General features: G+C 40.6%; 3 protein-coding genes and 1 long non-coding RNA gene across 8 annotated transcripts in view; 3 read left to right on the top strand and 1 right to left on the bottom strand.

Annotated features, from left to right (window-relative positions):
* Positions 1–9,145, top strand: part of syt4 (synaptotagmin IV) — a 21,953-nt gene extending 12,808 nt beyond the window's left edge. Inside the window, exons 1-5 of one of the 2 annotated variants that reach the window (XM_039823578.1) lie at positions 983–1,290; positions 3,294–3,913; positions 4,034–4,357; positions 7,644–7,764; positions 8,252–9,145. In XM_039823578.1, the coding sequence (XP_039679512.1) occupies positions 1,257–1,290; positions 3,294–3,913; positions 4,034–4,357; positions 7,644–7,764; positions 8,252–8,571 (1,419 nt within the window). In that variant the 5' untranslated portion in view covers positions 983–1,256 and the 3' untranslated portion in view covers positions 8,572–9,145. Of the gene's footprint in view, positions 1–982; positions 1,291–3,293; positions 3,914–4,033; positions 4,358–7,643; positions 7,765–8,251 lie in introns of those variants that run through there. The other variant, XM_039823577.1, reaches the window with a different exon arrangement.
* A 17,466-nt stretch (positions 9,146–26,611) lies between these two features.
* Positions 26,612–53,107, top strand: si:dkey-183c6.7 (urea transporter 1). 2 transcript variants are annotated; one of them, XM_039823576.1, is made up of 9 exons: positions 26,612–26,723; positions 30,619–30,769; positions 31,236–31,425; positions 32,064–32,192; positions 33,895–34,084; positions 40,120–40,267; positions 49,564–49,698; positions 51,474–51,523; positions 52,177–53,107. In XM_039823576.1, the coding sequence occupies exons 2-9, from the start codon at positions 30,643–30,645 to the stop codon at positions 52,357–52,359; spliced, it is 1,152 nt and encodes a 383-aa protein (XP_039679510.1). In that variant the 5' UTR covers positions 26,612–26,723; positions 30,619–30,642; the 3' UTR covers positions 52,360–53,107. The 2 variants fall into 2 exon arrangements, with proteins under 2 accessions (XP_039679510.1, XP_039679508.1); XM_039823574.1 differs by lacking the exon at positions 26,612–26,723 and having other exon boundaries at positions 30,189–30,769.
* si:dkey-183c6.8 (protein O-GlcNAcase) lies at positions 52,757–71,666 on the bottom strand. 3 transcript variants are annotated; one of them, XM_039823571.1, is made up of 17 exons: positions 69,293–69,350; positions 68,758–68,809; positions 65,873–65,970; positions 65,348–65,478; positions 64,790–64,961; positions 64,594–64,692; positions 62,833–63,102; positions 61,402–61,488; positions 60,729–61,183; positions 60,451–60,625; positions 59,960–60,016; positions 58,882–58,967; positions 58,596–58,700; positions 57,456–57,547; positions 57,090–57,279; positions 55,626–55,785; positions 52,757–55,202 (listed from the first exon to the last, which is right to left on the bottom strand). In XM_039823571.1, exons 1-17 carry the CDS (start codon positions 69,333–69,335, stop codon positions 55,066–55,068), a joined length of 2,409 nt encoding a protein of 802 aa, XP_039679505.1. In that variant the 5' UTR covers positions 69,336–69,350; the 3' UTR covers positions 52,757–55,065. The 3 variants fall into 3 exon arrangements, with proteins under 3 accessions (XP_039679505.1, XP_039679506.1, XP_039679507.1); XM_039823572.1 differs by lacking the exon at positions 69,293–69,350 and adding an exon at positions 71,460–71,666 and having other exon boundaries at positions 55,066–55,202; XM_039823573.1 differs by lacking the exon at positions 69,293–69,350 and adding an exon at positions 71,076–71,161 and having other exon boundaries at positions 55,066–55,202.
* Positions 55,125–57,243, top strand: LOC120573684. Its single transcript, XR_005641747.1, has 5 exons — positions 55,125–55,221; positions 55,419–55,493; positions 56,320–56,577; positions 56,923–56,957; positions 57,122–57,243. It is a non-coding gene; the product is annotated as an uncharacterized LOC120573684 (long non-coding RNA).
* Positions 71,667–72,089: the final 423 nt, after the last annotated feature.

Raw genomic sequence — 72,089 nt, 5'->3', positions numbered from 1 at the left:
TTTTTTATTGCCAGAGACCGTGCAAGTGAGTATGGCCAGAATGTTACCTGCACAGTAACAAAGTTGTACTCATTGATTACAGTTAGACACATTTGAATTTATGTTACACATAAGTGGCATAGTAATCAGCCCGACCACTCAGTCTAGCTTCATTGGGCAAGATATAAAGGAAAACAGCTATGAACCACAATTAGTTCCACCAAACTGTCTGACTCTTTCTTTTCCTTTCTTTTTTTTCTATTCTTTTCAACTCCTTGTCTTTTAGTTGGACTGTGCAGTGAATTACACACACTTTGCACACACACACTATTATACATTATACTGTAATAATGTGTATGACAAACTGTGAAAACTGAATTTTCTGTAACCTAAAATTAAACAGTAGGCCTCCCTTTACATCCTTGGTGTATGTGCACACATGTTGTACTCCATTGACCAGTGATTCTAATGACTGTTTTTTGGAAGCTTTATAATAAAGTGCACTATAAACAGCGTATAGTATATAATATAAACTGTAGACTATTAAAGTAATTGGTAGTAAATCTATAATCACTATGAATCCATATCAAAGGAAAGCATCACTGCACACAGACCTATCAGCCAAATTAGCACTTACTTTAACGAATGATAGGACCACAGTAAAACACATCCATTCACCAGTCCTATCGGAAAGGGAACACACACACACACACACACACACACACACACACACACACACACACACACACACACACAGTAAGAGAGAGATACAGGTTAAGACCGTTCATTCCAGAACAATCAATCAGGGAAATTGGCAGCCCTGTTAAACTGCTACTCCGGGGGTCCTGCTTTCACAGCCAGCCTCCGTCACTACTGCGTCAGCACCGATGAGCTCAGCGTTCCCGGTAGGGAGGGGTGAGGGAGAGGTGGCAACAGAGGGTGAGAGAGAGAGACAGCGAAAACAAAAGGGGGAGAGAGAGAGAGAGAGAGAGAGAGAGAGAGAAGAAACGGGGTGTTGCCGCCTCTGAGACACGCTCACGCATCACAGAGTAACGGCAGCAGTGTGAGGACAGAGCATCCCCTCCATCCTTCTCTCTGGGAAAACAAGACTGCTTATTCAATTATTGAAGCCGTACAAAAGCCGTTGCATTATTAAACGTAATCAAAGCGGAGATATTGTGGAGCTGTACTGCACGTCGTCATCAGGAGAGGAGAGCGAAGAGAGCTCGGTGTGAAAGCAGGCGGACCGTTTCAGCGCAGCACCTTGGACAGCGACCATGGCTCCAATGGTGGAGGAAGGAGCTCAGCTCGGTGAGTCTCGCCGCTTTCACTGATTTAAGAGATCCAGGTGTGAATGGGTGAGGTTGTTCGGGGTAACCTCAGGGTTGTTAAAGTACCAAGTTATTTATTACACGTGACTCGACTCAAACGTAATAGCTAGCGTTATTAGTCGCCACTATTGAGAGAAGATGGAACTTAGCTAGTGTGTTTCATTTTAATTCATGCTCTATTCTGGCCACTTGTTTAAAAAAATATATATAGCGACAGGAAATGTATGTTGGAGTAGCCTACACCACTCTAAAGTGAATGGCTTTGTCCAGTGTGCTGCCAAACCCATTTACTCTATAAAACAACGTGTTTAGGGAGACCTCCAGCCTCCATTTTGCAGCTATAGCTTATAAGGGCGACAGTTAATTGTCAGGGAAGCTCAGAGGTGACGTTTTTACGATAGCAATATTAGCTAAGTTTATTTGATTTATTATTTGTATGTATTTATTATTGATGGACTTGAGTAGAATGTAGCCCAGGTAAAGCCTGGTAAGCCCCTGTTTATTTTTCATATAGAGCTCCTCTCGGTTCAGCACCGCCCTCCCGTTGCCACATCCATCTGTCTGTTGTTGTTGCCTTGAAAAGCACTCCACCCAGGACATCAGGCTGAAATATTAATGAAAAGGAAAGGGAGAGAACAGTATGGCTACAAGTGCTGAGATTAGAGCAGAAGATTAGTAATGCACTTAAGATGGATTCTATGTCTACAGCTATAATAGAAAAAAACTATCTTACAGTAAATAGGCTACACTGGAAATGACTATAGTCGTACTATAATTTACATACAGGCCTTTAAGAGCAGAGATGGCAGCAAATAAGTAAAATTGTTATGAAACCTCACTGTTTACCCGTAAAGTCCTACGTGTTATAGGAAAGTTATAGGAAAAGAAGTAAGAAAATACAAATTGGTTATGTATGTTAAGTGTAAACGTGACACTTTCAGCTTCCTAATCAATCACCCAAGTAGAAAGGCTGATATATAAGAAAAGTGTAAATGATAAAAAAAATTCTGATGATCTAATTTAAGTGAACAACAGTACAGATTTTACTATATGAAAAAGATTCACAAGACATGAGTACATGAGTGATAACCCCCCAACCCCACCCCTCTCCCTCCCTCTTTGTATGGGTGTTAACCTGAGTGCTTTTCCACTGGGCCGCCGTCTAACTGCTGGAAACGGTGCACGTTTCCTCCAGTGAGATGGACCAGCGTGATTGCTGTTGAGTCACAGTTCAACACCACAAAACAAAGAACTGAAGCATTGAGTGGCAAATACCCCAGTAATATTTCTCCATAATAACGTTTTAGTGATCCCACAATAGGAGACAAAAGTACCGTTGAAAGGAATTAGGTCCCTGAAGTATCACTACTGTTGAAGAAAATGTTATTAAAAAGTGCTGGCCATTTTGTCTCAGTATTGACCGGAATTATCCTGATGTTTCCTTTTTAAAGGCTGGTCGTCGGTTAAAAAAACCTTCCTAACCTGTTTACATTATAGGTCTGCATATCATTGCATTGATCCGTCACAAAAAACTAACAGAAAAACTGACATTGCCAAGGTCTTTTTACTTTTCTGTCTTTTGCTTCTGAGTTCAGCCATTTTTATAAACCTGCCATCAACAAATCAACCAGTCACATAATGATGTTATGTGATTTTCCCAGCAGTTCATTACTTACACCAGCTGTTTCCTGTTGATTTACTGCAGCCATGTTTGGAATATGAACACAGCTCTGATGGTAGTTCATCAGAGTTGAACAGATTGCGTTGATTTTATCTCCATCTGAGTAAAGACTGCAGCCTGTCAGTCAAACACACAAAATTGATTCAATTGATTCAACAAAATCAGTTGAGAACAATTGTTTTATGTGTGATTGTTTTACTGTTGCTTGTTCTGCAGTGTTTGTTGGGGTGTGTGGTCAGACATTTTTAATTAAGGTTATTTTCTCCCTCTCTCCCTCCGTTCTCTCTGTTCTAACTCCATAGTGGCAGTGCCAGTCGGTGTTGCTGTGGTGAGCGTCTTTGGCCTTGTCTTCACCGTGTCAGCCTTTGCGTGGATCTGTTGCCAGCGTAAAAACACCAAATCCCAGAAGACACCTCCTTACAAGTTTGTGCACATGCTCAAAGGGGTCGACATCTACCCAGAGAGCCTCAGCGGCAAGAAGAAGTTCGCTGCACCAGCCACCATGACAACTAACGACACCAGTAAAACTGATGTAAACGGAAACTGCCACACTGCATCGCCAATGAGTCCGACCGGCACCGGTAAACTGGCGTCAAGTCCAAACGGTTCTAGACCGGCTCTGCATCTGGATCTGGAGAAACGGGATCTGAATGGCAACTTCACCACTAAACCATTTCATCACCACCACCAGAAGGTGCGCAGCTCCCCAGACCTGGAGCTGCCCTCTCCCCATGCAGGGTTCACCCAACCTGGGGTGATGGACCGCAATGACCTCCCTTCACCATCCAGCACCCTCTCCAGCCAGGCACCCACCCCGGCCGTGGACAAACCCCAGGGGGAGGAGAGGGAGGGCGGACTAGGGACCCTCCACTTCTCCCTGGAATACCAGCCAGAGAAGAAGGCATTCATTGTCCATATTAAGGTACAGTGTGTGTGTGTGTGTGTGTGTGTGTGTCTTTATAATACTTTTTTGATAGAACTTTGAATTAAAATGGTTTTGTGCAGTCTTGATTCAGTCTTTGATTTTTTTTTTTTTATCCAGGAAGCCCATGGCCTGACCCCAACTGATGAGCAGTCGCTGACCTCTGACCCTTACATCAAGCTGACCCTGCTGCCAGAGAAAAAGCACCGGGTGAAGACCAGAGTCCTGAGGAAGACTCTGGACCCCGCCTTTGACGAGACCTTCAGCTTCTACGGGATCCCGCTGGCCCGAGTGTCGGAGTTGGCCCTTCACTTCATGGTGCTGAGCTTTGATAGGTTCTCCCGTGATGAGGTCATCGGAGAGACCCTTGTACCCTTGTCTGGGATTGACTTATCAGACGGGCGTATTCTGATGAGCCGAGAGATCATCAAGAAGAATGTCAAGGTAAGATCTGGAACAATTTGGATGTTTGAACCCTTTGAATTCATGATTTATATCTGGGGTTTGTTTAATCTTTTTTGTTATCAGTTTTCTTTGAGTGCAATTATTGGGATTAGATTTATGACACGTACAGCATCTTAAAGTTACTTTACAGCAACATTTTTATTTTATATAACTAACCACAAAATCATCATATTGCAAAACTGCCCCAATAATGACTCATCATTTCTCTCATCATAACAAAAGTGCTTAAGTGTCACAATATTAATCAGGAAATAAATACAGTACAGTACGTAATCATCCTGAAATCCATTTACTTAATCAAAATATAATGATATTTGAATCATGGAGCTTTCTCTAACTCACCTAAATGCAAATGCATTATAATGTTATTAGTTTCTTGAAATCACAGTGAGATCTATTATTTAACTCTAATCACATAATCTGAACCTTGAATACAAGTTTTAAATTTGGATCTCAATAATACATTTTGCAATACATTTTTCATTCTATCTAGAAGGTTAGAAAAGCATTACTTTAAAATAAAGCCAGTGGAGAAAGTAGCTAGGAAGTGTATCCCTCTGTGGAAAGAAGGAGACTAGATCAGTTGCCATTATGGATTTGATATCTGATACTGAGGTCTGGTGGGGTTAAAAAATGGACTGCTGTGAGTTTAGATACATGAAAACCTTTGGTGTTTCTGTTTTAGCAGATTATTCTGAAATCCTTAAAATATGTAATTTATGTGATCAATGCATTTATCAGCTGGAATAGATATGACATACCTTCCACTTTGCAAACAAGACTTGGACCATCGGATAATCTGAATTGTGGTTAATTTGTGTTTAGTGAAGATCTTTTTATCCATCAGAGATTTGAAACAGTAATGCAGGGATGCCCAATTTGAACGGGAGTCACATGGACATTTTTACATTCCCAGTAGTGTATTGAAAAGATGATGATATCACACCACACCATTATGGATCTATGGGCTGGTGGTCAATATACAGTACTTCTGCTCTGTTCCTGGCAACTCTAAGGACCACAAATGTACTTTAGCTCATTTCCAGTCACACATTTTCATGTACTGTGGTTGCTGAGATGTAGGCTGATATACTGTGTAATACTCTGACAACTGTGCCAGAAAATACCCATGAGTAGATAGCCTACATTAGCCTGAAATACGGCAGCAGGGTTGGCTGCATTACATTCAGTGTTCTGGTGAATTTAAACGATGGATTATAAGATGCTATCTCTATCCTTATCATAGGTCTTTGGTTTAGTATACAGCAGCGCTCTATAGATTTGTACTCAATGGTTTGGCAGTACATGAGCATTTGTCCATTTGTAGGTGGAATGTGAGATGATATCAATGTAATTATAGCTGTGTGGGCTAATAGTGTACTCTGCAGAGCTCTGCTTTAATGGAAGCACTGTGCCTACCAGGTGGGAGAGGATATGTTTACGCACATTTGTACCTTCCCAGGAGGAATGTGAGCTATCTGTGATATCTTTGAAGATTTCTGATACGATATAGTACTCAAGAGAAGTGCAGGGAAATGTCACTCAGATTCTGAGAAATATAAAAGGTTTATTCCCCTCAGCAGAGCTCCCACTGTATTTTTATGATCAATAGGATAATATTTCTTAAACTATAAAGCTCTCTCCACACTGAGACTAACCATATTTTTTCAATTCAATTTCTCATTTGGGTCCCAGGAGAGACAAATCTCATCAGCCTCTGCTGTAGGGAGGAGTCTGCTTCGTCTGAGCGATTTTTAGTGCGATCAACTGAAAATTAGTTTCAGAATTCACAATATTGCTTTGCAGTGGGATTGTTCTTCTGAATTCTTTTGTGCAATTTTTAAGTTGGCAGGTGAGAAGAGAAAAAGGCTTGGCCTCTTTAGCTATAGTTATATACTGTGTATCTTTATATAAAGATAACATAATGACTAGTTCTTCTGCATTAAAAAGAAAACCATTTTATTTGCAAAAAAAACAACCCTTTTTTGACAGATTAAAAAAAATGAGGCTTACAGAATGCAAAAGAACAAATAATTCAACAGAATGGTTCACTTATTACATCCAGTATTCAATATATCCATGTGGATGTGATGTGGATGTGATCATTTTGGGCTGAATTATCTTAATATGAGCATATATATTATATTACTCTAATTAGAAGCAGCCATTTGCTAACTGGGTGGTGGCTCTCTTTGTCTGCATGACATATCTGTGTCTCACTGCTGTGTGTGTGTGAGAGTGTGTGTGTGTGTGTGTGTGTGTGTGTGTGTGTGTGTGTGTGTGTGTGTGTGTGTGTGTGTGTGTGTGTGTGTGTGTGTGTGTGTGTGTGTGTGTGTGTGTGTGTGTGTGTGTGGGCAGCAGTTCAGGGAATCGAGACAGCAAGCAGCAGAGCCATCGTTTTCACCCTGGAGGACGGCAAAAACGTAGAATAGAATAGAGTAGGATTTTCTTTGTTGCGTAGTCACATACACTCACATCTGGATTTTCAATTTCTGCGTGATACTTCTCATTGCCATGGCAACCATGAGTCGTGGCGTGACAAAACGTTAGGTGTGATTGCAGCAGCTGAGGCGTCAACTCGATTGGCTGTGGACACAGACATGGATGTGTATGTGTATCACAAATGTAGCGCAGAATAGGGAGTTTCTCAACTACACGTGTGCTAGTCAAGGTATGAGAACACACCCCATACGCAGCTGGTGATTATTTATTTGACAGCCATTTAATCATCAGCACTGACACCATTTCCAGTACAAGCAGCTGCAGGTTTTACCACAACATTGTTGACGGTAGCTGATTATCTGCTAAGTTATTTATTAATACATAGATGTGCCAACAGTCACACCCTACTATTATTACTGAATACATGTGTATGGATTCTCTTGTTATTTTTACCTTGTAAAGCTCATTTAATTGTGAAAGAAAGATGTAAATACAGTATGAGGCAATTGTTGTAGCCTTACTTAATAATATATTACCAATGTATTAATGGCAATATGTCTCTGCATATAGCCTCTGTGGCAATAAACAGGGCAGGGTAAGTGGAAGGTTTACTTTGAAATTGAGAAAAGAACATATTTTGACTTGTTTGGTCTGCTGCCTAAAATATGTTTGGGTGCCAGTTCATGTCTGATAACATGTCTGAAAGTCCTTCTTCTCTGTCTTCTTTTACACCTGCCATCTCTTTTTGAATCATCCTTTTTGTTGTATTTGTTCTGTCTCCCACCACCTGTCACCCATTCATCCCTCCCCTGTCTCTCCACAGAAGTCCTCAGGCCGAGGCGAGCTCCTGCTCTCCCTGTGTTACCAGTCCACCACCAACACTCTGACCGTGGTCGTCCTCAAAGCTCGCCACCTGCCCAAGACTGAAAACAGTGGACCTACAGGTGCATACACTTTTTGCGAAACCTTTCAGTATGCAATCCATGGGATCACTGCTTACACAGACAAACACATGTGCAATAACTTCCTTCACATAACCACACACTGATGAGACCAAAATCATTTTCCTCTTCCTGCCGAGCAGCCCAGACTACTTTGAATGCTGTGAGAGTTGCCATAATGACACCGCCACCGCACTGAAGTAATCTGATCAGGATGTGATAGAGAGCACTTTAGTGACAAGCACACACACACACACACACACACACACACACACACACACACACACACACACACACACGCAGTGTTTACACAGCCAGCCTCTTTTGTCCCCATCACTAATATCCATCATTTCCGCTCTATCGATTGCCGTATTGATCTGGCTTGGGAATAATATGCCACTCTGCAACCGCTGCAGGGATATTCACCATGCCTTTTTTTTTGCTTTTGTCCTTACTTTGTTCCTCTGCTCTTGTCATTCTTCTGCTCTAGATCCATACGTCAAGGTGAACATGTACCAAGGGAAGAAGCGTGTGTGCAAGAAGAAGACCCACGTGAAGAAGTGCTCCCCCAACCCGGTCTTCAATGAGCTCTTTGTCTTTGATCTGCCCTCCAACGAGGGCCTGAGGGACACCAGCGTGGAGCTGCTGCTGATGGACTCAGACATAGGCAACTCACGCTGCCCCAACACCATCCTGGGGCGCCTGGTGTTGGGCACGTCGGTGACGGGCACGCCCGGCGAGCACTGGAGGGAGATCTGCGACCACCCGCGTCGCCAGATTGCCAAGTGGCATGGTTTGTCAGAGGATTAGAAAGCCGGGGTATTGCTGGATTCCATCTTCCATGTCTGATCTGGTCCAACCACGAGAGGGATGGAATGAGGATGGGTGGGATTTAACGTCCTGCTAGCCATTACCCATTGGACTTTCAGTGAGGGCGGGTAGGAAACAAGGGGGAGGGGACTTTGATGTTGTGTGGAGGGTCATTTGAAGTGATGTCATCATTCAATCAATCATTCATTCATTCACTTATCTTTGAAGTTATTGGGGTTCAGCTAGGAGGCCGGGGCATGACAAAGGGAACCCCATAGCTTTAATGATCCCAAAGACTGTCACCGAAAATCACCCGGTAACATGCAACATCATCTCCATGGCAACAACCAATAGTCACTGTAACCGTGTGCAGTGCAGAATGTCTTAAATGTCGCTATTACTCTTCTTCTTTTCTTCCTCTGCTTCTTCTTCTTCTTCTTCTTCTTCTTCTTCTTCTCTTTTTTCAGCTCTTCCTTCTATAAATAGTAACCTAGTCCATCGTATGAAAACTGAATGAACCACATCTGACAATGCTGTAAAAATGTGCATTATTAAAGTTTATTTTATAACGCAGTGTTTTCTTCATAAAGAAGTAGATTTTTTTTATTTATGTTCTTGTTTTGTACTCTTATGGTTGATTTGTTGAACATGTTTTGTAAGTATAAGTGGTATTTCATATATGATTACTTATTAAGTACAAGAAAGCCTAAATTAGGTGGTTTGAGAAAAGACTGGAACAGACAGAGTGCACTGGGGACAGTTTTGGTGTTTGTGTGTTTTTTTTTTTTTGTGTGTGTGTGTGTGTGTGTGTGTGTGTGTGTGTGTGTGTGTGTGTGTGTGTGTGTGTGTGTGTGTGTGTGTGTGTGTGTGTGTGTGTGTGTGTGTGTGCTCTCTGAAGAGATGTTGAGCCACTGTTTACTGTAGGTGTTTTGTCCCCCTTACTGTGAGCACAAAGACAGCTGAAATGTAAATGTATGTACCTTACTATAAAATATGGCAAGTTCTGAGAAGAAAATGAGTTTGAAGTATTTATTTCACCAGAATGTGAAGTTAATTATGTGTGTGTATTCAGAAGTGCATTATTACAACTAGAAGCATTTACTCTTTTAGAGTTAATGATAAGTTAAGGTTAAGCGTAACATCCAGCGGCTCCATTTCACAGAATATCACTCATAAAAACAATCCAGAGTTCAGTCCAAGGTAAAGCCTCTTTTCATTTTATAACACTACAGTACGTAGTCTGTGTGTCCTCACCTCCAGCACTCTGGGGATGACATCATCGGGCCTCTTTCCAAATCTGATGATGCAATAACTGCTGAGTGGCTAAGTGCTCCAGGATGAAGTCATCATGTCTGAATTTAATATCAGCTAAGTGGTTTGGTGAGGGGACAGCTAGCTCAGCATGCTTACTCTTTCTTTCTTTCTTTCTTTCTTTCATTAAAAATATGAATAAAACTAAGAAATGTATCTTTCTGCCCTCTCTCTGTATTCTGCCTCTGCTCCCCCTCTTTCCTCCAGTCTCTAGTCTTACACTGAGTTACATTGTGTGTTAGCTGGTGAAGCCTCTGGAGAAGTGGGATGTTCTGTCCCGTTGCCTTTGTCAGGTCGCTCTCTGAGACTGCTTTCTATTTTAAACCTCTGCTGTCATCTTTGAAGCAATAAAATAGACCCGTGCAATGTGCAGCATCGCTACCATCCCCCTATTCCTCCCCTGCTCCAGCTAACCAATAACGATTGAGCCTTTTACCTAATTCTCTAATGTGAAGACACTTTAATTTGTGATTGCAATCTGCAGAAAATGACATATTTACAACTTAAACCAGTTTTTTCTCTTTCTTTTAAAATTATTCAGACGTATTGATTGACTTGTGAACAATTTCTCCCAACCATTAGTCCAAACAGACGCAAAATTATACTTTCATGCCCCGTCTCTGTTTGTCCATCTTCTGATTCACTAAGCCTATAATCATTGGTGTGGGCCCTTTTTATGTTGAGAAAATTAGGCAACAAAACATGCTGAGTGAAGGATGAAGTGTTGGTATGAAAAGAAGAAAAAAAGACTGAATCAATAAAAAACACAACATCTCCCCCAAACGAAAGATGAAAATAATAATAATGGGGCAAAGAGATCTTTTAAAAGATCTTGAGGTTTTCTTTTGATAGCAAATGTCAAGGTGTCATTTTTCTTTGCTTTTTGTTTTCGCATTGATTTAAGAGTCAGACAGACTATGAAAGGGCAACGACCTTGTCAGCGTGTGTGTGTGTGCATGCGTGTGTGTGTGTGTGTGTGTTTGTTTGTTTGTGTGTCAGTTGGCCCAGTACAGCAGTTATTAGTTAGTCCATCAGAATGTCATTCTGATGCAGAACCAGACCCTTGATCTAATGTAGACATGCACGCACGCACGCGCGCGCACACACACACACACACATCCTAACATCTGTCCCAGAGAGGTCAAGTCAATCTGATACAGAGACAGGAACGGAAATCCAATCACACCAGCAGAGAGTGTGTGTCTGCCTAGAATATAGAAGGCAGTGGGTGTGTGTGTGTGTGTGTGTGTGTGTGTCTGATTGTGTCGAAGAGGAAGATTTGTCCTAATTAGGGATCTTCTAGGAGAGCACATAAACCAAACCAAATGAGATATCTCTGTTCTTATTAATGCTTCTTATCACCAACAATCCTCTAACTCTAAATCATCATGCTCTTCTTATTTTGCTACGGTCTCGTGTTTTTAGTGATTAAAAGAAAGGGCTGGGGAATTCAAAGAGAAAGTAAATGTTACATCTGAACTGGGTTGCACCAGCTATTTGTAGATTCTTTACTTTGTATATAAAGTTCCTGCTAAATTCCTTCTCAACTACTAGTTTCAACCTAGATTTAATTTAATATGATTTATTAAATTGGATTGCACCAATAAAACATATTGATGTTTTAGCTAGTAAAGACTTCAAAATGTGCAAATTGGTTGCCATGAAACATTTGTAGTGCAGTTTAATCAAAGGCAATCAACAGTGTAAACTGGAAGTCACTGTAGCATCACAGTCTCGCATTGCCAGACCTTCCTCCACAGTCCTGCGGAGCAGGGTCTGGCTAGTCCACACAGCATTCTGGGATAGGAGAAAAACATGCTCTGGTTTATTGGCATTTATTTAAACCAATCACAATCGTCTTGGGAGCCAGACAGAGCCATGGTGCCGCTGCATAATAGCCTCTGAAAGGAACTTGTTTTGGTGGAACGTGTACATTCAAAAGTTGTTTTAGTTGTGCAACAGAAAACTCAGATTGGACAGATAGTCTAGCTAGCTGTCTGGATTTACCCTGCAGAGATCTGAGGAGCAGTTAACCCTCAGAAATCCACCGGAGTTTAGAATTACAACACAAAGAAAGTGGAAGGACATCCGGGGGAACCTCCAGCGGCATTGGAACCATCCCGGAAATGAAACGTTGTCGATATAGACTAGTAGCATCATGAACTGTAACAAAACTGTCATACATAACAATTTAGGGGACCCAGCGATATATTTAACAAACTTTCAATCCTTCCTAAAACTATGGAGAAATATGTGTTTGTAGTATTCTACTTTGAGGTTTGTGTGTTAATTTTGTGCATTGCAATTAAAAATCAGTTTGCATCATTATTCATTCGCTTTTTAAATAAGTTTCAGGTCACATATGTTGACCATAAGTCATAGCACCTCATTTTTGGCTCCTGGTCTCTGAACTGTGCCATAAAATAGATTGTGAGCCACACCTGAAGCTTGAAGTGCTAAGTATGCACAATAGTCCTCTGAAGCACACCTACAAAAAAATCAATCTGCCGAGGGAATGGATGGATGAGGAGAGGAAAGTTTTCAAAGTGAGACTGCTGGAGTGGAGGATGGGGAAGATAGATGGCCGGAGGGAGAAGGAGGGGAGACAAGAGTCAGACAGGCCTGACAGGAATGGGGGGTGGCGTGCAGAGGGATGACATAGCGCCATGTTGGGATATGAAGTCTGGGACTGAAATGAGAAAGATGAGCAGGGGGAAAGTTAGTTGTTGACACGGTGAGATGAGTTGGGGATTGGTTGATGTGTGGGGGTTTGCGGATGGATATCATTTGCAGATAATGAAACGACAGCAAGGAAATGGGATGAAGAGGCTTAATGACTGAATCTGATGACAGTAAGGACAGAAAGAGGGCCGTTCAGCAGATTGTACTTGTGTAAGCGAGTGATGAAAAGAAGAACCTTAAATAACTGACAAGAACACACACGCTCCTCAGAAACCATAAATTAGTCAAACTTTCAGCAAATTTTTTTATTAATATATTTAATTTCCGCCTTAACAAAAACATAAAAACCAATGATCTCTTTATTATAATGTATCCTTATTATCAATTCTTTGATTTTGATTGTAATAATTATTACTAAATCTTTATTTGTGCCATAAGGTTAATCTTCTAGCGATAATTACCATAATGTGCAACACATTTCCTTATGCTACATGATTTCTCAAATTCAACATCTGTTTCTCTTTTTGCTTCTCAAATATTGCGCTGCCAATCTGTATATTGTCTTTCCTTTTTCTCACTAAAGCTTCTTAGTTATGCATATATGCATATATTATGATATAATGAAGCCCATGTTTTCTTTGTGTATGTACAGTATTTTTCAGATGTGAAATATTTCATTTCATGTAACATTTCCCCTTGAGGCTGCCCTACTGGGATGACAGCAGAGGAGAAACACTGTAGAGACGGGACATATTTATATAACCTGTTATCAGTGTTTATATAACCTGTTATCGGTGTTGTATGAGTGAGAGAGAGGACAAAGCACAAAGAAAGAGCAGGAGCGAGAGAGAGAGATAAAGTGGGAGAAGGAGAAAACCTTATGTGTGGTCACAAAACGTCAAAGACACCAGTGAATTATTAATGATGTCAACATCCCTACATACGATTCCATATTAGAAAGTGTTTGTTGGTTGCAAATGAGCAGACAGAAAAATCACAAGGCCGATGAAAAGGAAGTGTAATTTCTTAACCATGGCAACCAGGATATGTGTACTGTAGGTGTCTCAGTGTGATTTCCGTCCATCCATTCATTGTGTATACCTACTTATCCTGTTGAATCACTTGACCTGCACTTTTTGGACTGTGGGAGGAAACCAGAGCACTGGGAGAACTGAGAGAAATCAAACTCAAAACCAGGACATCCTTTCTGTGAGGCAAACATGCTAACCACTGACCTACCTGTCTATAATGTCTATTACTTCATTGATTTAGTTTTTTGTCTGAATGAGATGTGTATGTGGATATGTCCCACGTGCACGCTGTAATATAAAACATTTTGAGAGTTGGGATTCACAAGTTTTAAAACAGTAGCAGCAGAAAGAATGTAACTCTGACGTCATGTTTTCACAGACATGAAATCATATTGGGCTTTGTGACACTAATCAATAAAGATAATATTATACAGATATCATTTTCAGCCTCCAAATTGCACCCTGTTGTAAGCATGCTTATTTTTTATAATATTTAATGAACCGTTGGCGAAAGTTCATTAAGGAGAATGTATTCTCTCACATTTTGCCTTTATTCCTCTTCCCTGAGAGCTGGATTGCTTGACATCTATAATGTTTAATTGCTAAAGTCTTTCTCTGTTGTTAAACGCAATGATCTCCATTTTGATAACTTATTGAAATCACTACAGGCACATTATGAAGATGTGGTAATAGTGTATAAAAGCTCCTTAATGTTCCGTTAGAAATGATTTTGGCCTGTGCTCAGACAGCAACCTCCACTGTAAGATTCAACCCTCTCTAAGTCACAATCATTATTGCTTTGTCCTCGAGAGTCATTTTGATCTAAGAGGGCTCCTCTTTAAAAACCATCTGTCTGTCTGTCTGTCTGTCTGTCTGCCTGTCTGCCTGTCTGTCTGTCTGTCTGTCTGTCTGTCTGTCTGTGTGTCTGTCTGTCTGTCTGTCTGCCTGCCTGACTGCCTGCCTGCCTGCCTGTCTGTCTGCCTGGAGAAATCTGTGCTCAATGCACTATGGAATAGAAGGTATGAGTCATCATGAAAATGACCTTCCTGCAGACAGGTTTTACTGAGACCTTTACGTTTGGCACACACACACACACACACACACACACACACACACACACACACACACACACACACACACACACACACACACACACACACACACACACAGGGAAGCATTCAAGCACACACACACACACACACACACACACACACACACACACACACACAGACTAATGACCTCATTTGAATGGGAACTGAAGCCTATTAGTCAGGTTGTGAGAGCACAGAATAATAGATAAGTTGGGGGTTGAAGGCATTAGAGGGGAAAAGGCCTACATTGGTTAATGAGTGCAAACTCTCTCTTCTGGGAGTAGCTGCTCAAGAAACGAGGGCGTGACAGACAGAACATTACTGCACTTTAAAATATTAGTTTTAGACTGTTTCTTGAACTATCTCTCTTTTTTTCAACATAGTATTAGTCATTTGATTAGTCATATACTGTTATAGTTATCTAGGGTATAGGCAGCCACGTATTGGAGGTCTGAGCCTGCAGGCTTTAATGACAGAAGGCAGTCTTACTGTAACAGCTCTGTAAGGAGAAATAATCAGCTGCTTTTGTGATTGGTTGAAGTGAAAATCAGGTTTCTGGGCAGTGCATGGTTGGCTATACCTTCCATGTCACAGAGTTAGTGAGTTAGCTGTGGGCTACAACTTGAGCCTTGTTTAAAGTACCTTAATTGCCTCCTTGAGCTGTATGTCCCAGTTGAGTGGACCAAATCAGCAGGCCAAACTACAGTGACTACACTGTTTTCAGATCACCGGCATGCATCTATTCCCTTCACCTTACCCAGTGTCTTTGTCTCATGTCTCTCTTTTGTGCTCACAGTTTCAAAGCCTCTGGTTTAGGGCTCATGGGAAAATATGTTCATTAAAGGCAGCTAAAAATAGAAGAATTGAATAAACAACATTTTTGTTTTTTTGTTATTTCTTTTTCAAATTCACCATCCTTATCTAGACAAATGGAGTGAACCACACAGCATCAAGTCAGGTGATGTATGCACTATGGATTAGCAGACATTTTATAGACACAATCTGGGGATAAAAAACAATCTGGGAAAAATCCAACCAAAAGGTAATTGTAGAGGTGGTTAAGGAATTGCAACCACCACAACTTCAACCAATCAAGACACGACCGGGGGCATTTCAGCCAATGTAGGATCAAGTTAAGGATCCATACGGGTTACCATAGCAACGGCATGAAGGCCACAGGTGCCTTTCCTTGAGAAAGGCAGCAAACGAGATGGACCACAAGATTCTGTTAGGTTTACGACGCAGAGCCTATAAAAACTACAGCCACCTTGGGACTGGAGTGTGTGTGTGTGTGTGTGTGTGTGTGTGTGTGTGTGTGTGTGTGTGTGTGTGTGTGTGTGTGTGTGTGTTCGATTTAGGTGCGTGTATACAAATAAGTTAAACACAGGCTCTCTGATGTCTTGCCTTGATATTACCTTTGCTGTCATGGCAACAGTAGTGGTTCTGAGGTAGGAGGGTGGTAGAGAGCAGGAGAGACAGAGAGAGGGGATAACAAACAGAGGATGACAAGTTGGAGGAGAAGGAGGAGGAATGTCGGGAGATTGATGGAGCAGGGGAAAGAGGTGGGACGGAGGGACTGAGGGGGTGGATAACGGAGCGGTCTTGCTCTGTCAGCCTGGCGAGGAGGCAGAAGAAATGGAAAGGAGGCAGCTTGAGATAATGGGCATGAAAGGAAAAGGTTGGCATGACTGCACTGATAGGTTTTTGCTTTCTCTGAGAATTCCCAGTGCTGACGGCCTCTCCCTTGTCTTTACAGAACAATATAGACCCAGAGTATTTGTGTCGAGGTTTAAAGGTAATTAAAGATATACAGTGTACAATGGTAAAAAATAGACCGGAATGGTGGGATGTTGATTTGAAGGGATAATGAATGGGAGAAAACAGGAGTGGTTAAACAACACAACAGTCTGCCCTGACAGTGAACAGTCTCTTGGGTTTGCTTAAAGCTCCATTGTGTAATGTTTTGAGTTGATTCTTAGCAAAAAAAAAACTTTGTTCTTTACAAATATGTGCTCATTCATGTGTAATTACTTCCACCAACTAATCAAAGTATTCTCGTAAGCGTCGAATCTGCCATTCAGAATACTTACGAGCGAGTCGCTCGTAAGTATTCTGCCATGTTGTGCCTCCATCTTTAAAATACATTAGCCAAAGAGGGACATAGCTCCGCGCTTCGCGCTTTTACACTCAGTGGCACCGTGACGAACGCCAGGGGGAGATTACTCGATTTGCCTGCAGATTTGAAAGCCTGTTGAAGATGGAGGATCACGCTGATACTTTACTAAACATTAGCTTGCATTTGTTTGGGAACCTGACAGCTGATGTTAGCAATGAAATGGTAGCAAAATAACGAAAACGTAAAACTATTATTACACTGGAAGGAACACTCACGGATGAAGTCCTACTTCTTGGAATAATACGGCATCCGTAGGAGTTAAAACGCGATCGGAATGGGAGGGGCTAGAAAGTAATATTCAGTTGGTTGTCATATACAATTTCAACGCTAGATGGGAGAAATTCTTACACAATGTAGCTTTAGTTTCTCTAGTGGTGTCCGCCTGCAAGGACCACAGCCCATGAGACACACTGACAGAAATAGACAGAAAGAAGACAAGAGGATGTGAAGAGTCAGCATCGCATCTTAAGCAAAAGCTCAGATGGACAAATGTAAAGACATTTGATGGATTGACTATTAAAGACGATACATGCAGCAGTCGCAACATGGGAGAGTTTAACGTTTATGCACTTTCATGCTGGTCTAAATGCAGTGTCAGCAGTCTTGAGGAATGTTTAGCATGTAAATGATCACATTTAAAAAGTATGAATTACAGCACAATCTATTGGAATTCACTATTAAATCCATATTAGTCAAAGTCTGGTTAGAATCTTGTCTAATTTCATATGCTGGCTAGTTCTTCCCAGTAGCTTCAATCCCAGCTTTATCAGAATCTGAAGAATCAAAGAAAATACAAAAACATCAGGTCAATGGACTTTTTGAATGCATTAGGATATTTCTATAAGTATGAACCGTGCAACAAAGTCACACCCATGACCACTGAGTTGTGGACGTTTGAATTTTTCAGGTGGCTATGGGTAGAGTTTGGCTCATCTACATTTGGAGTAATTGTACAATGTATTACACTATGTCAGTTTATGTCATTTAGACCTCATCTGCAAGACTTCAAGAATCAGGCACGGTAAACCCATATGGCAAATCAAAACAACTTTTTTCAGGCTCATCCAAATATGTTCCAAATTTGGTAAAGGTTGGATATATTTTTGTCACAATGGTGAAAGAAAAGATGGCAGAAAATCTAGTGACTTGCATCTTGAGTGATGTTATTAAGACATCTAGTTTTCAGTCACTCCGTCACATATACACCAGTGTGTTCATATCGACATACAGTATGTTTCTCTGGATTAATAACATTTGTTTGAGTGAAGACAAATAATGTGAATATTGTAGACTACCTGCCATGGAAGGTTTTTTTCTGTGATTGAGAACAATTCTATATGTGAGTCAACTTAACAAGTTCTGTTTGTCCTGCAGCATTCTTTCCTCAGCCCACATCTAGTAACTAAGAGCCACATATTTTCTGTCACCTCATTAGAGGAAGGATAGAATTTGCATCCAACTTTTTCCTGCAGGCTCCAGAATCAGCCTCAGGCTACATTATTGATTGTTTTGTTTTGTCAGTTAGACTCTCTTCGTGCTTAGAATTCACAAAGCAGTCCATGGAGTTTGGTCTGGTTTTACTATGACCGTTTTGCTGGCCCCAGTCACAGTATCATCCAATATTATACCAATATGATACACCTAAAAATACAACTAACATTATCACCTTTATGAACACCTCATTTTATCATGGTACCTAGATTTGCACTCATTTTCCCAGAAAGCATTCAATGTTCTGAAAGTTCAACATCAAAAGGACACATTAACATGAAGATTCAACATCATTAAACAACATAAAAACAAAGTATCTGAATGTATTCTAACATGTTGGGAGAAAGGCGTAAATGTGCTCATTAGTAGCCATTGAATTCTTCAGAATCAGTCGCTGTAGACGTTTATCTGTTGGCAAAATGAAAAGCCGAAATTGTTTCTCCGTTTGAATCTCCAGTCTGGCAGACCCTCATCATCTTTATCCGGGGCGACCTCTAGCTCACCCAGTAAGAGCTGCGTCCTTTGCAGCGGCCCGGGTTTGAATCCAACTTGCAGCCCTTTGCTGCGTGTCATCCCCCATCTCTCTCTCCCACCTTTCTTGTCTATCCACTGTCAACACAAATAAAGGGAAAACCCCCCCCCAAAAAAATCTTTATCCCCTTGTTTCTCACATGCTAATGGTCTGCTGGAGAGGAAGGCAAAGGAAGATCAAAGGAGCAACCACATGTGAACACAGAAGATTGTTGTTAGTGTGTGAGATTGGTGCAGATTTCATGTGTTGTTAACAGACGTTTTACAGCCCAAGGCGACAGATGAAGGGAGTGAAACACTTCCTTTTGATCTCCCCCATATCAGCCGCTCCCCAGTTTTCCTTCCATCTCTTTTATTTATCGCTCTCATTCGACCACTCTTTCCCTGTGCAATTCTCAGAACATCCTTTTCTCCTTCTTGCCGCATCATCTTTCAGATGCAGCTCCTGTTACCAGCCATCCACTCCACTCTCTGTCTTTCTCACTACATTCCCTGTGGTCAGTAGGAGCCTGCCATTGAGAGCCATCAGTCTCTCACGCACACACATACATACACACACACACACACACACCCTGCTATTTCCCCTCTCCTGCCGCGTTGTAAAATCACAGAGTTGGTGTATCCCTGATCGATTGCCACTCACTTCTCATCCTTCTTTCTCTTGTTGGCCTTTTCATCACAATTTTCTGGATGGATGTATACACACACACACACACACACATACTAATGAACTAATTTGAAAGACAGAACATTACTGCACTTTAAAATATTAGTTTTGGACTGTTTCTTGAACTATTTCTCTTTTTTGCAACATATTATTAGTCATTTGAATATACATATATATGTGTGTGTGTGTGTATGTGTTCAGTTGTGTACTTTATTTTCAATTCACAAATGGAAAAAAGAATACTGTAAAATACTACAGTAACAGTATAGGGAGTAATAATTTCCCCACTGACAGCGATACAGATCAAATGGTCATACAAGTCGAAAAGATATTGAGTAGTTAATTACCTCATGTCTTCCATTAGTGTCTGCCATGATATCCCATCACGGGAAAACTATCATTGATTTTGTTCATTGATGCTCTTAATGGTCACTTTTATTACATTACAGATAACGTACTGTCTCTATCAGTGTCAATATGTTGCTTTAAAGAGCAAAAGCCTTTTTAATTTTTTATTTTCACAATATTATAGTATTTAATTTTAATAAAGATATAGAAGTTGACTATAGTATGGCATTCACATAGGCCCACAAAGATATTACTATATGTGAAATGGAAAACAATGGTGAAGATAAAGTCATAAGTAATATATATATCTAATATAAAATAGTAATTCAGGGTGGTCAACTTAGGCATTGCCATCAAATTTTGTATGCGTTTATATTTTAGACTTTATATATAGACTGACGACCCATATAAAAGTCAAGCCAAAATATCCCGGATACGGCCATCTTGTAATTTTGCAGCCAGAGTCTGCGCAGCAGCGATCGGGCAGTGGAGTCACGGTATCAAAGTCCCGCCCATACACCAACCCTACCAATTACAAGTCAATCACAGCAGTCAAGCATGACGTTTCACCTTTTTTTTATATATATCTATATATAGAATCACATTACTAATTTAAACCAAACTTATCAGAAAAATGAACACTTGAACAAACATCAGTGTGATAACAACTACCAAAAATGACAGTAACCATCTTCGGGGGGGGAAATTATTTGACGCGTAGCCTACTTGGATTTTTTTCATGCAAAGCCATGCTGGGAGGTCAGATCAGATCACAGAACACTTAGGTTATTAAAGGCTCTTTGGAGCTCACAGATGCTGGGCGTGGTAGATAAGCAGCTGAAGCACGGTATTGCAGACGCTGTTTGCCAGCAGCTGTTTGTCTTCAAACTTAATTTGCATAAAATTCAAAGTGAACAAGATTGGGCACTTTGAAACTTTCAACTCAAGCAGCTGATGCACAAAAAAGGCAACAGATTAAACTCACAAGAAATTATAAACAGATCGTCCAATTTAGATTTTCAATTCAGATTTCTCCCAAAACCAAAATACTCAGTCTGAAAGGATGTACATTTAGGCTACGAATTGATAGTTCTTTTAAAGGTCCTGGTAACTCTCACTCTGACACCACTAATCCATCCTCCTTCACTTCTTGTTCTCCAGATTTAGCAAAGGCAACCTGAATTTGAGGGGGTAAGACTGGAACAGGAACCCCAGAGACAGGCAGCTGTTTAGCTGGGCTTAGTGGAGGGTTAGTGAGTGCTGGTTTGTCTGGCATCCCAGAGGTGTTTGAAAAGACAGAAATCTGCATTTTCCAACTATAATAAAATGCAATGGAATGAGCCTTCCTCGGACGCCAGTAACCTTGTTTCACAACCCAGTCTCACGGCAGTTCGTGAAATGTAAATGTAAGTAATAAGACTGAAATAATATTATTAAAATTAAAATTATTAAATATAATTTCAAATATCAATAAACAACAAAGCAATCCAGCTTCCCTGGAAATAAGACCGAAATAATAACATTAAAAGAAATACCATGATAAGATCTGGTGAATAAATGTTGATTAAAGCGGTTATTGGGCTAAAAATACCAATAATAGCAAAGCTGTACACAGCTTCTCTGCTGCAGCCCGACTGGCAGAAAGAATCATGCTGTGATCATGAAAGATGCTTCCCATTGAAATAAATTGGTTTAAAAAAACGTGCTGACCATCACGAAAAAAACGAGATAAACGTGTCTGTGTACACAAATCAATAGATTAAATTACGTGAACATTTCACGAACTGCCGTGAGACTGGGTTGTGTTTCAACCTTGCTTTACTGATGCAGTCTTACGGCATTAAATATGACTACACTTTAAATGGATTTCCAACCTGACATTGCGTTTGATCCAGCATTGCATGAAGAGGGAGTGCCGGGATGGAGAGTATAAGATCTGGAGTTAGAGAAGCAGAGCAGGGTCTGATGATTTTTCTGTGTCAATGGCAGCACAACCTACACATGTACTGACATAGGAAGAGATATACAAACTCAGACAGATACACACAGACACAAACACATGCAGAGTCGATCGTTAGGGCTTAGCCTTCGTAATGATCTTTTGTCTTCATCTGCTGCTGCTGGTTAATTGCTCAGTCGCTGGAGGGAAGACAGAAGGTTATTGATCGGTTTGACACAACGGTGTCATCTCGATCACATCACTCTCTCAGGAATAAAAAGGTTGGGCCACTGCAAGATTAAAACATCTCTTCATGGTGTTGAAAAAGGAAAATGTCATGGATATCTAGAGTAACACTATGATATGATGTGATCGTGCCTTGATTTATTCTTATTTATTGTTAAACAGAATTTTTTTCAACAGAAACAAGAGTTTTTTCCAGGAATTGCGCACAGATAGAAATGAAGAAAATACAGTAAATATAGTACAAAATGAATAAATACATAAACATTAACACAAATTAAATACAAATTGTGATTTTTCTTTTTTTTTAAGAATTAAAAATATATTACAGCCATTGATCTATTATCCACAGAGAAATCTCATAACTTACCTCCGCCCCTCCATCACCTTGATAGGTCATGCCTTTATAAATCCGCCGTGAGCACTTACAGCGTATAAAACCAGGTCACAAGAAAATAAATTGAATTTTGAGAGCATGTTGCTTCTGTAATGGAGATATGTGCAGCTGAAAGAGGATGAGTGGCTAGTCAATGTAAGAGAAGCTGGGGTTAATTGAACCAGTAATCTTAGATCAATCAGGGAGCGGCAGAGTATTATTCATTGGGAAACAATTTGATTATATGTCTTGTATGACGACATCACCTATATTTCTACTTTGAGTGTAAGTGCGCCATCTTCCTCTGGCAATAAACTTCAGTAATAAAAATGTCTTTCTCCAGGTACCTCATCTTGCTTACTTCCCAAATGGGTTTTGAAGTAAAGGAGAGAAATTGTTTTTTCAAGAACATTGTACACACCTCACCACTTTGGATTCAAATTGCTTGTGAGATGAATAGATAAGTTGAATATGAAGAAAATGTATAGAGTTAAAGCCAAATTAAGAGGTGAAGCCAGGCTTAATTTTATTGATTTATTTCCATTCAGCTTTATTGAATTTGTTTATTTTGCACAATAAAATCAAGACAACAATAACACAAAAATATTATATAAAAAAAATAAATAAAGATTGTGCAGGGAGATTAAGAAAACCCCTAGGGGCTTATAGAAGGAGTCTCACCTAAGGAAAAGAGGAATAATATAGATAATGAACAATTACAATTACAAGTGTCCTAAACAAAAAACAACAAATTGAAAAGAATAAAAGCATAAGGTTGGCTACATAAACGTCAAAAGCATAACATAAATTACAATAATATAGATAAAATGAGGATATGTGTAGAAATGACTTCTTCAGCAGCAGCTCAGAGGAAGGAAGATAAAATGCTGATCTAACACACGGCCTTTTGGGGGAGAGCATCCCAAAGTCCCTGTCAAGCTTTCACCAAAAAACTGCTGTTTTCACAGCCTGAGATCAAACCGCTGACATAAACTCAATGACAAACTATTGAAGATCAAGGTCTTCATATCGAGCCTTTGAGCCTTGAAAAGCCAGAGAAAAATGGCTATATCATTTCAATACAGCGTAAACAGTTTAGGCTGAGCTAAGATTTCTAACAGCACAGATAATGTCGCACGTTTTATTGAGTTATTTGAAGGATAAAGACTAGTACCAGTCTGTCCATATTCTTTCAATAGAGAGAGAAATGGTAGGGATGACCTGCTATAACTCCAATACAAGGATGAAATTCAGAACATTTTGGCTATGCACCTGACTCTGCTGCCTATTTAGCAACAAAATGGAACAAAATAAGAGAAAGATAAAGAAAGTAAAGAGGTAAACTAAAGTAAAGGTTTTAAAGTGTGAGGTCTTTCAACAAAATGAACTATATGTGGTCAATTCCACAGAGCTTCAGACATTTGTGAGTGTCACAGGGGAGGTCAGGGTCATTTTTACTGGTGTCATGTTCAAGGACAAAACATCCACTGATACTAATATCTGACTGACCGACCGACCACCTGGGATAGAAGGCCCTAGGTGCAATTGTGTCGCTAACATGCTAAAGGCTAAAAATGCCCTGACTCTGGGTTTACGAGGCTCTACTCAGTAATGTGTGTGAGTCCCTGTTTGTGACAACATTTTAACAACCGCATTACGGTGGGGGAAAATTCCGTGTGGCCACCACGAAAAACAATGCCAATGTAAAGTCGATGAGGAGATGACGTATCATTAGGAGCGACCACGGTAGCGAGTAGTAGGCCTATGGTTGGGGTGGTGGATGGGTCAAACACTGGACTTTGACCCAGGAGACCGGGGATCGTGTCCCGCGTGTCACATTTCCTAAACCCAACCGTAACCGTCCTGTTCTTCTTTTCCTAAACCCAACCGTCCCGTTCTTCTTTTCCTAAATCCAACCGTCCCGTTCTTCTTTTCCTAAACCCAACCGTCCCGTTCTTCTTTTCCTAAACCCAACCATCCTGTTCTTCTTTTCCTAAACCCAACCGTCCCGTTCTTCTTTTCCTAAACCCAACCGTCCCGTTCTTCTTTTCCTAAACCCAACCGTCCCGTTCTTCTTTTCCTAAACCCAACCGTCCCGTTCTTCTTTTCCTAAACCCAACCATCCTGTTCTTCTTTTCCTAAACCCAACCATCCCGTTCTTCTTTTCCTAAACCCAACCGTCCCGTTCTTCTTTTCCTAAACCCAACCATCCTGTTCTTCTTTTCCTAAACCCAACCATCCTGTTCTTCTTTTCCTAAACCCAACCGTCCCGTTCTTCTTTTCCTAAACCCAACCATCCCGTTCTTCTTTTCCTAAACCCAACCGTCCCGTTCTTCTTTTCCTAAACCCAACCATCCCGTTCTTCTTTTCCTAAATCCAACCGTCCCGTTGTTGTCCCGCATGTCATGGAAACGCTCACAAGTGAAGGAATAAAGCGAGAACCATACCTTGCGGACTCTTTAAATGTAAAAAAAAAAAGGTTTACATTATAGTTTACATTTATGTATTAACAGTTTTTAGCACTGACACCACAAAGCTGCAAGGAACAAATAGCCCTCTACAGTCGGGGTTAAGCGTTAGCTCAAGGCCACTTTAGTGAAAATTATTTTGGGAACTCTTTGGGAAGAGTCTGGTTCAATTTGGCCGCTGTGATTTTAATCTTGCGGAGGGAATTGGCTCGTTAACTTTGCTGCAGAAATCCCATTTCAGCCCTAGATAAAGTCAAACACAGTAGTTGATTATTTCTCTTAGTGTCAACTTTGTTTTTATGTATTGCCACATTTCTGATCATTTCCTTTTCTAACCTTTAAGGCCGTTCTTCCACTATAAACAAGGCTAAAATGAATGCAAATGGATCCAAAACAACAGCTTTGGATGGATGTTTTTTTTTCTTTGCACAGAAACAGAGCAAGCACAAAAAGTTTCCAATAAAAAGTTGTGTGTGTTTTGTTTGGAAACAAGAGTAAACGACAGGGTGAAAGGCTTCTTTTGAGGAATAGTTAGGAATACTTTGATATTTTGGGAGATGTGCTTATCCGCGTGCTGAAAATTAGTTGAGGAGATTAAAAAAAAGCCACAGCCATCAGTGTCACTGTGGTGAAATAGGCTATATAAAACACCCAGCTAATCCAGGCAGTCATACCGTGGTGGTGAGTCAAAAAAACACAGCAGTCACTCGCTGCCTCCACGCTGTCGGCTTCCTCTTTTGCTGTATATATTAATTTGATTGGATTAGGTTTGGTGGCTGTCATTTCTGCACACCCAAACAAGGAAACATACATAAATGGAGAAATACAGAGTAAGGGGGGGCAGTCCAAACTGGATTATGTTTACTGTGGCTGTGGAATCAGGCACCGATACTGAGTTAGTTTATACTTTTGGGCTTCTACTGCAACATAGGCCTATTGACCTTGCCACACAAGAGATCATCCATTTACACATAGGCCTACACGCATTCAGGGCAATGACCATGGATGTATTAAGAGAAAGACTCCAGGAAATCAGTAACAATCTGTGTGTATGTATGAATGAGATAGTTTGTTACATCATAATGCCGTACAGGAAATATCACACTGAGTTCACTAACATGGTGAGTGATGCAAAGGTTCCTTAGCATCCTGTGTACAGAATAGGCCTGGCCTATATTTCGATCGTTCATGTGCTCTAAAACAGAAGTGCTGTCATATAGAAGCCAAGAGAGAAAAAAAAAAGTTGAGTCTATGCATGATTTAAGAAATCACACTTATGTAAGAAGTGCATCATGAGTAAATTTAAAGAAAGTAGATAAGTCAACAACTGCAGCAGAGAGCTAGGCACTTATTAACTGCAGAAGAAGAAGAAGAAGAAGAAGAAGAAGAAGAAGAAGAAAAAGATGATGAAGGAAAAAGAAGAAGGTGTGTCTGTGGATTTATTATACGTCCATGTCAACGTCATGGTGAAAATGTTGCATTGCGTTAATCACTGATTTAATGCGCGACACGGTGAGCACGTGACCCAAGTCAAACACACCTGGGATATGTTGCGTCGATAAAGGCCCTAGGTGCACACTGTGTCTAGCTAACATGCTAAAGGCTAAAATGCTCCTGACTCCTGCGTTTACTGAGGAGCCTTCACCTTCAGTAAGGTGTGTGAGGCCTTCCTGCTGTTTGTGACAACATTTTTAACAACTTTGGGTGGTGCAGAGAAACTGAGAAACCGGGACTGGATAGGTCTTCAGTATGAGAATGAACGAGCAGATTGAGGTGGACGCGGTGCTCAAGATGACCGGTGAGTAGTGCAAAGTGTGTGTGTGTGCGCGCGTGCGTGCGCGCGCGCAAACCATGCCCGCAGTCTATTAAAGTGTTGGACAACTACCGTCTGATCCTAAAAAAATAATAAGAAAAGAATAGTAAATACAGACTAACTTGTATGTACGCATATCAATTACTATATGAAGTTACTGTGAATGATTAAGCCAATCAGAATTGAGTATTCACCCAGGCCATGGTATAAAATTCTTCAACTGATGATTTATTAAGTGTGAACTAATCACATGAAGTCATAGTGCCTAGATCATTGTTAATGGTGAGCAACAGGAATTTATGAAGCATCCTGCATTAATTCACGAGTATCATGAGTCATGCATTTTTAAAGCATTACTTATATATGATTTGTAACCTTATTATTCAGTGTTCCCTATATGTGTGTTCGGGTTGGTGTTTGTGAATGCAGCCGTTGTGGAATTTACTATTTATACATGTTGTTGGCCTTTGTGATGTTTTATTCTGTTGTTGATTCTAAAAGAACTGCAGACTATTTTATTACATTATGTGACTAGTTAATAATGGTTATTGCACCGCTCCCGGTAGTGTCCTGACGACTATAGACTTTTTTTGTGTGTTGGTCATTTCTATTTAATAGATTTTGCTATTTCTAGTGAGGCTGCACTAAGGAAGGCGGTAGTATAGGCAATGTATTATTGATAATCACTGATGTATGTATACACAGGCATATGTTGCTGATGCAACATAGGACCGAACCCCAATGTGGTGTGGTCGCATACAATTCAAAACAGGAGAGAGAGAGAGTGAGAGAAAGATAGGACAATGATGGCTCATTTTCCTCTCCATCTCTCTTCTAGATAACACAGTAATTCCGTGTCCTCCCTTTTATCAGTTTTCGGTGGCGTTTTAGTCATTCAATGTTTACACAGCTAGGAAAGATTTTATCATGAGTAGCCTTTTAGTGTTGACTTCTGGGCAAACTCTGAAGCTAAGTACCACGATGAACAGTGTGAAAATTGCATCTTGAGGTCCAGATGGGCTGTAATTTCAGCACCTAATTTGTGATGTTATCAGGGCCTCATGCCTCATTTGCTGTGGAGATTGGATTCTTTTAGCCAGTTCAGTGGTTAGATATGTTAGTGGCTTTGGGGAGTTTCTGAAACGCTCACATTAGTTTTGATTGCTATATTGTTTTCTTTATATAAACTCTGCCCGAGGTTAATAGAATAATACTTGCAAATAACATTGTGTCCTTCTTGAAGTTCTGAACAGTTCCTCGTACTCTTGTTCTGCTAGATTGTAATGTGACCCTAATGCTAATGTTATATTGCTCTATTTGGAACCAGGTAACATGCCCTGTATTCATCTAGTGGGGATGTAGCTCTGTGGTAGAGTGTTTTGCATGTACGAGGTCTCCGGGCTCATAAGATGTTTCTGAAGTTGCTTGATGCTTTGGCATGCACTCTGCCCTTCTCTTGTGTTTATCCACTCAATTACTTCAGTAACATACACATGAAGTCTGGGGGTGGCTGTCCAACACTTTAAAAAGCTGCAGGCCTGGCAGTCAAACTCACGCTGTGCCTGCAAATATTCTTCAAAACCACAAACTTAATTTAAATTTTAGTGGAGATCCCAAAGTTTTCTCAGATGGCAAATACTGTATGTTAAGGTGAATATTTGGGGGAAGTGTATAAAAAGTTTTTTAATAGTAAAAGTTAAGATAATTTATGCGTTTTGTGCTGTCTTTTCTTGGGAGTTGTGTGTATTTGCATAAAGAGCTTATGTAGGTCTAGTGACGGGCATTGCAAAATATTGTGGTATGTGGCATTAGTCTATGCAGCATACTTGTCCTTGTGAAAATGCAGAATATGTATGATACTGTCAGATAATGTGGAATAAGATAACCTTTAAAGGCAGTTAAAGAGACTGAAAAGGGTAAAATTGTATGGTGTTTAAATGATAATTTGTTTTGTATCTCTGTAGTCTCTCAGTTTAATTTCAACTGTAAGTTACAGTTTGCTTTATTGGCATGACGTGTTAGGACATTTGTGCTGCCAAAGCGTGTTAAAGAAAATAGTCTATATTGTCTCCTTCACTTATTCTAATTGACTTGCAACACATCCTATATTCAACATTTGTCAGTCTAGTTTAACTTTAAGTAATACATGTTATATTAGCAGTTTATGCTTTGTTTGGTGCTGATATTTGTGTAGTATAAAGTAAGCATGATGTCATGAGCCTTCAAAATATCTTCTGACACCTACGCAGAAAACAGTTACAAACGGTAAAACTGCCTGGTAAAATGAATTATTCTTCATGTAAAGTTACGTCACTGGGGTCAGTATTCAGTACACAGCACACTGGTAACACATTGGTGTAGACAGTACTATATACTTCACTGTATAGCCATCTGAGTGTGCAATGTAATGCATTCAGTGACCTTTGGTCTGTTAAAATAAGTCTGGAATGGAACTCCATTGAATGTTGAACATCGTTACTAATATTGACTGTATAGCTGCTGTATAATGGCTCGTCTTAAAGTAGTGTATATGTGCGGCTGTGTGTGTCTGTGTTTCGCTTTAACAAAAGCAAGACATTTGCAGGTCAAAGTGTAATCTTTCAACGTTTACCTGCATCTCTTCCTCTTATTACAGCCCACTCTGGCGTGTGTGCCATCTGTAGCTCTTATCCCTCGCTTCACAGTCTGTGATTGATGGAATGAGCCAAGGAGCAGAGACAGAGGGAGGTGGATGTATTTGTTGAGCAAATAGAAAATGGTTAAAAAAAAAAAAAAGCGGGAAAAAAAAAAAAAAAAAAAAAAAAAAAAAAAAAAAAAAAAAAAAAAAAGAGAGAAATGAGCTGTCAAGGGTTCTTGAATGGCACTGCAATTTCCACCTGCAAAAACAAGGCTTTTGAGTCCCCGCTTCACTGGCTTAGACAGAGTGAATAGATTCTCTCTGTGATGGTATCTGACATGCTGTTATTGCCTTCCCTTGCTGCACTTTGAGTCTGCTAATGGATGTGCAACAACGGCCATGCATGCACCCACATGCACGCGCCTCTCGGAAGTCACATTTTTGTGTTTCTCAAATCAAAGCGTGTCTCTATTATTCAGATCGTTCCGTGAGTTAGGTGTCGCTCCAAAACTGGAGAAATGTGACAAGAGGTAGAGTTGCAGGTATGCACGCACACAAACAAACTCCAAATGCTCTCAACTGTTCTTGAAATGGAAACAAAATAAAAGGAAAGAAAAAAACCTTTAAAGGCAGACACAGTGTGAGGAGCTTGTTAAAACCGAAGTCAAACAGTGCCTCCCAGATTTAATAAAAGAATCTGGTGTACATATTTTTATGCAGGCAACGCAGCAAAGAGAGCTGGGTTATATATTACACCTTTCAGAAAGGCTTGAGATAACATAACGCGCACTAATGGCTTTACGAATGAAGGAAAGATAAACATTCACGTGTATGCTGCAATAAAAGTTTGCGAGTTGCTTAAATGGACAAACAATAGATGAAGAGATGTCACAGTGGGGCTGGAAGAGAAAGGAGAAAGAGGGCAGAGGGACCAGGCGATTGTGAAAAAGGGACAAAGTAGCAGGAGCAAGGGGTTCACTAGACTTCCTCTCCTTGAGCAGTCCTGAGGGGGTCGGACTTTGTTCTTCTGTGGCACGGACGGTCGAAAGCTGAGTGAATATGTTACACAGCCCGCTAGTTTATAAGTCATCCCCTTAAACCTCACCAGGAAGGGAAGAGGGAGAAGAGGAAAAGGGGAGATGGGAGGGGAGTGAGAAGCAACAGGAGAACAGAGGAGCGAGACTAACAAAAAAAGGAGCAACAAAATCAAGAGGAACTCTGGGGTTTTCCAACATTACAACAACATATTTATCCCGTTTCCAGTAGTGTGGTCCAGCTGCTGCAGGGATGTGGATGGATACCAAAACGGAGGCGAAGGAGGCCAGCAGGAATCGTGCCAGCCTCAGACGGTGTGTGTTGAGCGGTCTGCTGTTGTGTACTGGGGACATGGAGCACTTGGATAAGTACATGCAGGGTAGGAAACTGTTGACAAAACACTGCTACTATAAAACACTTTTTTTTTTTACTTCTAATCTTGAACCAAAGTATAAAATCTACATATTGTATGACCTTTTATAAAAATATGTTTGGAAAATCCATAATTCATCAAAGCTGAGTCTTCTTATTATGTGATTTAATTACAAACCCTTTTAAAAAGAGCAAGTTGCCAAACACTTGGATAGTGTTAAACTGCCATAATCACAAATAAATAACTCTGAAAAGCTTACTTTGCCTTTAAAATATGCCAGCAATCATCACACAACTCCCACGGTGACTGCTGCTGCAGTGTATAAAAACCCCATCAAGACGTCCAACTGAGAAACATGTTTTGTGCTGCTGATTATTTGCCCTTTAGTTGGAAATATAATTCTTTCTGAAAGGTTTGAGGGCCAAATGCTGTGAAGAAAAATGTGTCCAATCTTTTCTTTCTGTGTCCTCAGAGAAGTTGTTTGTGCTGCAGCTGGTGGTGTGGGGCCTGAGAGGGGTGACCAGGGTGATCCTAGCCAACAACCCGCTGAGTGGTGCTCTCATTCTGGCCGCACTGTGCTGGGCCTCCCCCTGGCAGGCCCTGCTGGGAACTTTGGGTGTACTGGCCTCTACGCTAACAGCTGTTATAATGGGCCAAGACAGGTGGAATGATATAAACATTCAGAAACACACACATAAAAATAGCATAGAAGCTTATAAAAGTGTTCATTTGTATGTACATATTTAATGATCTTTGTATCTGGAATCACAACAGTAAAACATATCCATTTTTAAATAATCGAACCCTCATTGTTGCATGGAAGCCAACCCTGTAACACAAGCCTATAATTAGCTCGACCTTACGACTGAAGTTGATTGATTGTTCTTCTTAAAATTCATGGGAATAACCGCTCAGTGTTCTACCACACCCACTGCCTAGCAATTCTTATTTTGGTTAATGCTCCAATATATACTGTCTGCCACGCTCCGTATATTAATATGCTTATCTGCATTTAAAGTTTTAAAAATAGTTCCAGCTGAACTGGGGCTCCTTATGTTTTAGGTCTGATTATGTTTAATATATTTGGTGTCAACATAGGAGCATCTGCTCATTAAAACAGAACAGTTTGTTTTATGTAGAGCCATAAAAAAGCTACGCTATCATGGAAACAATCATACATCACTGTATTACTCAAATGTTGTCTTTAGAGTAGAAAATGCAAGACGTTATTGGGATATGTGAATCTTGCTGCTGTGTTCTCTGTGTGTGTGTGTGTGTGTGTGTGTGTGTGTGTGTGTAGTGCTGAGGTGTCAGGAGGTCTCCATGGTTTTAACGGCATGTTGGTGTCTCTGCTGATGGGGGTGTTCAGCTCAGCCGGAGACTGGTACTGGTGGCTGCTGCTGCCTGCCTGCTTGGGGTCAGCTACATGGTGAGACACACTGACACAACAGAAGTGCTTGGCTGGAACAAAAGTAATTTTGAGCAACTGACGAATGCTGTTTTTCCACTGAAGACAGTCTCTGTATATTGTACTCCACAATAGTACAAACACTCCAGAAGTGCTCACTTGAAGCACCTCTCTCAAGTGTATCTATGTATTTACACCTACAGTATAGTACTTTAAAAGCTTTGTTCAGGATTTTTTCCTGCATAGAGGATTTTTTGCTGCCCCCCCCCCAAAGAGGTTTTAGCCAGCCCCAAAGGAAAATCACCAGCACCAAAATTGAGAATAAATATAGCAATTCAAATCCTCTCCAAATGTGTTTAAGAACAATTTACTAAACAATCGTTAAACAAGCAGAACATAAACTCGCATATGAGAGCTAATCTCTGTTTTATCGTCCAGAGTCAACCTGTACCGGACTCTCCCGTGATTTATTTAAATATTAATATTATTGTTTTAACCTGTTTTGTTAATTGGGGTTTCATTTACTCAAGCATAATATACATTTTTGTTTATCAAATTGTTAGAAATAACAGCAAAGTACATAGATTTCTGTCAGTTAAGGTAACAAAAACTAATTTCTTTTACTGTATGGGACCGCTCACTACCGCCGCGGGTAGTCACCACCCAAAGGCCCATTGTGAGACCCTTTTTCTTTGTTGAATGGGTTATTTGTGTATCGCTTTTAGTGACAAATCAATTCCAGACCATGTATTGATGAGTAGCCTATATCTTGACTGCCAAGAGTTTTAAATTGAACCGCCGTGCTATGTCCGGCTCTGGAGAGGCCTACAAAAAGGCATGGGGCTTTGTCAGTGCTCTAACGGATCACAAATGCACTTTTGCTGAGGGTGACTTCCAACCTTCAAGTGCATTCTAATCAAAAGATACAGGCATGACAGGACATGTGCCCCTTGAATTATCCATTTACAGTTAGTTATAAGTTAGAATGTTTTAAGTTAAGATAGGATGTCTGAGATAGAATAGGTTACAGCTATGAGTTTAGGAATAGCTTCTGTAATAGGATGATAGGCCTTATCTTTTAAACTTAAGATAGGACAAGCAGTTATGATATTATTCTCTACAGTAAACTAAATATATAACTCATTTATTTGGCTTTGGGAAATTATAATATATTTTTATCTTGACTTTATAGGAAAAAGCTGACTCAAAAAACTAATCAAAAGACTAATCAATGATGACAGTGTTAGCTTTAGCCTCATTTATCTTAATTGAAAAATAATTATATATAGTCATTATAATAAATCATATTTTTCTGCCACAGCAGTTGTGTCACTGTGAGAAACTGAGTGGAAATCACTCCTGTCTCCAAGGCAACCAAACAACATTTTTGCTGATGTCAATCAACCTGCAAATATCAAGGCTTTTTACACACATTTGTGGACTGAAAGCTAAAGAAAATATGCCAGTGGCCCTTTCTCTCACCACAACATCCAGTGGCATATATCAGGAGTGCCTCCACTTCACTCCCAACATCCAGTGTGTGAGCCATGGATGCCACAGTGAAGCCATATTGGAATGGTTCTGTATTCAGTTTAAATATGAACACCATGTTTCCGCAAAAGCATGTGTACCATTCATTGCAACATGTAAAAGAGGTCCATTTCATAAAAAAAAACCAGAGCCTGCACTCTCACCTCCACCCCCACCCCCTCTCCATTTCCAGTGTTTTTCTATCCAGTGGTCTCTCTCCAGTGTTGGAGCGCTGGGACTTGCCTGTCGCTGTGTTTCCCTTCAACATTATCATTGTCCTCTACCTCCTTTGTACCGGCCCAGACAACCCCTACTTCCCACACCACCCAGCAACGCCACCAGGGCTGCTGGAGCCCAACGGCACAGAGCTCATTGCAGTAGAGGTGAGGCAATTCAACATTTAACTAAATGTTTGTTCATAAGTCAAATTATATGGTAGCCAAGACGTTGCTGTTCGAAACTCTCAAATCATGATCAGGAGAGACTAGATTTTAAGAGTGATCAAATCAATTTATTGACATTTTGCACAATAAAGTTGAGAAATGTGAAAAGTTTTTGACCCCAATCGTGACATCATCAGTTTAGTGGGGTAGTGATGCTATGAGTAGTGAAGGAATATTCCCCTGATGGAGTTTAGACACTGGTGGTGGTGGTGAAGAGATGAGTTGGTTAAAGATGTGGATGGAGCTGACAAGCTGACAAGCTCAGTTGAAGGAACTCTGGCAGCTGGATGTGATAAGAGGTGAATGGGATGGAGTAGGGTCGGCACGGTTTTGCACTGAAATGAGAACTGACAACAGCAGAAAGATGAACAGTTTCAAAGTTTGACAGCAAAGATGTGATTGGCTCACGGAGATTGTGGCAAAATGTAGTTGGTTTAAATGAAAGACTCGCATATACAGGTAGACACAAGAAGTTACATGAGAACAAGTCCAGGTCTTTGTTTCTAGACTTATAATATAATAATTCCTTATGAACAGTCAAACACAATTTGGAAAGTTATAGTAAATCTCAAACTTTTATTGTAACAATGCATACAGTTATTTAATTTACAGCATAACAACTATAATCAGGGTTTCCGAGAGTTCCTTAAGTCTTAAATGTAACCTGCTGAAACCCTGTATAATATAATAATATAACATTTCAAATGAAGATTTATCTATGTATATGTGTGTGTGTGTATATATATATATATATATATATATATATATATATATATATATATATATATATATATACACACATATATTAGTGCTGTCAGTTAAACGGCGTTAACGGAAACCCATTTTAATGGCGTACATTTTTTTAATCGCAAGATTAACGTTCTTTTTGGCCCAGCAAACTTTGTAGTTTTTTCACATGCTGTTGCAACAACTAGTAACGTTAGAAAAACTACAACACCACACCGGATCTAGCTAGACCGGAAACAAAACAACATGGATGCTGCACACACTTGTTTGCACTTGCGCGAGCCGGCCAAAGAGTAGTACGTACCTGCAACTAGTCCGAGACCCGGTGCCTTAACGACCGTTATCTACCGGACCAAATAGCAACGTGGATTTCGGTGCCTTATTTAGGTGCCACTTAGATGCCTGCGCTTCTTTCTGATGCTCCGAAAACGGACATTAGAGGGAACTGAAACATTGCCGCACAGGAGGCCAGTCAACACTACACTTAGTAGAAAAATGTTTACAGCTAAACGGTGTAAACACCGGACTGTAGCTGCCGTTGTCTGAAAAATACAGTCATGATGTGATATTGCTCGCCTCGCCAGCCTCGTGGTGCATTCACTGTAATTGTAAAATACCCTTTTCCCATCCAGTGGTTGTTTTCACCGTTTTGTGCTCCTTTTTTTTTTAGATCAACTTTTTATTGTTTTATATTTTTGAACATACAGAACAGACAAATACAATTGAACAAGGTTTTCCTTTTTTAAATATATATATCTTTTGGTTCAGGCACCGTTTTAAAAGTATCGTATCATGTTAATAAGAGCATTAAAATGAGAAAAAATAATGGGACAAAAAGAAATCAAGGGACATTTAAAATAGATAAAATATGCGATTAATCGTTTGACAGCACAAAGTCTGAAGTTGAGCTCTGAGGCGGACTGGCACGCAGACTTCCTGGCTCCTGGGCAGCATTGAAGACCGGCCTATCATCATCGCACTCTGCTGTCAGCAGCCACTCAAGCTCCAGAGGAACAAGTCCACTGAGCCGCGGTGGCTTGCCTCCACACAGCGACACATGATGTCACCATGCAGGGCTTCAGAGCGCGGCTGAGTCTTCCCCACAGCCCAAACGCCCACCATCAGCAGAGGCTCCGAGAAGCCAGGGTTACCCCGAGAGACGGCCTTTGTCTCCCTAGAATGCAGTTCACCAAAACAGCTGCAGGACACTCCCCAAACAGCTCAAAACACAGGGAGCATGAATTTGTCAACGTGAAGGGGTAACACCCGGCTGGAACAGGTTGAAGAGTCAGACTTTTTTCAGCCGTCTCCCAGTAATCACTCACTCGGTGACTTGCAGGTGTCTAGACAGGTTAAAGCTATTTTTGGTAGAAAAGTAAAAAGACTTCTGGACGTCTAGGTCCCCACAGTATAACATCTAGGTAGGTACTTAGATGTTAAAGGGACCAGGATGCCTCAAAGACTTCCACTTTCAGACCAATTTAGCCTGGTTTTAACCTACCGGTGGTGGAGGAAGTATTCAGATAGTTTACTTTGGTTAAAGTAGCAATACCACCATAAGTAGCATGAACTACTCAAGTAAAGTAAAAGTACCTGAAATTTGTACTTAAGTACAATACTTACAGTAAATGCACGTAGGTACAGACTATTCCACCACTGAACCTAGCCATCTGGACTTCAAGTCACCAGTGGGCTACTTACTGGGTTGGTTACATACAGTAGAACTGTTGTTCCGTCATTTCAGTGAAATGCTGTAGAAGCAGAGTTAAATATGTAACCAGTAGACGTCTGAAGAGCTTGCACTTCTCCAGCCCATCAGCCAGATGATCGGCCTTCACATCAACAGTATACCATCCCAGCGCAACTGGGACGGGCGGGGAGCCCCACAGGAAGCCTGACCACAGTCGGGGAAAATAAGATGAAAACGAAAGGAAATTAGCATCATGCATGTTGTCAGCCTGATCTGTGTAATCAGTATGTATCTGAGGGTCTGCACAGCTTTGACCGGTGGTTTTGCCGCAGCCCGCCTCGAGCTTCAGAGCTTCAGAGCTGTCCAGGTGTCCTCTGAGGAAGTGTGGAAGATACTGAGGTGAATTTGTACAGGGACTGCAATTTGTGCACGAGATAACACCTCAGCATTCTAATTTATTCACACATACTGGTTATTGCATCATTGTAGAACCCATAGCTGTGATCATCTAATTCCATACTGCATTCTATTCTCTCCTTCCCAAATTCAAATAAGCTTTATTATATAATATTATTTGAATTGTATTTATATATATAAATACTGTATGTATGTACAGTATGTATGTAAAATTTTCACAAATCCACACCATATGACCATTAGCATTAATATAATAACACTGTATAGATATATTATACATAAATATTACTTTGCAAATCCATTTGAAATTACACAGCTTAACAGTTTATGCTGTACAAGGTGGCAATAAACTTCTGAAAATGTTTTCACTTTTCAAAATTGTGTTGGTTAGAAAGCCACTGGTCTACCTGTAGCAACAAAATGTCACAGCAGAGAGGAGGCATGTCATTTTAACTAAATCTATACTGTGAGTTAGAGCTTGGCAGTGAATAACCCATGAGCTTTATTCTACATAAACCAGTGTTTGGATTAAGCTGTTTATGTGCGCAAACTAATATTCACATGTTAATACATTGTATCCCATGTATGGTTACTATAGCCACACACAAATCTCACCAGCACCAGAGTTTGGGAATTAGTCCATTGAAGTCTTAATTGTTTAATCGTAGGTATTATAACACATAATATTATTAATGGTTTCTATGAGTTATATTTTTGTGGTGTCTTTCTGCTCAGATGGTAATAAAAGAACAAGAATTAGAATTTTGTTTTAATCAGCATTTTACAATGAGGGGATCTGTTAGAGTAACATGTGCAGTGGTATTTTCACATGATCACAACAACAGGTGCAGATTATAAGCAGTCTCAAAAGGGACTCTTAGAAGTGAAAGGATATATGATGGATGACTAACATAACCCGAGCTGACTAAGGCCAGGGTTGTCCTCTGTGTGTTTGCCCTGTTGTAGCCAGAGGAAACAAGTGACTGATAGGAGCACAATATGCATAAGATCCGCCAGCTATGACTCACCAGTTACTTAGCAACAGTTACTGATGGAGCGCCTGTTCAGAAATTATAATCAGCCCAAACTGTTTTAATTAACAATTATTGGTGATTGAAACTCATAGTGGAGGTAAGGCTGCTGCATTCAAGATTATTTAGTTCCGTTTTTGTGGGCTGAGAGGAGTATGAGTGCCAGTCAGGTTTCCAGGAAGGATACGTTGAGGGGAGGTTTTATAGCAGCTGTTACCTTTTTGTAAAGTCAGGGAGAAAAAGAAAACAACAAAACCTAAAAGGCCTAAATTTATGCCACTGAATATCAACTTGATTAAAATGCAAGCTGTTGCACAGTATACCCTATAAGTAAATAGTTTGCTTCGACCACCGAATTGAAATAAAATGCAGTCGCCTTCTCTCGAGACTTTGGCAAAAGAATCCAGACTCTCAGCAGCTGCTGCAGTGGGCTTCTGATCTCTGTGAGCCAGCTGGCATCTCAGTGCTTGAGGAGCGACTGAATTTTAATCTCTGTGCTTTTGTTTGGAAGCATGCTGAACAGATTACGTGATCCGAATCAGAAACACTCTATCGTGTGTGTACATAGATAGTGTACAAGATTCCTCGTTAGCCTTTTTTGTAAATCTATTTGCATCATGCAGTTTGACAGTATGTGCTGATTGAATGGACTTCAAAATCTCCCGTGCAGATACACCAAACTATACAAATTCCTATGAACATATGCACACATAAAGAAGCAGTAAATATATATCTTCACTGTACAACTTCAATATTTTAGCTGCAAAAGCCATAATATTGTATTATGTATTGAGACAATACCTCTTGATTGGATTTATTTACCACGTTCGTGTGTTGTAGAGGCACAGTAAGAGCCAGAAGAGGTAAAGGATGTTGTACAAGTGTACTCCTACACACGGTGATCTGCAAACTGACTGTGAAGTTGTCTTAACTAGATTAGCTACGCCATCTAAACCCTCTCAGCGCTGTTAGGTGTCCTGAATATAGAGTCAGGATTTACACACCATTCTATTAACAAGCATCGTACCCTGTGGCACAGTATGTCCCTCACACTACATAATTACTTTCCACAAGTTCTAGGCCCTCCATCTCAGATTATTTCTCTCTTTTTCTTCCTATATTATTCTCAAACTTTTTCTCTTCCCTCCATCTGTCTAACTCTGGCCTTATAAATGCTGTCTTTTTCATTTCATAAACTCCCTTTGGTTTGTTACTTGGGAGATCTGAAACCTCTAAATCCTTCTTTTTATCTCTCTGCTTCTCATCTCTTGAGTCTCTATCCATGTCTCTGCACTTCCATGCAAATCTCCTTCCTCCGTCTCCCACTTTCTACAGCTTTCTTCATCACTTTTACTCTCAATCTGTCTATTTCATCCTCCTTTGCTCTCCTTCATAATGCAGTTTACATAAAAAAAAATAGTGTATGTAACCACAATTTCAAGGACAGCACAATAAAGTATTTTTTCTGTTACAGTCCTTGATGTGAAACAACCGCCTCCTCCTCTTCAGTTTTCCCCTCTTATACCATTTTTCCTTTTTATTGCTCTCCTCCTTCCTTCATTCCTCCTTCCATCTTTCTCCCCAGAGATGAGGATGACGTCGGCCCTATTTATATTTAATGTCCTCAGCTTTTACTCTGCTGAGGATGGAGCTCTGGCTGCACTACCACAACAGCCTATTTAATCTTTGGGCAATATGATTAAAGACCAATTACGACTTATAAATATCAGCGTCAGGCAGGTGTACCCATCCCAGGCCGTTACCATGGAAACTTTTCACTTCTCACTGACTGTTGGGAATTTTGTGTGTGTGTGTGTGTGTGTGTGTGTGTGTGTGTGTGTGTGTGTGTGTGTGTGTGTGTGTGTGTGTGTGTGTGTGTGTGTGTGTGTGTGTGTGTGTGTGTGTGTGTGTGTGTGTGTGTGTGTGAAGAAAAGAGGGCTGCTGAAAGATTCCACACATTATGTATTTGTGAGTGTGCATCAGCTATTGGGATTTTATTAGTGTATACAACTTTTGTATTATCATTTGTGTTATGTTACATATTGTAAAGTCTTCTCAAAATCCTTGTGTAACTTCTCTCACTTGTCCAGGTAATGCTTGGCATCCCACTGGGTGTGGGTCAGATCTTTGCCTGTGGAGCCCTGTGGCCCTCCCTCCTCATCCTGGGAGCTGTTCTGCTCTACTCCCCCCTGCTGGCCGCCCATGCTCTGCTGGGCTCAGCAGTTGGAACGTTGGTTGGTGAGTCTCCATCTGTGTGTTTGCATGTCTGCGTGGGAGGACAGGGAGTGTTAGCAAAAAGGGAATGTTATTATATTCCTTTCTAAGTCATACTGTACTGACCTCATACTATGGTTGGTGTTTTTTTTAGGTTGAACTAATCAAGGTTAAAGTTTTCACATTTGTCCATGGGCACACACATCTTTAGTGCCAGTATCTCACTGTACAACACTCAGCCTTGGGTCTCATTACTTACTGGGAAATTTCACACAAAAATGTCAGTTTACTAATCATGGGGATCACTACACTGTGAAAAACACTGTTGTGTAATAATGTCCCCTGTGGCTATGGAGGAGATGTGTTAAGTGTGAGAAAATAACCCCCAATGATATCACCATGAGGGGGTTATGTCAGCTTGGGCACAGACAACATTTATAACAAAAGACCAGTGATATAAACCGTGAGTTTGATAGATGTTGTGTATGCACGCAGGAAGGATCGAACAAAAAGATGTTACTGGTTTCATTATGCAGAGGTTGGATGTAGTGTATCTAGTGCTTGACCCATACTAAGGATTTAAAGTCAGTATTTTTTTGAGAGGACAGGAAACAAAGGGGAGAAAGATCTAACAACCGACAACTCAAATCTGGGATGTGGCGGTTCATGTTCTAGCCACAGGGGCGACCCGATTCTGTCTGTTAATTTGTCTCTTGTGAGTTCCCCAACTTGGAAATCCATCAATTATCTACAGACATTTACTCCATTCAGGGTCACAGAGGGCTAGAGCCTATCCCAGCTGACTTTTGGGGCAAGAGGCAGGGGCAGGATATACCCTGTATAAACTCTGTTAATTGCAGAAGAAAAGCAGAGCACCTGGAGGATTATTGTGATTCTCCTACATGCACCATATGTTAGAGATAAGGTTAGATAGCATTGATTCATGTTGTTTACTTTTAATTACACCCTAGCTGTTTGTTAGATATTATTTTTTACCAATAGCAATGTGGAACAACAAGCAATAAAACTATAAATATAAAAGCAATACCATACTTGCTTTATGTGGCTACTGACACTATGTTCTGCAGCAACAAGCCACCATACTGGTGCCAATAACATAATGCAGTATCATGAACCTTTGTCTTAGGGAGCACTGTAAACCTTTCATTTATTAAACCATCAGTCAGGACCTCAAATAGATTGCAGGCTTCGCTCCCTGTCCCTGCATATCAAATGTTGAATTACAGTAGGTTTAACAAGGTTAAAGTCGGGCAAGGTTTATTAAACACCTCTGGCAAAAAAACAGCAGCGCATATTAATATGAAACTGTAAGACAGTCAGCAGCAGCAGCCTGTAGGCTGCTCCAAAAGACACAAGCAATTAGTCGGGCACTGATAACAACTGGCTTATATACAAACACACAGGTCTGTGGCCGTGTGTGCTTTTCACATCTGCATAACTGTGACTCTATTCAGAGAAGGAGAGAGAGAATGAGAAATGCTAGGAGTTTAGAAGACTTGAGCCTCCTGCTTCCGTCTGCTGCTAAAATTACAATACAGTGTCCTAAAATACTTTTTGTGTGTGTGTGTGCGTGTGCTTGTGGCTATGAGTCATACTGTGAGAAACAGAGGAGTGGGAGTGAGCTTGTACATGGACATACTTGCACAAACACCCGTGGACACATGCTAACAGTGGCAGACACACACACACACACACACACATGCACACTGCTGCAATAAGAACAACAGTGTAACAAGAATGTGATCAAAGAGATGTCACTGTAATGAGATTGTGTGGGCAACAGAGCTAAGAGGAAACAACAACAATAGGAAAAAATGCAGTATAGCAAACATGGGCTCTATTGCTGTCATTTGTACGTTATCTCTTCTTTTCTTCCCCTTTTATTGTCATGTTTGTCCATGTTTTCTCCAGTGTCATTTGTAGCCTCCATTGATGTTAAAAAAAAAAGTCAGCAATAGTTTTATTTCTTTCATGTGGACGCTTGTAATTCAGTGCTCCACCATAGACAATCTCTGATCTTTGCCAAATCTAAAATGCTGCTGTTAGACTTTTAACTTATTCCAAGGGCATATTACATTAAGTCTGGCTCCTCTATTCTGCTTGCCACCAGTGAGTTTAAGAATTGATTTAGTTACTATCACTGATAAGGCTTGTTGCAATGTTCTATACATTTGTTATTGCCAATAAATCCTAAAAAAATACCAAATCCAATGATGAATTAAACCTTAAAGTATTGTCTGGGTATCCAAATCCTGATATAGCGTATTCCTCTGTACCTTAGAGCTCCATTGTTGCCCAAAAACTACTAAATGAATGAGCCACACTATTGTACTAGGTGATGTTTCCTAATTACTGATGATCATGGGCACTGCAGTTTGGTCAGGCTCCCCTCAGGTCTTCTAACCAGGGATTACTGGTTGTCCCACGCACCCGTTTAAAAACTAGAGGTGACCGTTCCTTTGAAGCGGTGGCTCCAAACCTGTGGAATGCTCTTCCTATTGTCTTACGTTCTGCAGTCTCTGTTGAAGCTTTTTAAAAGCAGCTGAAGACGCACTTGTTTAAATTTGCTTTTGATTCATGTATGTAAACTTTTGTCTTTTAATGATTGTTTTAAGTCTTTTATTCTTTTTAGTTGTATAACTTACTACGTTTTATACAAATGTTTATCATGTGAAGCACTTTGTGACTCTGTCTGTGAAAGGTGCTATATCAAATAAACTATTATTATTATTTTATCAATCCCACATACAGTACACAGTCTTGCTGTAAATCCTTACTAGAGTCTTAAGATCTACAGCAGAGATCTTCAACAGGGGGTTCGGGACCCCTAAGGGGTCCTCAGAGTCATTGCAGGGGGTCCTCCAAATTATTGTCAATTTTTGAGTCTTTTAAAAAAATTATTAAAATGCCTTAACATAATTCCAACATATTATTAGCAATTATAAATTCCCACTGATGATAGGCTTACTGGCCTATAGGTAAGGTAGTCCCAAAGATAGCAGCCCACAGATACAGTTTATTATAGATTCACTGCGCCACATGTGTAACATTAAAATATGATTATAAAATCATGCCAACAATTAATATTTTAATAGCTTATGCAAAAAGGGTATGTAAGAAGACTTTAGGTTTTCCTAACAGTTATTGTAGGCCCAGTTTAATATGCAACTTAATTTGATACAATATGTAGTAGGGGGTCCATGCTACATCTCACTTTGAGTTCAAAGTGAGATGTTGAAGTTGAAGACCCCTGATCTACAGCATCAGCAGGAGGGCTCTCCCTGTCCAGGCCCTTCAGCTGTCAGGCTCCTTGCCTCCAGATTCTCTTACATCTTGAAGATTCTGCTATGTAAAGTGTATTTCATGCTTTGTATCCTCTTCTAATACTTTGACTATCTTTATTCTTTGTTCTTATGTTGTACTTGCTTTTCATATTGTGATAATGTTGTTAGGCTCTTTGAAACTTTGTTTGGAAGAATGTGATAAAAAGGTTTGTTGTTATTATTTTTGTTGCCGTTATCATAAGCAGAATCTGGACTTTTAGTGTTGTTATATTGCATCTTCTACCATGTAGTTTGGTGAACCGGCTGCCCTGATTAAATGTAAATGCACTTACGCACAGTGAAACAAATGAAGAAGCAGTACACTGTGAGAGAGTTAAGAATGTGAATAACTGCTGCAAGGTCAGATTCAAAACTTAATCCTGCCTGACAGCGAACCAGAGATCAGTGTCAAGAGACAAAGAAGAAAGTGTCAGATGAGAGAGGAGAGAAAAGGGATAAAGAGTTGAGAAGGAAAAAAGTAAGGGACACATAATTAAGTGAAAGAGAAAAAGTTGTTTGTGGGGGTGTGTGTACATGCGTGTGTGTGTGAGATAAACTGCTTGCTAAACTAAGCCAAACAACAGTTGTTCTATCATAACTTAACAATAGTAACTAGACACTCGCCTTACCTTTACTGTCGTCATTAACCATCTGAGACCAACATACTGTAGACCCATTTTTTTCTTTTTTTGGGGGGGGGGCAGGGGCTCTTTAGGGGGAGATAGCCCTGTCAACAGTATGTGCCACATAAAAATCTGAAAGCTGGGAACCTGAAGATTAATTTGAGATGCAGCTCAGTACTGTGTGTCAAGATGTTCTAGTCCTGATTCTGAAATAAACATTGTTTTGGTTAGGTGTCTAAACACAATATTTTACATTTTGAAAGTTTAGGGTGTATAAAGGCTTACAACATTATGATTAAAGAATATATGATGGTCATTACCATGTCCTTTTATATCATAAGTGGTTGCAACAATTTCTGGGTTGATACCATTTGTTCCACAGATTTTTGACATTTGGAGATTGCATTCTTTAAGCAGTTGGATGGTGAGCCCTTCTGTTCTAGAAACTGCTCAGAAACCCTCTTTTTGTCCATATAACTAGGAAAGCTGTACATTCTCCAAATGCCCCAGCTGCCTGTTGCACCAGTAAGTAGTAAGTTCTAGCTTAAGTTTGGGTGTAAAGTCCACAGTAAACAATATAACTAGTTAGTTGGATACTAAAGTTGTTGGCTTCTCGTTGCTGCTGCTGCTGCTGCTGCTGTTGCTGCTGCTACCTACGGGCAGTAAGAGTGCTTAGGGCCGTCTACAAATTACAACACAGAAAAGAGATGAACAACAAAAATATTTATTAATTTAACTTTTTTTTTTTTTTAAGTAAGTGCTGTAGTATAACTAGCAGGAGACAAGTTATAATTGAGGTAAGTTTGGAGACATTACCTTATTTAATCATTAAATTAATAAATATTTTTGTTGCATCTCTTTTCGGTGTTGTAATTTGTAGACGGCCCTAAGCACTTGTCTAACTGCCGGCAGCAGCAACAACAACAACAGCAGAGAGCAGAAGCCAGCAGGTGTTATTTACATACTCTTCTGGTGTACTTACAAACTTTCCAATCCATCGTTTTATGAGTACATAACCTATATGTACTAGTGTAGACGTTTGGTATCATTCCAGGCATTATTAGTGGGGTCATTTACGAGATATATCACTGGATCCATTAGCCCCTACGCTAACTCTCCCAATGTTCGACCCAGGTGAAAAAAGCTTCTGGGGGGGTGTTTGGCTCGAGGTCATGGTGCAAAGGACCCTAGGGTGAAATTACTCCGAACCATCACTTTAAGGTTCATCATAGTTACACTGGCGTTAAGTCCACACTAGTCTATATCCACGACGTCCCACTTCCGGGATTGCTCTGGAAATTCGCCGGATGCATGTCTTTTCAGCCAATGTCCGTTACCTTCCTACCTTTAAATTGGTGGATTTCTGAGGTTTAACTCCTCCTCAGATCTCTGCAGGGTAAATCCAGACAGCTAGCTATACTATCTGTCCAGTCTGAGTTTCCTCTCGCATGACTAAAACAACTTCTGAACACGTGTTCCACCTAAACAAGTTCCTTCCCGAGGCCATTTTTCGGAGGCTCTGTGCGGAGCCTGCCGCTGCCCAAGACGATTGTGATTGGTTTAAAGAAATGCCAATAAACCAGAACACGTTTTTTTTTCCATCCCAGAATGCTGTGTGGACTAGCCAGACCCTCCTCCGCAGCGCTGTGGAGGAAGGTCTGACAATGCTGGACTAAGTCCATACTAATCATAATTTTGTCGCAGAAAATGACATTTTCCCTTCCCGTGGCCAATCAGTGAAAAGCACTTTTCTTGATGCAGTCTTTTATTAATATTATTATATTATTATTACTGTGTTATCTCTTTTGCCAATTGTCTGCCACAGCCACTTTCGTCCCCGTCTTATTCATCTCCACCTTTGGTGCTGTTGTCATCATTTTAATCAGTTTTATTCAAGGATAAATCTGAGGTGAGAGACCACAGTCGGGCAGACAGCAGCTGTTTAGAGATGTGTGGATCCCTGACGACAGGCGGGGGAAATCACTGTGGCTCTTTAGGAGTAGATCAGTCTCATGCCCTCTTAATGCTGCCTACTCTGTCTGTGAGCAGGATACATGAGGAGGAGAATAACAGCGATACAGTAGCATGGCTCAGACTGAAAGAGGGAGGAGACACGAAGTTGGCCTGGGACAGGCAGAGTGTGAGGCCATATTAAGAGCTGTCACTCAAAGCATTGTGGCGTAAACTATTCCCATAAGGGGTTTCCAGAGGAGAAGATCAGAGGCTGTATGTAGGCCAGAGCCTCTACCTTGTGCTGCATTCATGTTATTGGAGAATAATTGTAGAAATGCTTTAAGTGGGATCAAATACAGGAGGGAAGAGAATTTCACTGTTCTTTAAGTAGCTTTGTATTTATGATGTGACATAACGCATAAAAGGTTTTTTTTCTAGTATGAATGTCACATCTGCCATATATAGTGTGACATACTGTAGATGCAGCATCAGACAGGAGGAAGAAGCAGACTAGGGCTCTCAGAGGGTTTGTCAGTTAAAGCTGCGTCCACAAACCGTTCTCCCCTCGACGGCATCAATTGACAGAATGATGGATTCACCAGCTGTATGAAGAGCAAAGGCCCAGATGCAAAGTTAGCCATCACACGCTGACACTGGAAAACAAAGCATTATGTACAGTTCATTTCAGTTGTTAATTCCAAACAATTGCAATATCCTCCATTTAGTCGACAGCTAGTCACTGTGGTTAGATGCTGGCAGCCACTGGAGGAGAGGAGATATTGGGTTCAATATGATAAGAGCTCTCTGACTCATTCTATTAGCATAGACAATATCACACAGGGAGTGGCACACACACACACATTAGATTTTGTTTTTTAGTATCCTCTGGGCCCTCCCTCCCACATTGCCATTAGTCTTTAATGGCACCCATATGTGTGGAGGGAAGGGAAGGAGGGGAGCAGAGTGAGAGGGTGTGATGAAGGAAGCAAGGAAGGGAATGAGGGAAGTTATGTGGATGAGAAACAAAGGGAAATGGTGACAATGAACAGGAAGATGAAGAGGAAGATAATGAAGTGTGGAATGAGGAAGAGAGGAGATTAGTGCAGAGCGAGCTGGAGCGTTTAGAGACTGGCTGTGAAAGAGGTAATGCAAACAGAGAGTGGAAAGAGGGAGCAGCAGACACAGAGTGGGGAGGCAGTACTGGGGTGTGGTCAGTCTGCTTCAGGACCAGATTGCTAAACTGCAGCCCACAATGTCTGGTAATAAGGAAATCAATCACAGCACAGCCTGAGGCTCATTTATCTACAGAAGAGCTTCCGAAAGTACTGTTACTGCAGATGAATTCTGTGGTATTATATCATGCAGTATTAATACAGGGAAGATGCAGGGTGGTGGAGTAGCTGCTGCAATGGTAACTACATGTATGTTGACATTTATACTGCTGTCATGTATCTTTGCATCAGCTTGGCTGCGATGCATTTTAGAGTCATAAATGGGTTTGAAAGGGCTTCTTCTAAACAAAATGTGGCGATGCTAATGAGACATGACAATGCAACAAGGCTAATGAGCAAAGGATAATTCTATCCCACTCACCAAGGAGCACATTCAGCCTAGGGCACTTGTATGTAAATTATACATACATTATACATCTATAAATAGTGGGTTACTGGTGGTCACTCTTCTGCACAAGTCACACAGCGTTTTATAATATACTGTATATAATATTTTTTATGATATTGCTCTTACTGAGGAAAGTGAGAATACACCATTTATTTTGTAGGGGTAATGTTCCCACAAACATAAGTTCTGTATGTATCAATGAAACAGCCAGTAAGCAGTTTAAAATTAAAATGTTTAAATCTGAGCTGTGGCAGCTGCTGTAGCTGGGCGGGGCTACAGGACGGATGGCCTCTGCTGCTTTCACACACACACACACACACACACACACACACACACACACACACACACACACACACACACACACACACACACACACACACACACATGCAGTGTTGTCCCTTTGGAATGGTGTGCAGCGGGAAGCAGAAATGCCCAAAAGTGCAACTAATTGACAATGCTGATTCCAACTACACAGTGTTACCGATTTATTAGGTAAATTGTTTACTAGTTGGTTCAACTGGTAATTTCTAAGGCTGTAGTCAGTGTTGTGTTTGACTCCATTATTTCTACTGTTTTGTCGACCCTTGTTTTGCGATATACAAGTGTGGTTTTTTTTTCTGGTGTTTTGAGTCAGGTTATCTTTTTCAACAGGCCCAAATAGGTGTAACAGAGCAGGTTAAATGTGCAACGAAGCAGACTTCTGACCCCAACCATCGGTGAGGCTGGGTGTTGTCGGAGGTGAAACGACCTTGAGAACTTCAGCCAGAGAGGCCAAAACTATCTACATTTTGCAAAGCGTTGTGCTGCTTGCTGATCCTGAATGAAGCTTGCTGGCCTTTGCAGCTGAACCCAGTGGCCCTACTCGTTCTGATGACATTGTTATTCTCCCTCATGTGTGGGTTGAAAGACACGGTGCAGATGCTGCTCAAAGCCAGCAGAGAACCGGTCAATGCTTCTGGCCTCCCTGAGATGTATTTGGGTCAGCATACTCCTTGTGCAGTCTGCATACAGTAAAGCTTCAGCTTCACAGTGTTTGTTTAGCATTGACCTGCTGTTCACCCACCTACTGCATCAATACTCGGTGCAGCAGTACCACAGAGACTGGATGATGGAATCAGGGCTAAAAGAAATGTAATACCAAAAAGGAAAACATTGATACTGAAGTTATTATTGTAAGGACTTGTTAAAATTTTATTTATCATAATAATAATTATGCAATTTAAAAGTCTCCTTAGAGGTTCTTAGTCGTGTGTCATCGGTCTCCATCAAAGCTTTCTTTTTTTCTCCTCTACCCGTACAGCCTCATTACAGTAAAAGAGTTGAAAAATGTGAAGGCTTATTTTAGTGTAACAGGGACAAGCCGGGCCTTTGTCAGCACTTCTTATACCCAGCCTTACTTACCATCATCGCATGCCCACTGGCTGAACACAGTCTTTTCCAAAGTGGAAAAATCATAAATACAAGAGACAAAGCAGCTCCTCTTTAGTGGTGCATCATATCCTGTAAACACTGTTACACAACTTCTATGTAGATATGGGGAATAGAAAGGGAAAATCAACATTTCCTTATTAGGTTACATACAAATTACTGAAGGCAACCATACAACAGTTTTTGTCTAACGCCACCACATGGATAATTCTGGTATAGCAGCTTCAACAGCCGAGCGTGCGTGGGAGCGTGCGTGCACTGCCTCTGCCTCTGTGATTCCCAGATCTGTAACCAGGAGTGACTCATGTTTTTTGTAATTAGACTTGTAAAGATGTGACTGTGTGTGTGACAGGTTTATCCATGGCGGTGCGTCATGATTATCTGTACTCTGGTCTCTCTGGGTTTAATGGAGCTCTGGGCTGTATGGCTGTTGGAGGACTCTTCTTCACCTTCAGCTGGAGGACCCACCTCTTTGCCATTGCCAGTGGTAACACACACACACACACACACACACACACACACACACATACACACTTTTGCGCTCTCTATTGTGCTTAATGACAGTGTTAGTGATCTTCATATGATGATGTTGAATTTAATTATCATCTTATCATATTTCATATTGTTCATCCCTCTTCCTTATTTCTCCATTTAGTTTTTGTCCCACTAGCCCTCAAAGAACTTTTACATTACACAAATCCTGTATCAAATCCTGATTTGCTCAGGATTTATGTGGTATTACTCTTGGTTATGACATGTTATACATTATAGTTGGCACACATTTGCAAAACAGCATGCTTTTTCCCTCAAGAATAATAGAGAACCATTGCAAAGAATGCTCACTACCAAGCTCAACAAGGTTGTCATACTTGAAGCTAAAATAGGGCTATCATTTCAACTTAACTGCTCTAACTTAACTAGTGGTATTTTTTAATACTGTGTAGTATACATAATAGCTTTTCAAAATTAAGTTTTTTGGGAGAAAAACAAGAACCACATTTGTATCTAATATCTGCTTTAGATGTTTTAACCTAACTTGTATTTTGCATGAATATTAAAACAAGCAGATTTAGGAATAAATCCCAATCTTTTTGCTCTTCTCGTTATTCTTGTCATATGGTACTCTGCCACTGGAGGGCGACAGAAACAAACAAACTGCTTTGATATGCTTTGTCCATGGTGCTTCAACAACACATTGTCTCTGTCCATGGTGCTGAAACACTCTAATGCCGCACAGTGCATATCAAATGATCAACAATAGGATCATTGCTCAAACTGAAACAGTTTTAAAATCATACAAGCATAACCTTTTTAAAAAGTCATCTTGAACTTTATCGCATTACATATTTTATTTGAAAACCTTCAGTACTTTCAGGTTATATGCATTTTCCACATCTTTCAGACTTAATAATGGGACTCAATGCAACCCCATTGTTATGGCTGTTGTCTGTGGAACTAAAGAAGCTCATACTTTTTGATCTATAAAAACTTAGTTCCTAAACAGTAGAATCCAGACAGTTGAGATGGGACTCTGACAGTTTTTCCTGCTTGTGTGGAAGGCATCCTGTTGTGAGTTTATGTAATTTGTCTGAGCTTTGAGTCATGGAGATATCACTTACGACATCGCAACTCCTCTCAATAAATCAGTTAATCAATCACATGCTGATGAATCATTCCTTCTTAAGGAGGTAAAGGGTTCTGTAAACAGGGACACATTGGCATTAATGACTACAGTCAAAATGTGCTTAAACTTAAAAAATAATTAAATGTAACATATCAGCTTATTTAGCCTGCTCACTGTACTGTAAAGGGACTTTGTTTCCATACACATATCCCCTTACTGTCATTTGTTTCCTTCATGTACTTTGGCAATTTCTATGCGTCTCTCTGCGACAAGTGGTTGTACTTGGTAAATAATTCGTGTAATTTTGTCACTATAAAGTTTGATTTAATTGATGTATTTAGACTGAGCTTTCCTGTCCCCCTCTGCTCTCATTCATGAGTACAGACAAACACATTTACAACACATCTGAAATTGCAGCTGAAGCACCATGGACATTAGTGCTGAGCAGTTTGACAGAGAGCTAATCTACTCACATTAGGTAGATTGGTCTTAATCGGAGCTTCCAGTCTGTCTCCTATCAGGACCAACTGCAGCCAAACTGCGCCAGCTACTGTATATATGTCAGCAGCCTGGAGGAAAGCTACACAGTGAGTGTTTTGAGGATATATTTAGCCTAATGTCTTCTCCTCTGCACGCAGCCTTCCTCTCTGCATATGCTGACATCGCTCTGAGCAATCTGCTGGGAACTGTAAGTACACACACCTCAAGCATTGTGTGTATGAAGCAGCACCGAGAAGCCTTCAACATTTCTTTCCATTTTTTTAAGCCTAGGATGAATACATTTTGGCTTCAGATTTAGCTGTAGCAATAGCATGATTGTAGAACGTTACCAAACTTCCAATTGGTTGGAACTAGAAATGCTTTAGGCTTAGGGTGGTGAAAATGATCAGTGCACTTCCCTCTGGGCTGAAAGTGTTAAGTCTGCTGTACTTGTGACCACACTTAACAGTCAAAAGTTTATTGCTATATTATTTCAGGTGTAAGAAAAAGCAGGATTTTCAAGGCAGTGGGGGCTGTTATTTTGACGATTATAAAATTGCAGATTGCAAAAAATAAAACTCTGCAGATAAACAGATGTTACTATACAGGGGATTTTACTTGTCTATTAGTTAACACACCTTATCTTTTATACCTTCTTCAACATAACAGGAAGGAGGCTAATGCTAAAACTCTTCAACTCTAACTCAAGTATAGAGGTTGTTCTCAAACTGTCTTGACTACCTTCACTCTCTCATATTTATTAAAAGCTCTATTATTATTATTATTATTATTATTATTATTATTATTATTATTATTATTATTATTATTATTACTATTACTCTATACCCTCTCTTTCCCTAGGTTGGTCTCCCAGCATGCAGTTGGGCATCTACTCTGACAGCCACACTGATGTTGCTGCTGACCGGCAGTTTAGCAGCGTACCGCATCCCTATTGGTCGAGTCATGGCTCCTGAACACAACCTGTGCTCCCACAGCCAATGGGAAGCTGGGGACACCGCAGACAGGGAGAGCACTGATGTCTAACGCTAGGACACACACACACACACACACACACACAGACACACACACACACTCACACACTCACAGAGTAATGTATCAGTACTTTCTGTGTTGGATACAATACATATATACATATTTATTATAAACATTTAATAAATAGATTCTTTATAAATACAAAAAAAGTAGATTCAACATTTTGAGGAAGTTTTGTTCACAAGATGGTGATATAGTATGTGTTCAGCCCTGAAATGTTGAAAATGTTTGAGGTATCACAGCTGTTATATATAAGCCTCTAAATATTAAACCAACCATTTCCATTGCATGTGTAACATTTCCAACCACGTTTTGCCACTTGTGTTATTCCAGTAAGTAAGAGTTTTCACTCACCGTGACAGATAAGAAATAAAGCCAACGAAACAGCCAATTTAAAGTCTTTTAATAGGCATGAAATCAACTGGTGAGTTCAATAAAATCATTGTCGTTGTTAAAATGACAGTTTAACTGCTAATGTCAACAAAAACACAGACTGAATTATTTTTAACCTCTTCATTACCCTGCATAGACAAACTAGAACATGGCACTCCACTGGGACTCAATGTAGAAACAGTTAGTACATGGATCTCAATGCAGGCAGACTGTGAGACGATTAGTACACACGGATGACAAGTGATGGGTTTCTGAAATGGACCGAGTGGTCAGCTGCTTAGACCAAGAAGTTAAAGGCAACTGTTGAATCTCAACTTATTAAAATTAAATTCTCTTAAATGAAAAAGTAAAGGTGTTCGGTGGTTCATTAGACACTGTCTTTTTTTCACAGTGCTTCATGTTGCCTGTGTAGATTATTTTTATTTATATTTCCCATCAACATATCTATTCCCAAACACACAAACATGTTTACATTCACATACAAACCATATATCCCAGTCTAATGTACAAAAAAAAAAAAAAGTATGAAAAGATGAGCTTTTTTTTCATACAGGTGAAGTCATATTCTTCCACAAACAATAACGTCTTCTAAAATGTTTCTTTACATCATGCATTTCTGTCTCAGTGCTTTCAAGATTTTGTTGTCTACATCATTTTTTGTTCTGGGACTACATTTTTTTTATTATGAACTACCTCACAGACGATGGTGATGAGGTTGGTAACAAGACAAAAGATACAAAAGTGCCTCTCAGTCTGTGATTGATCTAGCGTAATATTAAAAACAGAAAAAAGTAGAAATATAAATACTTGCACAAACAGTACAGTGTCTTTTTAGCTGTATTACAAAAAAATGAACATTCGTAGTTCTATGTACTTTCAGTTGAAGATTTGATTGTTAGTGCTGTTGTGCTTCTTTTTGTGTGTGTGTGTGTGTGTGTGTGTGTGTGTGTGTGTGTGTGTGTGTGTGTGTGTGTGTGTGTGTGTGTTAGATATGGTTCAGAATAAAAGGCAGAATGACACAGCTGTCTTAATTGATATATTTGCACACACTCACACACCATGTACAAAGTACCCACACATGCACCTTACATACTCACTGGTCATTTTACAATATTTGAAATGAGGGAGAGGTATCTATTATATCCAATTGAACCCGGTGTAAACTTCAGGTGTGTGTCTGCGTGATGATTTTCATGCACAATCTGAAATTATTTTTAGTTTTTCTGATGAATTGTAGCGTGCATGCACTTGCATGTTGTTATCTCTTTATAGCTATAATGATGAGAAAAGTCCATTTAAAAAAAATTATTAATTTGCCATGTTCGAGCATTCCATTGAAATTCTAAATGTCTGTTTGTGTCAATGTCGGCATACATTGTATCCTACTTTGTGAACATCCGCACAATGTTTTGTTCTTCATGTGTAGACATTCAACTAAACTAATCAAGTGTAAACAGTGACGCTGTGCCTGGGTCCAGTCTGCTGTCAGCACACTCTATTTATCCAACAGGACAGGAGCTAGAAAGCAACGTCCTAACTTTTAAGGAAAAAAGTATTGTTTATGATCGAAGCAGAGGGAGTAGAGCAAAAGATCGACTGTGGCATCTTAACCATGGTTGTGGACAGGAGGGGATTATTCAACCTCAACTTAAAGGAATAGTTCAACATTTTGGGTAATACCATTATTAGCTTTCTTGCCGAGAGTTAGATTAGAAGATCAATACCGCTCTCGTGTCTGTATGGTAAATATGAAGCTACAAAGAGTGGGTTGGATGAAAATGATCAGCAACCCCTGTCACATACAGGAAGAAATACAATACAAATAATGACAGCCACTTTAACAAAAAGATACATGTGTAAATGACACGTGCCACATAGCTGCTGTGATCTACTGCTCTGCTCCCATCTCAAACTATTTGTCGTTGACTTTCTTGTGACTAAATCTTGTAATCCGTAGCCAGGGGTGGAATCCACGAAAGATTAGCACAGCTCTGCTGAAGCTTTAAAATCAAAATTTTTTTTATATATTTTGTTAATCCTTTAGAAACCTCTGGGTTTATGCCCATTACTGCTGCCACACAGACTCAAAGGAATCCAGGATTGTCCCTTTAATTAATAAAGGTTTTCTCTCTTGACGGAGAAAATACACATCCTGCTTGTTTGCTGAGCTTAGCCTTCTCTAGCTGTACTGAACATACTGTTTCTAACATCTTTGTGTGTGTGTGTGTGTGTGTGTGTGTGTGTGTGTGTTCACACGCTGTGTATCTACTGCATGGTCTGTGGTGTGTAAGTATGTGCTGATGTTCAGAGCAGCCTTCCCAACACCACTCCCTCTCTGCTCCTGGCTTCTCCTCTGAGGATCTCCAGGAAGCCCATTTTTGTCAAGAACTCCAGCCTCTGACGGTCTGTTGGCTGCACCTCGCAGAACACACCCTGAGATCCTGCACACACAGAAAAGATGTAAAAACAATGCACCATACAGAATCTTTTAGTCTGAGGGAGCCTGTCATAGAACATTTTAAAAACACAGATTTTTAACATTCAGGATTAATATCCGCAGGCAGGCTTAAAACTACCGAATGTAATGGTGTGAAAACATGTTAAGTGGTATTACGACAATGCTTTAACCTGCCAAATTTTCCTGCTCTTCTGTTTAGCCTTGAGCCAGTGAGCACTAATGCTAATATCGACAAAAGAGTCCTCCAGAGAAGGTTTTCACACGCTGCACAGAGGTATGTGGATATTTCATGTTGTACCATATACCTTCATTTTGTCAGAAGGGAGGGTTAATGGTTTCCAGTTTCAGTTGAAAGCAAATAAGACACACACTCTGATACAGTGACTCAACAACACCCTGTCCTTACCGTTGGCCTTAAGTGCAGTGAGGAGGGCAGTGAGCAGGGTGCGGCTGACGCTGACGTCCACCAGCTCCGGCAGGGCGTCCAGTCGCAGCTGAGAGGGGAAGTGATAGATGAGAGAGTCTGGGTACTCTCCCTGGTCCTCCTCCATCAGCTGGATCAAGTCCTACATGGAGGAGAGACACAGGGACACTCTCACAATATCATGATAGGTAGAGTCAGTTAACTTTGTCCTATTCATCTTAAATGTTTGGACATTTTTACTTGTCACTGCTTGTTTGATGGAGGGTTGTGGAAACGCGTACGCCATGCATATATTCCTATGTTGTTGTAGTTTCCAACAGCTGCCACTAGATGTTCCTAACGGGCCATATTTGACTGATTGCGCCTACACTTTCAAGTTATCCAGAAACTTAGCAACAAAATGACATAAACAGAGACTAATAGACTAATAATCATCAATTCAAATGTCACTAAATTTATTTTGACCTTATATTCAATGCCTTGTAACAGCAACAGTCTCTGCTGCATCCACAGCTTTTATTTTGTAGACATAGACCTTTGTGAATAGTCTAATGTACTTCCTGTCTGAGATGCTCACAAAACATATCTTAAGGCAGAGTCAGCTATATGAGGAAGGAAGGAAAGTATAAGTAACTAAAACTAATTGCATGCTGTTATGTTCCCATGTCTAATCAAGCAGGAACAGATGCCATGCAATCGCTTCTACCTTCATACACCTGTGGCTGCATCCAAAGTGGGACTGTCAGTGTGCACCATGACGCACAGAGTGGGCAGATCAGTCCTCCACAGATGTCAGGGACTGACTGTCCCTGTTGCTCACCACCGGCTCTGTCTGGCTCTTTGCCTGAGATCACTCAACTCTTTGTCATGGTGGATGACGCTGGAACCAAGCGCAGTATCTCACCCCATTTTTCGACAAAAATACCGTACTAATGTAAGTGCTCTATATTTACAATTGTGTACTTTTTACTACTCGTTTGTACTCAAACATAATTAATTATGTCTTATCAATCAAGAGGAAGATTGATTTGACTGATGCTTACCTCTACCAAAACTACCACCTATTCTTGCTGTTTACAACTGCATCACTGTTACAGTACATGCGCCTTGCAACACAAATCTGGTTGCCAGGTCTGTATGTCTATGTTGTGCACTGACCATAGAGAAGCTAAGATCCCAGAGTGTCCATAGATTACACTCGTGGTGTGTGTTAATCTGTATGTGTTGTCACTTGCTTTGTTTACCTGTGCGTGCCACCCACTTCCCCGTGTGTTATTAGTCCGTCACAGAGGGATCCAGATGGTGTAACTGCAGGTACAGTATGTCTCAACATTTATGTGCATATTTTCACCTGTGTGTTCGGTGTGTCTGTAACACTCCTGTACCCTTCAGAAGGACAGAATAGTTACAGTAAGGTTAAAAAAAATTATGTTTAATGACTTTCACCTGTGTGTTGGGGTGTGTGTTGCCCCCTTTAGGTGGGTATTTGTCCCTCATGGCAGGCATCCAGCTGGCCTGACACCGCTTGGCAAAGGAACGAACATCCAAAATGCCCAACACACAGCCACACGCACCCAGCTCATCCTCCAGGATGAAACAGTACTCTGGGCACAACGCCAGGCACGGTCCGAGACATCTATTGAAATCAAAGACATTACTATTTCAAGAATATGTGGGTATACAGTAGTATTCCAATATGGTAAATGTCCATTGTGGAAATGTTTTTGCAAAGCACAAGATTTCTTTTTTTTTTTTTTTTTTTTTTTTTTTTTTTTTTTTTTTTTTTTTTCTCTCTCTCTCTCTAACACACACCTGTCTCCTACGATATCTGGGTGGGAAGCACTGGACTCTTGGCCACCCTGAGTCCTCAGGTGGAGTTGGCGCACCATCCGATACAACTCCAACTACACACACACACACACACACACACACACACACAATGAAACCATTATTTCATGCTTCATGCCCCAGACTATTACACTATGTATGTTTCCCTACAACAGTGTGTAAATGTTAAACAAAAAATGTCCAGGTGACTGAATAATCTGGGTCTTTTAAGAACTCTTTTCTCCATTTAAGGATACTACTGTTAACCTGACTCCGCCAGATGGATTGCTTCGCATTTGCTCGGCATATCCATCTGGGAACTTTCCGTTGGAGAACTTTTGGGAAGGGGCGGAAATACTGGTTAGCTGATTGGATAAACCATCTATCTATCAACTATATTGGTGATAGACGGGCCAAATCAACCAATCAGATCAACGAAGCGTATGAAAATACAACCACAAGCCCCTGCTGCTGCAGGCAAAGCATAGCTCGTTAGCTCAGCAAGCAAGCAACATGTCGGTAAAGAATATTTGCCGTTTGTGTAATGAGAATTTACGAATCAAAGGCACCATTTCAGGTTCCCGGTCCATATTCCAAAAGAAGGATCCAAGAGAAAAAAAGCATTAGCGAGTGGCTAACAGAATTGGGGCTACCGCTGTCTGAAAATACTGGTTAGCTGATTGGATAAACCATCTGTCTATCACCACCTAACCCACCTCAAAACCAACGCTGATTGGCCCGGTCGTTTGGCGAACGGCTCCAAATTTTCTCTATCCCAAGATGCCAGACTGATCTGCGAGTGGAAAACTGGAGCTCGCGAGATAAGGACGGTCTCACGAGACTATACTACTGTGGCACTGTCAGAAAATCTTATAAATCTTCCATGACTTTATATCACTAAGTCAGGGTGCATCCATGTTTTTCTAAAGGGGTAAATAGTATGGTATCTACAGTAGCTATGCTAAAGTCACGCATTCGATGCAGTGATTGCAACTGTACAAACTTCTAAAATATTCCTTGACTTTCCCTATCTTTAATGCATCTCTTTGACGACTTCTATGATATTCCATGAATAATCCTGGCGTTATGTGTGAAACGCTACCATTTGCGAGGGACTCCTCCTACCTTGTCCTTGCTGTGGTAGGGCCTGATGTTATAGAGACGAGAGGTAGGGAAGAGAGGAGGAGGATGAGTGAAGAGATCACTGCTGCTGCCTATTGGTAGGAGCATCTACACACGCACGGACGCACACACACGCACACACAGACGTTACGCAGTTTTAAAACGATTGAACTTCAATGACACATTAATAATTAAAATATACAAACATGCACTCATGCACAATAAAAAAACATGAGGATTAATTCACAAAACCTATGTACATTTTGTGCTATACAAACACACACCCTACCTGCACCTCCCCAGACACGCCCCCTTTGAACGTCCACGGTTCTGACTCCACTCCCAGTTGGTCTGCCCCTGTGGTCTTCCCACACCCTTCCACAGACAAGAACCAAATGTCAGTCAGATGACATCATGAAATGCCAGTGCAGACGAAAAATGATGGCACAGTTAAATCAGCTTTAAATATTCATGCCAGCATAATAGTGCAGTGTTTAACCGCATTACATCTCCTCAAGAGATGACAGCTGAAATTAACTGCTTTTTCAGTTTTTATGCTGGTGCCATAAATATTTGAAGCATAACTGGTGGTTCAGTGAGCTCATCTAAGCTAGTGCTGAGAAATAATGATTAGATGTTGGGTTAATAGTGGAACATTTTCACTTTAGATAGGAATGATTTGTACAGCAGAGGCTACTTGTAGTTACTGTAGTTATTTCAGGCATAGACATAGGGCCCTATCTTGCATTCAGCGCAATTACCTTTGTACACCGACGCATGTATCGTTCCTATTTTGCACCCGACGCACAGCGGACTTTTCCCTCCACAGACGCACGTCGGTAAATTAGGGAATGTATTTGCGCTCCAGGGGGCGGTTCAGCGAAAAGAGGAGGCGTGTTCCGTCGCAAACGTTACTTTGTGCTATTCTGCAGTTTCAGAAAACAATTCCGCCACTGACCAGGAACAACCTGGTCTAAAGTCAGTGGCGCTATAGTCTAAAGTCAGTAGCGCGTTATTCAGATGCTATTTTAGGGGCGCATGCTTGGCCATAATGTAGTCCCGGTGGCGTGCGCCAGGCAAATCCGCCGTCATAATAGCAATCTGCCATGGAACAAGCGCGCCTGCTCTTAAAGGGAATGTGAGATGACGCTCTGATTGGTTTATTGCACGTTACGCCCAAACCACACCTAGCTACTTCAGACCAACCCATTTTAGATTTGCGTCGGGCGCAAGAGTCATTTATCCCGCCGGTATAATAGCAACAGCGCCCGAGATCCGCCCACAAAGTACTTGCGTTTTGCGTTTCATACTTGCGTTTCAGATCGTTAAAATAGGGCCCTAAGAGTTAGAAGGGCATGCCTACTCACAGTGGAAGCAGTTCCTCCAGGTGGCCAGGGTGGAGCTGTCACTCAGCACACGCCCATCTGAGTGAGATAGGTGAGTGGGGGGTTAGATTAGACTATATAGTATGTTATAGTAGGATAACAAAGAATAGTATAGCATAGCATGCTACTTGTCAGTGCTGTAGACGAGTCACCAACTGTCGAGTCCGAGTCAAGTCTCGAGTCCCCAGTGTTTGATTCTGAGTCCAAGTCCTAGTCACCAAAGAAGAGTCTGAGTCGAGTCTTAGTCGAGTGACCATTACCTGAGCTTGAGGTCGAGTCACGAGTCCAGAGAATAGCTATTCAAGTCCTGGACTCATTCTAGTATAGCATAGAAGATGTGCAATATAGTGCTATATTGTACAGCCCAGTAACAGTATGACAATAGTAACCACACACAGTATATAGAAGTACAATACAGTCAAGCACATTGTTATTCTGTATTCCCATAGTTTCCTGCTTCTCTTTAGACTCACCCAGCCAGCATATGAATGCTTTTGCCACCAGAGCTGTGTTCCTCAGGTCCCACACATAAGGGTAAAGGTCATAGAGCACAGCCCTGTTGGCCCCGTTCACCACGCTGCAGTGCAGCTGTGCTATGTCTTCACACAGGGACAGGACCCTGGAGGACCGGCCACGCCACTCATCAATCTGAGAAAACGTACAAAAAGCACAAAAACACGCACAATTATGAATCCTGCACTCCACAATTTAAATTTCACCAACAGGAAATCTACACAAAACACACACTTACCTTCAGAGGCGGTGTCTTCTTGCTGTTGGCGCTGACCAGGTGGCAGTTTGCTTTCAGCCAGGTCAGGTCCTGCAGCAGTTTCTGGGCAGACGGGCCATGCTCGTGGGGCAGATAATAAAGACCAACCAGCAGCCGCACCTGGGTCTCACTTAGTAGGCCCTTCCCACCACAGAGCACCCAACCCTGGGCCTTCTGTCCCCTGCCTGGGGGTGCACTAGGCCTGGATCCTTGAGGTTGGTGATTGGGTTGACTCTTCTTCTCCCCCCCTCGTCCCTCCGTCTCCCCCTTGACCTTAGTGGGTGATGATGGGGGTGAGCTGGAGTTCAGGGGGAAAACGGGGAGCTTGGCCACAGCAGAGGTTTCTCTGATTGTGGAAGGGCAGTCGGATTTGTCAGGAGTTTTACAGCGAGTTGTTGGAGCAGAGGAACGCTGGTCTGCTCGTGTGCTCTGTCGACCTGTAATGATTAAAAAAAAGGAAAAACAAAAAAAATAGTGATGTTACAAATGTAACACTGTGGCCAAAAGACATTTTGTTTGTAACCTTCCAAATTTGGTCAATAAGATATAAATTGATTTCACTGGTCCACTCATTCATGAAAGTGACAGAGCAGGTAAATAGTTTGAGTCCAGTCTAATGTCAACATACACACAGCACCAAATCCTAGTTTCTTACCTGCTTGTAGTGGTTGGTTGAGTTCCTGCATCCAATCATGTAGTGCAGCAGACAGAGCTCTATCAGGACAGTATTCACACTCCTCATCTAGACCATTAAAAACATTGTTATATTATATATGAGGATACTAAACTACTCATATTCATTCAGTACAGGAAAACCACTCCCAAATTCCTTTGCACAATCACAGTCTGTGATGTTAATTTCAGTTGGACATGTTTTGGTGGACCACACACACCTCTCCTGTATCTGCAATATGTATGCAATACTAGACCAGAAAAGAAGATACACACCTTTCTCAGAACACAACTTATCTTGTGTTTTCTGCTCTATTGATGGATAAACTGAACTGAGAAAATATATTTTTAATCTGAGATTCTACAGGACTAACGCCAAAACCTGACATTTGCAATTGCTGTTTGCCAACATACCCTTACAGTATGCTGGAAATACTGCTATATTACGTCATGTCTCTATTTGGAAAATTATCTGTGGGAATGAAGACATAGAAGGCTTCTTTCTCATCCGTGACTATCAATGATGTCGCCTGAAACGACAGCTATCGCTGGTAGATGTTATGTCTCTATAAAAATTCCATCCACATCGCAGGCTTCAGCCTCCCCTTCATCTCTTTTCTCATCCCCTCCCTTGAAGCCCATTTCTCTGCCTTGTTTCTCCTCCACAGAGGGACCTTCCTGTTCTTCCTTCATCACACCACACAATTATTCCTCCATCACCACCTCTCCCTGCTCGTCTTCAGAACCGCATTACAAGCTACAGTGGTTTTCTTTCCTACATTTTTCCATCCAACTGTTTCCTCTTTCTTTCTCTGGCAGCATTCTCATGTGTTTTACTGTAACAGTAAATGAAATGCAATGAATAGGAAACAAGCGTCAGATTAAAGTAATGAAAGGGCTATAACAGCTCCACTATCATAGAATTCTAACAAAGTCTTTACAGTATACTTCAAATATATAACATCAAGAATTAATTCACTTTGTATGAAATAGATTAATCTGAAAGATGTCATCTCTTAACAATTTCTGTAAATAGATCCACTTTGCTGTGAGAGATGATGGAGATTGATGAAATTGGTGAATTGTGTAACTCTGTATTAGGGAACCATTTTTATTCTGTGTAAATACAGCTGAAAGCTTATTGAGTAACTCTGTCCAGGACAACAGATGGAGCTTTAATTCCTACAACTTCATTTATTTGTTAAGTGATATCAGACAAAATTGTGTTAGTTGCCAAGCAACACTGACTTTTTAAACATTTCTCCAGGAAGCAAAGGGACTAACTGTACATGGCTCTGTTCTGGCAGAGCTAATTATAGTTTATTAACTCGGGACATCTCCGGTCTCATCACTGCTACTTCCAACTGCTCCATAATCCTCTCTGCCCCATCCTTCCCTTCAATGATCACCTCACCTTTCCTCTCCTTTATTCCAGTTCTGTACCAGCTCGCCAGCGAATGGAGAGGGATGTAGTTGGCTTCAAACTCGCAGTTGGGGTTGAGTAACAGGCCTCTCAGGTGGCTTCTCAGCTGAGGCTCTCTGCCCTTAAAAGGCCCCAGGAAGAGACGTCTGGAGTCATAGTCATTAGCGTGCAGGTTGTCCCAGATGAGCGGGGAGCGCTGGAGGACAGACTCCACCTCAGCCAGACAGTCTACAGACAGTTTCCTGGAGATGACCTTACTGCCTGTGGGGCCGAGAGTGAAGAGAAAAGGTTGACAAGTGGAAGCCTAAACACCGCTGAATTCTGAGGGAGACAACAGGAGCTTCTCTCCTTATTCCTCAGGCACTTTCAGACCAATAAGCAGGGGTGGAAGTTACATTACATTTACTCTCCTTATTGTAACAAAGTTGTTTTTCTGTGTACTAAATTTAATAATTTTGTCAAATCGCATCTGCTATAGAGTAAAAAGAAAAGTCACATGAAAGTCCTGATAAACTGTGTGAAAATGGAACAAAAGAACGGCGATAAATCAGCAGCTGCAGCAGAAAAGAAGCTGCTAGTTTGTCTGCGGCAGCAGGAGGGCACAGCTCCATTAAGGTCACAATCCAGAAATGATACATGATACAAACGAGAATTCCCCGCGAACGCAGGTTCTCATTCAGCTCAAGGAACACAGAGAAACTGGGACTGGTTATACTGGGACGGAGAGGCTGAGCGGACTGGTTATATCATGTATTGAGAATGAACGAGCAGAGAAGTTGAACCTGGAGCAGGTTGTGGAGGACTTTGCAGTGCGCAAGACTCAACAGAATGACGTTCAGACAGGTGAGTACAACAAACCCACTGAACTCACTCTCCAGATGAGAACAACCACTGTGGTGCCTAGCAACGTAGTTGTGTGCATGTGCTACTAAAAACTGCAGTCTCTCCTTTGCTTTAATATGTCTGTTTGGGTTGGTGTTTGTGGCTGCATCCACTGTGGAGTTCATACTGTTTATACAGCTCTGTGTTGTTGCCTCGGTGACGTTTTATTCTGCCGTTGATTCTATAAGAAGTGTCAGACTATTTCATTTAACTGGCTTAAAAAGGCTTGTTGCACCCGCTGTGGTGTCCATAGACTTTATTTATTCTCTATTAAGTCTTTTTTGATTAGTGTCAGTTTTGTCTCTTTTCTGGTTATTTCTAGTGTAGTGAAGCTACGCTGAGAAAGGCGATTGCATAGGCTTTTTATTATTAATAATCAGTTGTATGCACAGGCTGCAAAGTGCCGTCGATGGAAATGTTGGTTTGGACATCAGGGCTTGTGTTGCTAATTTAGTCCTCTTTCCACCTCACAATGTAACATTACCAAGTCAAATTGTAACTATCTTGCTTCAACAATAAAGAGGCTGCCGGAGAATATTTCGAAAATAGAAAAATAAAGACATGCAACAAAAGAACTGAAAGAGAGTAGGCGATAATGGAGGAGGTTGTGTGTGGAGTTGTGCCTGCACCTATTTGCATGTCATTTGCATTTGCCAGTGTGTGCTGTTATTAGCCAACAGACGGCAGGCCAACTAATGAGGCAAAAAAAAAAAAACACAAAACAAGAAACTGACTCTGGTTTATATCTGCAGGAATACAGCCACATTACACAGTTGAAATGTGTGATTTCTATCAATTATAATTAGTTAAATCAACTAGTTTATCGATAATAGATTTAATAGATGTATGGAAATGTGACATGCGTCTCACCTGTCCATATCACTGCTATGTTGGGGAGCAGGTCCTCTCCAACAGTCTGCAGGTAGGGAGACTTTGATATACTGGGAGAACACAGAGAACCACAGTACTCTACAGGGAGAGAGAAACAGGTATATTTCATCAGCAATAAAAAATAAAGCCAGATTTAATAACCACAAACATTCCAATTTAACTCCAGCACTCCTACCTGTAGGGCAAAATAGGAAGACGGCTGGTTCCCCCAAGAACCGATAGATCTCATTGGTTACAGTGACCTGAGCATGGGCGAATGAAGAAAAGGCCTCGCTGTCAGCCTGACACATGGAGTGATCAATGTCATCAAACAGAATGGCAAATGCCTGGCAACCCAGGTCTGATACCTGGAGAGAGAGAAGAGGTTATGTGTCAGAGACTCAAATGATACAACAAAGAAAAAAAAGTTACACTCCTGTGTAGAGCTGCAATAATTCAAAATAATTGTCTCAGAAATAATTCTTTGATTAACAATATAATTGTCTCAGTCAAATTTAAAATGTATTTATTATATATTAATGTATGTATTCAATCACAACAAATGAAAGTTTTGAATCCCTAGAATACATCTTTTGGTTATATCTAAGTGAACAGTCATAGCCCTTAGGACCTTAGCTATTATCAGCAATGAATTGCAGTTAAACAAAGAAACCGTGATTATATAAAAAAATGATGTAATAATTGTTACATGCCTATTCCTGTGTAGTATTCCTTATCTTATTGTGTCACATACCTGTCTCAGTTTGCGTTTGAGTAGTGTCAGGTCACAGGAAGAGGAGAAGACGATGTCCTGACCAGGTGAGAGGGCGTAAACAAACTTCAGGCCTCTCGACTGGGCCTCCTTGATGAGAGTACGCAACTGACCTGAGAGACGATGATTACAGATGTCTCAGAATTCTAAACATGACCACCAAACATCACTCTTCATGCAACATGTAAATGTTTCTGATCTGATCCGAACATCACGCAGTCTTCTAGGGTAACATAAAAACTGTTGATGCCTTTAGAATGGTTATAAAAAATTAATTTATCAGTATGTCAAAAGGCAATTTTATATTTGTGACAGATAATATTGACCCCTGTTTGGAGACAAACGTCCTAGGGCAGTTCTGGTACAGATCTGAAACCAGTAAGCCTGTAGTGTGCAGTCAGCTTGCAATTTCTCAGACTTAGTAAGACTTGGATGCCCATATTGGTGGATAAGTGTTTGAATAGATAGTCAGATGGATAGATGGATGGATGAATGGGATGTTCTTACCCTCCTCTTCATGAGAGTAGACTTCCCTCCACAACAGCCTGTGTTTCAGGTCATCTTTTGGGCCGTACAGGTAGGTGTTCAACCCCCAACTTTGCATCCTGGCACAGAAAGTCATGGACAGAGGAGGCATGGGGAGGGAGAATGTAACTGAAGTGCTTCAGAGTTTTAGTCATTTCATTGCTAAATCTGTGAATCTGCAACAAGAATTGGAAGAGGAAGAAAATTCTTTTTTTCCCAGCAACCACCTCTGACAGTTGCTTGATTTAAGCACTTTTTAACAACTTCAAATCTGTTGTTTTGTTTCTTTTACAGTGAGGAGGTCCGACACACCTGTGTATGAAGCTTTTTAGAGTGCGAGAACTTTGAAATTCTTTATATTTTGCAAATCACTTTTCAAAAACTTTGAAAATATAAATCGATTCAACTGTTCAACTGTACATATTGTATCCATCGTTTCCACAATTTTAATGAATGTACTGTAGGAGCCATGGAGAGAGAGACAAGGATAGAAGGAGGGGGAAAATACTCAAAACAACAAGCAGCAAGAAAATAGATCCACTGTATCGATCGTGGGGCTCCATGGCCGCATCATTTGCAGGAAATGATCTCCTGAATTATAAATAGAGCATAGTACTAGGAGTGAAACAATAGCTGCATCACACGCACAGAAACATGAATATTGCTCTCTCTCTCTGTCTGGACAGGGACCTGCTCTCATCATCCTTGCCATTTGTGGGTGGACTATGTTCTCTCTCTCTCTCCCTGCTTCATTTCCTGGACAGATGGTATGTAAGTCGCCTCCACAAGGCTGCAACCTACCTCCATTAAAACACACAATCAGGTACACACATGCTGCATACACACACTTTCATACTGTTCACACATTCACAGCCCTAATCTGCCAAACTTGCATGTATGAATTTTGCCTGCACCCAACACTCGAGTCTACAAAAGCTGATCTATAAATAAACCTAAAAAAACCCCACACACTCAGCTGCTGTGAAGCATAATTCATCCTCATAGTACAGCATGTATCACCTTAACATCAATAGAAGTTTAGGGACACATTATAGTGATGATTGTGTGATGATCATGATTGTTTTCAAAATATTATATTTTATACGGTTTATCGTAACATGAATAGGAACAGAAACGGTGTGCTATAAGGATTTGGTCCCAAATGTTTAAGAGCAGAGGAAAGCAGAGAGCAGGGGGAACAACGTATCTCCGGGGAGTATGTAGTCGGCTGTCACTATTGGCTGTTCAACCACAAAACTGTGTCACAGTTCCCAACAGGGATTTAGGTAGCTTCACTCGTTTGTAAAATCAGTGTGTCATCAACAATTAATTGGTTCCCTACTAACTACACGCTATACACATGGGGTAATATAAATTTACATAAAAAGGGAATGCCACATCCTTCATTAGAGCATCAATTCATATTCAACACACTGTTGGCCCATTATCAGCGTGTTCATGTTTTCATTTTCATTAATTTGTCTAAAATGGCACTTTGTGTGTTTTCTTACTTGGAAATGATCTTTTAGTATTCTACTGTAGTTCACTGTCATGGAAATCACTGCGAGCTGATTCAAGCTCAAAGAGCTTGTCTCTTTGGGAGCTGTTTAAAACTGTCATGGCAGTCTCAGTAAAGGAGCTGCCTTGGTTTTGTTTAGTCAAGATTCAAAGAGACTTGGCTCATGACCCTGCTGATCTTATTTAGATCACTGTCTCATACTGCATAGAACATTTTATTATCTTGGATGCTGATTTTATCTGCTTTAAATGGCTTTTTTTCCATAAATTCTACGTTGTGCTTTGCAGAAGACAGCCTGTTATAGCACTTCACTGGTATCGCTCCACACAAAGAGTGTGGTTGTGCTGAGCAGTTCCCTGGTGTGAAAGTCTCTGCATGGAAAAAAAAGATGTTGCTAAATAAAGAGCCACGGGTAGCAAAATATTCCCTCTATAAAGGCTACAAGGACACATATATTCTGTATTAGGATTATATAAATATACTGATTCCAGTTTAAGAAAATGTGTGGGGGGGGACTATTTTTATTACCATTCATTCGTCCTTCGTTTGCAAGGCAGCATAGTATGCCAGAGTTTTCTCACATTTCAATAGGTAATATAATAATAATAATAATAATAATAATAATAATAATAAGGTACATTTTATTGTGGAGTTCCATGGTCATCTTAACTTTAAGAGGCTTCTGGAGGAAACAGTGAATATTTGTGCCATTAAATAAACTGCACTTTCGGATGCAAGTCTGGAGCTACAGCTGAGGCTGTACCTTATGGAAATGTTGACCTAGAAATAGAAATTATAAATATAGACTTTTAGACCTGATAATGGCACTAGATGCAAAGGTAAAGTATCACCAAAGTGATTACAATTCATCCACAAATGAAACCTTATGTTGCCCCAGAGGAAAAGTCACTGCCAAACACTGCTAATATGGCTGAAATAATATCTATGGAGTAAAATGATCCCATCTTCGATCCTCTTTCTCCGTCCACTACAGCAAAATGCAGTATCTGCCCCCTCCCTATCCCCCTCCTGTCATCCACGGCTGAGCCTCAGGACTGAGGATGAGCCTGTCCTTTGCTAGGGAGTCATTCTGCATCAGTGATTTCTCTCAAGTCTGCCTGGCACTGATATAGAGGCCTGCAACTGGATTCAGCCCACAGGCGTCAGGTCAGTCGCTGAGCTCACACTACTTATGTGAAGAACCACCACATAAAAAAATCCCCCCCCCCGACCAGGTTAACTAGACGTATGGGCACTTGTGCTCACAGACAGTACAGTGCATGCAGGCTTGCAGACACCTGGTTCATTTCAGTGTTCAAGCTACTTTAAAGAATGCTTACAGACTTACCACTGGAAGAGAACCTTCCTCTGATCCATAGTCCATGGCCTCCCATAGAAACCTGCAGAGGGAAAAAAAATTAAATACATGTTACTTTATCTTTGCAGCAAATGTTATTTTCCCACACTTTTTATATTCAGACATACTGTAGCATACATCATATAATGAGGTTCTATGGCTCTACTTTTTTTTTTGTTCCAAGCTCTGTAGCAATTAATCACAAACTGGACAGTTATCCACTACTGAACACAGCTACAGTACTGAATGTATGCAAGCTCTTCCAGTGCTCGCTTGGTCACATCCCCTCTGTGTTTGGCAGAGGCATTTGTTATCTCCAGCTACACCCTCCATCACATTTTCTATTTTTAGAAATGGGAGCATCTCCAGTGTCCCTCATTTTTGTTAATAAGGAATAAGTCTGCAGTGTGTGTGTGTGTGTGTGTGTATATGTGTGTGCGTGCGTGCGTGCGTGTGCGCACGTGTGCGTGAGTGCAAGTGTGTACAGTAAGTGGGTCATAGTGAGAAGTAAATCTGATCCACTAACAATCCAGTCTGCTTTCTCCTGCATGCACGTTGGGAGTGTGCATTTTGGTGTCCACGTGCACTACCTGTGTGTGTGTGTGTGTGTGTGTGTGTGTGTGTGTGTGTGTGTGTGTGTGTCCTGCAGAGTGCTCCCCACTAAGCCAGACCTAATTACTAACTCTATTGGATGTGTGTGTGCTTATGCAATGGACCTTTTTCACAGCAGACATTTTGACTTGTCATAGTAGGAAAAGCACAGCTGAAATAGATAACCTTTAACGATGTCTCAGTTCCATCAAGTGTCCCAGTAAGCTGTTCCAGTGAGTCAGCATGCACAATACCAGGGCCTCTCCTAAGTGGAATGCAGCCGTCATCAATGGTTTTGAATACACCTGTGGTTTTCTTACTAGGACATGTCAACATGTCTGCCGTGAAAAAAGGTCTATATTGCAATATGAATTTCCAAAATAAACACATCCCAAAGGGGTGTGAAACCAGATTATCTAAAAATCATAGAGCTGGAAAGTTGAGACGGTGGACAAGCAGAACAGTGCTGAAAAAAATTCATTAAAACAAATAAATGTTGCAACAATTTTAATGATGAATAAACAAAAATGAGAAACATTTGCTGGTTCCACCTTCTTAAATATGAAGATTTGCTGCTTTTCTCTGTTGTTTTTTTGTCACTGAATTACATATGGGGGATTGGACTGGTGGTGGTTTTTCACATTTCATAGACTTAATTAATCGATTAATTAGCGATAAAACAGACCTTAAATACAAAGATGACGTATTTCCACTTCATTTTAGCAGCAGATCGATCTGTTCTCCCCACAGCCAACAGTTTTGACTAGGCACCTTTATGTCTACTTGTGATTACATGAAATCACATAATCATCTCCATAATAACTCAACACAATACAGTGTGGTTTCATGACTGTACAACTGTAAAAAGTAATAAGCATTGAATCATTTGTATAAATTGTGCCGTCTTTTGATGACTCAGAGATTCAGAAGTGATACTGACACAAATGATGAGAACATTTCTGCAGTTTATCACCTGTTCATGCTATTCAGGATTCTAGATTGTTATCTTGTGAAAAAACATCAGAAATCCTAAAAATTTTCTTACACAGAAAACAATATTTATGTTATTATTGTCAGGGTCTATACTTGCAGCATATAATGAGATACATATTTGCAGTATAATGTCTTCATATTACAATTACCACCTTCCTTCTTTTGCAGTTATCATCATCATCAATCATTGTCTCTTTGTATTTAAAAAAAAAAGCCTTTTTTAACATCGAGGGCAGGGGACTAAAGATGAAAAATAGCCTTTTGGCTAATTCTGGCTTTTTTAACCCATGGGAAATCATGTGTTTTATTAATTTGCGCTGTTCCCTTTCATAAATAAACTAAACTCAAACTCAATTGCTTTTTCTTCATCACCATTGTCTGCAGTAATTAGTCTGTACCCCGCTTTGTCATTGGCATCTAACCTGTAGCGTCATTAATGTAATTACTATCACCACTGCTAGTGTTGTGGTTATCCCCTCCTGTTTTTGTATCTCCATTATTCCCACCATTTCCATCATCATCAATACTTTTCATTGGCATTTTTTTTTGTTTTATTGAGGCCCTTCAATTTTCCTTGTCTCATCATTATTATCACCACTTATCATCATCCTTTGTTGATAGTGTTCTTTCTCACATCATCTGTCACAGCACCTCCACCATCACCATAAACTGTCATGTCATCCCAACAAATCATCACAGTCTCCAGTCATTATTATCATAATTACCTTCTCAATCATCAGCTTCACCTTCACCATCATTCTCAATATCAAATGTCATCATCTTCGTTACCATTAGCCATTATCCAGATTCCTTGGGCTGCAGCCTTGGAACCAGCAGACATTACTGAATTCTTCACACCGCCTGCTCTTTGATCTCCACTTCAAGCCTGGCTGATCACCACCACATCATCTCATCAAGACCTTTACAACCTACGTACGTCACTGTTCATACACATATTACCACTCCCCTTCACCTGCAGTAAGTGACAATGCTTAAATATAGGTCAAACGGTGGTCTATTCAAAATCGTCTCACCTAGCTAGGTAAGAAGAAAAAAAATCACATGATCTGACAGGAGGTCAGTTACGAAGACGGCCGATCTTACTGTACCTTCCACCACCCCACAAAGAAACTGCTTCTTCTCTTCCATCCTGTCCTCAGCCTCCCTCCGTTTCCAGTCGGCCCCTAACGAGCGAGGCAGGACGAGATGCTCTTCCCGTCTGTTAGCTTAGATACCGGGGATATTCTTCATACTTCTCCTCGATCTGCCTCCACCTCCTCCTCCTCTCCCCTCTCCTTCTGTCTACAACGCAGCTTAATACGCTGGTGCTGCGTTCAGGTGCTCAGCGGAAGCTCCTGTTTTCTACAACTTGTACTATATGCTCATGAAAGAAAAGAAAAATGTTAATAACAAAAGTGACAGTGAAAAAGAAGTCGTTTTTGGTTTTTGAGTTTATTCCGCAAAATTATAATAGAGATAAGCCTGTCCTACTTTATTCGGTGGTGACAGATTGACACTAAGTGGCTATAGCTACAAAAAAAACAGCAGAATGAAACAATACAATTATGCTAAAATAAAGACAACATAGAGCAGATAGTCTAAATTACGAAGTAAATTATACTCTTATACTGATACAAATTTTTCATTTGATTTGTTATAGGCTTACTTAATGCTTAAATACTGATGTAGGCTGTGCTATGGGATTTATATGGCAGACATTTTGACATAACAAGAAAACC

Source organism: Perca fluviatilis, chromosome 14, assembly GCF_010015445.1.
Source record: "Perca fluviatilis chromosome 14, GENO_Pfluv_1.0, whole genome shotgun sequence".
Taxonomy (NCBI): Eukaryota; Metazoa; Chordata; class Actinopteri; order Perciformes; family Percidae; genus Perca; species Perca fluviatilis.
Note: the sequence above shows the minus strand (reverse complement) of the source record. Positions and strands in the feature narration are given on the sequence as shown.

Coding starts and splice junctions, on each gene's coding strand:
- si:dkey-183c6.7 (XM_039823576.1), top strand. CDS start 30,643: ATGTGGATGGATACCAAAACGGAGGCGAAGGAGGCCAGCAGGAATCGT. Junction 32,193..33,894: donor TGCTTGGGGTCAGCTACATG/GTGAGACACACT, acceptor CTCCATTTCCAG/TGTTTTTCTATCCAGTGGTC. Junction 51,524..52,176: donor TGAGCAATCTGCTGGGAACT/GTAAGTACACAC, acceptor CTCTTTCCCTAG/GTTGGTCTCCCAGCATGCAG.
- si:dkey-183c6.8 (XM_039823571.1), bottom strand. CDS start 69,335: ATGCACACTCCCAACGTGCATGCAGGAGAAAGCAGACTGGATT. Junction 64,693..64,789: donor CTTCCTATTTTGCCCTACAG/GTAGGAGTGCTG, acceptor CTCTCCCTGTAG/AGTACTGTGGTTCTCTGTGT. Junction 58,968..59,959: donor CTGGAGGAACTGCTTCCACT/GTGAGTAGGCAT, acceptor TGTCTGTGGAAG/GGTGTGGGAAGACCACAGGG.